Here is a 55,401-nt window from a genome sequence, read left to right on the forward strand (position 1 = left end):
AATACTTTTTGTAAGTCTGTCAGGGTATACTTTCATATCTATAAAAGAGATGTATGCTTCCTGGCACATCCGGACTCATTTTTTCCACTTCTACCTCTCTCATCATCGTTATTAGCAATGGCAAGATTATTGTGAATGCATAGTCATGAAGTTACTGAAAAATGTTACGGTTGGAAAGTTTTTCAAGCTTGTTGACATACACCAAAATGGTGCACTGCACAAGATTCTAGTTATACATAGACCAAGCATAGAGATCTATGATTTGGTCATATGAGGAGATATAGGCTGCTTTTATTTGGATGATTAAAGATAATATAAATTCTTGAAATTGAATGCCGGCAAACTTCAAAATAATGCAGAACTTGCTTTACTTTTGCTAAAGATGTGTCTCATGCACAGATCAAAGGCTTTGCTTAATCCTTATCAAATTGGTTGTCATTGATGTGTTCGTGCTCGCTCTTTTTTTCATTGTCAATCGTCAGCATCAGATCCATTATATGCCTCAACTTGCCTAGTTTTTCCGGTGGGTTAAATCCATGGGGAACACCAAATAGTAAGAAAAAAGAGAGGTAAATGCTTGCAATTTCTGTAATTCTTATTTGGCTGTAAGTGTTTTAGTTGCAAACTGTTTCTTGACTTTGACATGAACTGTGAATCTTGGCAGAGGGATTTGACTGCAACATTTGTAGATGATCGTCTTCTTGAGATGGTTGGCATGGACTTGTTTTGCTTGCCCCTAAAGGACATGGGCCCCGGCTTGCACAGGTAGGAATTAGTTACTTGATTTCACCAGACAATTATGGTGTTTGATTGAATCATTATGAGTGTTCATCCATATTCTTATCAATGTGCATCCTCACAAACTTTCTTTACTTTAACCTGGATCCTTGCATCACTTGAACCTGGTGCTTATTATTGAAAAAGATGTGATAGGTCTGCCATTTGTATGAATAATTTTTATTTGAACTATTGTCTATAGGTCGTATCCGCTTTGAGTTTCACAAGGGTGCAGCCGAACACACATTCATGAGAATGGATGGAGAGCCACGCATGGAAACAACCTCTCCCTGTGAAGATGACACTGTTGTGGTTGAGATCTCACATCTTGGTCAAGTCAACATGCTTGCTACTGTTGATTGCAAAGCCATGAGTATACAGGACCCTAGCTCTCCCTCTCATGGTCATGAGGAGGAAGATGATGAGGACAGCATGGGGTCTGATGAGGAATCTGAGGGGAGGAGGAAGTTTGGAGCAGCTGACTTTCAGATTCTCATTTGATGATGATGTTCCTACTACTCACAGAAACAGTGAGCACTTCTGCTCATTGCTACATTGGAGTTGATTTGCTATTACTCCAAAAGCTTGTGAATTTATTAGCCTTTTGTTGTTTTTCCTTTTGTTTTTTAACAATAGAAATTGGTATTATGATTGTTTGTTTTGAAAGTTAAGACCAACAAAACATGAGCTCTTGTATTGAGTAACCTCTGTATGATGCCAATTCAAATATATAGCTGTAGAAATATATTGAGTAATTGGAGTTTCTCTGAGTTGAAACAGAACATTTTTCAGAAACAAGTTCCAACTTGACCATGTTGATTTAACCACGCGTTTTCTAGGTCTGTTTTGTGTTGGTAATTAATAGGGAAAATTTCATTTAGGGGCCAACTTTTTGCTTATAATTGGGCCATACTTTTCTAAATTTGCAAACATGAGCCAAACTTTTCTTGAAAACAGTCAAATAGGAACCTCAGATCAATATCTCTCATATTGGAAAGTGTGATTCCTCTTTGGTTTATTGTATTGTCCCATGAAATTTGAAAAGTACTCATTCATCCTCATAAAAAAGAAAAAGTAAATAGTTTGAACTCTCACGGTCGTAATTTGACTTGTTATTTAACCCGAGTTAAAGGACAACAAATGCAGACCCTTGTTTGTCTGTTTTCAGGAAAACAGAGGTCCATATTTGAAATTTCAGAAATGTGAGGCCCATATTTGGAATTAGAGGCAAAAGGCTAAATGGATTTTTCTTTAATTAATATTGTATTTTCTAATAGGGGCGAAATGCGTGGGATTTGGTCCAAATCCGATACATTATGTTCCGATATGGGTCTTAGGACGGAAGCTGGACATATTTTCGGATTATATATGGACTTCTATGGTTGGACGGTTTATGGATTTAGTCCCAGATTCAGATAAATTCAGATTTTGTCTCAAATCCAATCTCTTTGTACTTTTACGTATAAAATTCATGTCATCAATCTGTTTTTGAGGATCCACCACATAGTTACCGGAAGCTTCTTGCTTCATGGTGTAACTCGCTTCTCCAAAAGCTTTCTTCGGAAGTAGGAAATGCTTTGCTTCCCCAAACGGAGGGGAAGCTTTGAAAAGCTCACTTTCTAAATATGAGAAACTTGATTCCTTTTAGTGAGAAGCCCACTTCTTTGTTTTTCAAACCGATTACTTTCCACTTCCTTAACGTTTCCCTCTTCCTTCTTGCTACTTGCCACTTAGCTCTATAATTCTTATGTTCTTCATATTAAAAAATTATAATGTTTTAATAACAAGCTTGCATATTCTTATTTGCTTTTGTTTGCGCTTCATATTGCTTTCTTTGTGTTTTCTTTAACCCAACTGAAATACAATTCTCACCATAGTCGAAGTGAATTTTCAAGTGAAACGTGCCCATCCATGCAAAATTGAGAAAAGTGAGAATCTTTCTTAGTGGTTTTTCCTTTTTTATACACGGTAGCGATTCGGGGTTGGTCTTCGTCAAATTATCCACATAGGCAAGAAGCATCATGAATGACTCTTCAAATGAACCATATAGCGCCTTCCTCATCCATTCTCGTTCACGCCATACTTGTTTGTAAGTAACATCCACACCTTCTTTGTGATTGATGTCATTCATGATTTTTCTTTTAGTCATCTTTGAGTTATCGTGCATTGTTTGTGAATAACACCTGAAATTCACTTGAAAGATATTTTTTTCACTACAAGATTGTTTAATGATCCACTACATTATGTCTGATGTGATACTTCTTCACTTGAAAGAACCTTGTTCCACGCACATTTGTGCAATGGATCTTTTAGGGGCAATCAAACTGTAGTTTGTATATTCTTTCTCGTGCATACGACAGTGACTCTGTTATTGTAGCTCTTCATGAATTTTGCTTTATAATTATTTTTAATCACACGATCTTTCAAAAAGTCATGACAATATTGAAAATGATCAAACATTTTACCTACAACAATTTCTCGATCGTTAGATATTAACCACTGATTGTTCACAATCATTAAGCCTTTCGTTACACAACTCCTCATACAAATGAGATGCCTACGCTCCAATGATTTTTAATTGATATTCATTGTATCAGAATCTATTGAACGAAAATATATTCAACCACGTCTCATTAATGTAAAAACATAAAACAATTATACCGCCCAACAAATGTTCATATAACTTATACAACATACTAAGGGTTCGACTTCTCAAATGTCATTGGTGCATCACTTTCACCCACCATTATTTGTCTCATGTCATCAATGTCTTTGTCATCTCCTATCAATATGATATACTCATCATCATCGATATCATCTGATTCTTCATTATCAACATGATCACTACTACCGTTAATTGATTGTTCGGTTGCACAAACAAAATAAAAAATCATTGTATCTATCACTTCATTTGCTTCCATGCATGCAATATTCATGTATTTTCAACATTCAAGATTAATCATTAAAATATCACATCCATGATCACACCTACATCTCAACCATAAATTACAGTAAATTTTGACAACTTGTATCTAGCAGTGTTGTCTGCCTAAAAAGGTTGTATCCTTTGATCATGTACAATATTAGTTGTTTGTGAAAGTTCTTTATTGCATGCACATCGAACATATATATCTCTAATCGGTTCAAGCAACTGCATGCGCTCAGCATGAGATAGATGCACATTCTTCACAGAATTCTCATCATTCCATTGATGAACTACTTCTTGTACATCACTTCTACCTGCTTCTTGTTTAACTCTAAAATAAACCTCTCCTTCAACTTTGTTAGCAAATAAGTAAATGTTGCCACTAAATAACATGGATTATATACCATCATCATCCAAGACATCTACCCATACATGTTGGCCATCTAGATTTGGAGAATAACTATATCGGAGGATCAATGACTCTTCTGTATATCTAATTTTATGAGACATCAAAGGTACAAATTTCATATAGCTACTATTTTTTGAGGCCACTATAGATCTCCAAGTAGTATGATTAGGGCTACAATGCCATTTTTTCACCCTTTCAAAGGTCATCATTAACTTTCTACACAATATATCATTCATCGCATAAAAATTATATGTCAATATCATTCTAACTACCCCTTATTCAATGTCATTCATCCATCTATATACACTTCATACATTCAATATCATTCATGTATATTTAATTAACATGTCAACATGTCAATTAACATCATTAATTGTTTACACCAAATACTCAACACGTCAATATCATTCATCCATATACACTTCATATATTCAATTAACAAAACTACCTACAACAACTTATTCCTTACAGCTATTGTTTTTAGATACCGCATATTCAATGCTTACGCACAGTAATCCCTAACCCCATTAGACTGACACAAAAACAAAAAATATTAACTAAAAGACAAGCAAAAAAATTAAATCATCTATAAAATAAACATATATATAAGAAAAAAACCCTAAACATAGTAAAACCTAAACGATAAATCCGATGACAATTACAAAATAAAACACAGAGAAACATACGAAAAACATCCATAGCAATAACCAAACAGAAATATGCATGGGGCAATTAAATGATTATATCTACAAAACAAAGAAAAAAATTGGAGTGAAATAAAACAATATACATTTTGTATGAAACTCATCTTTCGAACCTATAGATGAAAAAGTCGATAACAAAAATGATACTGCAACCTCCATGGAATGCATGGGAATCGCCTCAAAGGGAGAAGAACAATGCAGAGGGTTTTACAAGAAAAATAAGGTTATATCCAAACACAATAAAAAAAAAAGAAACCAAATGAATACAAACAAGTTTATATATGATTCGAGAACTCCGCAAAAAACTAAGGAAACTCGATCAGTAGAAATTTCAAACATATGCGATATTTCGGCAAACTTCGTACATTAGTCAAAAAATTCGCATATATGTATAGATGAACACATATATGTCATAAAACCATATATATTTAGCCAGTATTTGTGAGGTTTCAACGTCCAATTTAACTGAAGGTTCCCACATATTTTTATGTGAATTTATAAGGTATATGCGGACTAAGTAGGACATTTGCGAGATCTCAACATTCAGTTTAACTAGAGGTTCACACACATTTTTATAAGAATTTGTGAGGTATAAACACACTAAGTAGGATATTTATGGGGTTTAAGGTTTAAATCTAATAGGATGTTCGCAAATAAATTTATGCAAAGTTCATATTATATATGTGAACTTAATAGGATATTTGCGATATTCAAAGTTTCAGTCTAACCAAATGTCCATAAATAAATTTATGCAAGATTCATTTTATATGTGAACTTTGTCAATTATTTGCGCTAATTAGAGATTTGAGTCTAACCCAATGTTGGAAAATAAATTTATGTGAGCTTCCAGAGGTCCGCATAAGAAAACGTACGATTCTATATTTAAGAGTTTGCACTAACCAACGATCAGTCAATTCACACATGCCAAGGGTAAAAATAATTATAACAAAGTTGGATATATGCAAGTTTGGACACGGGGTGAATCGCTAAAATAGTGGGGCATTACGCATCGTTTTTATCATACATTAACGTAATTTTTTGTACTCAAAATGACCAGGAAAAACCATTCGAAAAGAAAAATATCAACATTAGCTATGTTACACCTTGCTATTTGCCGAGAAAGGGCTCTGACTTGTATTAACAAGCGATCTCATAAAGCAAGTTTTGTAAAGAAAAGATTTGTTAAAATCTTTCAAATAAATAAAAATGTTTTGTTTGTAGACTTTTAGTATCTACAAAAAAAACTTGTGCGTTCCAAGGATGCTGATCAGACGGTTGAAAAATACAAACCTTTCCCAGATCACTTAAACCACCTGAAATTATAACTTTTTAGCTTGTTTCCTTCCTTCGCTTAATGGATAAAACTCCATGCCATCTAAACATCAGTTTGCCAAACGCAAGAACAGATTAGACACTTTGCTAAGGGGTTTTGTTCCAAGCAGGAGAAGAAACTCTGTGAAAACTACTTCTAACGGAAAAGTCAAATACCATGAAAGACCTTTCATATGAAAGCGCATTTAAGGATGTGTTTGTAAGGGAAATTCAGTCTAGCTAAGAAAGGTGTCAGAAAATGAGGGATATGCTTATTTCAGTGCAAATCTAATAGGCCAAGTGCTCCCAATCAAGCCAAATTCTAGAATGAATCCCAGCGCACATGCAACTTGCACATTATAATAATCTTCACATAAAGCCAGAACGAATCCACCCCAACCTTTCTATGAAAAAATCTCTATTGTGTGTACCATAAGAAAATCGAGTTGGAAAAATGTTTGTTCTTTGTCCAAGGTGGGGGCTTCCCTCAAAATAGGAAATATTTCTCCATCTGAGATGAGGGGAAAATAAAAATAAAAATAAAAATTCCTTTAAAAAATTTTCTTTTGTTTGGAACAATAGAAAAAGTTCATAGTTTTCCTATACAACTAAAATTTTCCCAGCTTTTTACTACTTTGAAATGTGCCCTTAACGAAGAACCACCAAGGAATCTGATTACCGAGCTAGAAAATAGCAAAACAAACCAAGTTAGTAGAATGCAAAGGAATTGAACAACAATTAGTAGCACACACCCAAACCAGGGATAGCATCTGCTATCCTCGTGGGTAAGGAACCCTAGTTGGAACTCATAGAGGGAGGTTGTTTTGACAAAATCTGACCATGTATCTGTTAGTAGGAATAGACCTTGGATTATAGTTTTTCGATGTAAAAATGTCTTTTCTGAGGGTTGAAAGTTTGGTACATTGTAGGCCATTAATTTTTCATCGTAAAATCTAACATTTACATCAGAAAAACATGATCCAAAGGTAGGTTCATACTAAACTTAATATGTAGATCACACCTGGAGGGTTAGATGTAAAAAAAATTACTTTTCACTAGAGTTCCTAACCACGAGGGTAGCTAACATTAAGGGCCCCCTCACCCCCCCCAAATCTATTAAGCAGCAAATGTAGATAATAATAGTAACCAGTCTCACATGCAAAACCCATGTAATATGATGTAAAACTCCCCAACAAAACCAGAGCCTAACCAAAATCAAGAACAAAAAGGGCAAAAACCAGAAAAGAACCCACTCTAGACATGGAAGGACATAGAAATAACAGAAATTTAGAAAACCAGACAAGCAACAAACATGAAATCGCGCTCAGCTCACCCTATTGTGGATGAGAGAGAGAGGGACGTTCCCAACCGTGGTGAATGAGAAACATGCTTCCATGGGCTTCACTCAAGTGTGTTTCACGCCTGCAGGAAAATAGCTCATTTTCATATAAAATGAGCCATGTCCTGCCAAGTAGAGCGAAACAAATGGACCCTAAGGGTGCACGTGAAAATGGCCCTCCACCATTTTAGTAAGTGGGACCTGCCAACAAATAGTCACCATGGTGCTCATATCACCCCTGGTGAGAAAGAGGCTCTCTTTCGTAGGAAGTAGGGTGAAACAAATGCCCCTAAAGGTCACTCAAGAAACTAGATCGAGGTTTCAACTAGTACAGTAGCCAAACACTTGATATGATTTATTGGAACTGTAGTCAAACACTTAATATCAGGATTTAGAGTTACCGAAGCTGTAATCCCAAGCAAGTAAGCGAGCATTGAACACTAGGAAAAATTGCTGCCACAGTGCAGACCTCTCAAATATAGTGGATAAGAACACCAACGCAATCAATTTCATTCAAGATCATGATGTGCCGCACTTTCCATCTCATCTGCATCCTCAAAGCGCAGATCATCAATCTGAAGCTGCAATTAATAGATCTTATGAACAACCGTCATTAAAGAGCGGACCAAACCATAAAGAACCAGAACAAGTATGAGAGCGAGAATCTGAATATTCAATCAATTAGCACACAAGTGGAAAGCATTTGGTAGCCTCGTGGGTAAGAAACCTCATAGCTGGAACACATAGATGAAGGTTGTTTTGAACAAATCTAACGTCAGAGGTGTTCAGAATGGTCAAAATAGTACAAATGGATGCTTGGATCATATTTTTTCGACATACAAATGCAAGTTTTTGAGGGTTGAAAATTCAATTCATTGTAGCACGTTGATTTTTCAACACAAAAATCTCACATACAAGTTCAAAAACATGATCCAAAGGTTATTTTCTACTAAACCAAACATATAAATTATATTTGGAGGGTCAAATGTGCTATATATATACATATATATATATATGTGTGTGTGTGTGTGTGTGTGTGTGTGTGTGTGTGTGTGTGTGTGTGGAGAAGGGGATGGTCCTCCCACTAAATGGTTCACCCCTTCATTCCCACATTCAAAAAAAGAATGCTTAAAAGTGTTCTTCAGTAAATCTGACTGTACAGATGTGAGCTTTATAGTCAAAACCTACAAACCAGCACTTGGAGCGTACTTTTTTTATATGTATAAAGGATCTTATAAATTTCATAAGTTTCAAAATCATTAATCATCCTTAAAAAATCCTATCTACACATTGAAAATATTTTATGCAAGAGTTGATTTGTAGGTTTTCAAGAGGTCACATCCTTACAGTCAGATTTGTAGAAGAAAACTTTTAAATATGATTTTTGAAGGTGAGAACAAACAGACGGACCATCCCCCTTCTCATATATATCAGCACCTAAAAAGAGCAATAATAGAAAACACACCTAAGTTTTAGATTTTTTTTTTTGGATAATCGAAGGGAAAAACCAACACTTCACTGGGCGCACATTGGCTGGCCTCCTGTTGGTAAAACCCTTGTCGGTGGGAGAGTACACCCAGTAAGGGAGGCTACATGTGGGTTTCAAACTTGTGAACACCCGTCACCAAAGTTTCAGCTAGTTAATTAGCTACATAAATTTTTTGTTGTTAGTCAATGCAGATTAACTTGGGCTACTACCAATCTAACCAAAACTAAGCTCTTAAATCTATGTGTTTACCATTAACTCTCTCTCTCCCTCTCTTTGGAACTTGCAATGGTTGCCACCCCTGTAAAGTTCATCTCTCCATTCTACCTGTTATTAGAGTCTCTTTGTGACATCAAGTTCCTCTTTACATGAGAATGAAGAAAGAGGGGAAGAGCAAAGGTGGGTCATGTAGTACAAGATTGTAGTGGAAGTGGTAGTGATCAATGTTGCAAAAATTTTGTTGGAAGGGTCCTAAATATATACGAGAAAAAAACACTTAAAATTTTGCAAAAATTGAAAATTAAAAATTTTAAAATATATATAATACAAGAAAAAATAAATTTAAGCATTAAGATCAATTACATAAATATGCCATTAACATCAGGTAGAGTTCACGAAATAAAGTCAATACAGATGCCACAATTTCATCACAAAAAAGTTTTGAGGCGAAAGTCAAAAACACAATTGCCTTAGAGATGGCATCATTTGGCAGTGCATGGAAGCCTAGGGCACGTGCCAATACTTATGATGTCTGTTCCCAGTATAGCCAGGTTAGGTCATCAGCAAGTAAGAGATGTCGGACTAATGGCAAAGCTAATAACCACAAATACAATTAGTTAAAAGAAAGTATCACTCAATACACAAGCCAAAAGGTTTGAATAATCCATTGCAAAAATTACAATTACAATTTGACAGAATACGATGCTAAGACCAAAGGTCATTCGCACTGGCAAATCTTCAAAATTCAATATTCTGATTAAAAACTTTCTGTCAACAACCCGAGTTTTGATTCGGGCTTCCTTTTTTGGATCCAATGCTCGTGATTGGAACCAATCATTTCTTCAAAAATTCGAATTTTCAAACTCGGGTTTCTCTTTTATCTTTTATTTTGAAGATTCGAGTTCCGGCTCGGGTTTTCCCCTCTATTATTTCGTTTGAAGTTCCGAATTCCGACTAGGACTTCCTTTTGGATCCAATGCTCACGTTGGAACCAATCGTTGCATCGAAATTTCGAATTTTTCAACATAAATTCCTCTTTCATCTTTCTGCATTTTATTTTCTCCAAAGGTTTACTAAATATATTATATTTGATGGGTGTTTCCTTGACATTTATTATTTTCGCTTCCTCGACATTTATTATTTCATGTCTCATGTGTTTCCTTGAGTTAAAATCTCTTACATGCTTCTCTATGTGGCTGTGCATTCAGAGATCGGCTTCTGATTTCCTTTCAAACTACATATTCCTAGCTGTGGGAAGGGTTGGTTCAAGCACTAATTTGATTGTTCAAAGAGTGGAATTTGTTCTCGAGTCTGACAAAAGGAGCCACCTAATGGACCTCCTTCATGCCCAAAGGGCAAATGGAACCCATGGCAAGGTAATGTTGGTATGGACGGGTTTCTCAGCTAGCGCTCACACACACACACACAAGTGTGTGTGCATGAGTGTGTGTGAATACACAAACCAAAAGGTTTGAATTGAGTTACCAGTCGAGGAAGCGGGAGCGGGAAGCGAGGCACTTTCAAAAATTTAGGAAGCGGGGAAGTGTGGGACCACTTAGAAGAAAATTTTGAACCGTCTCTGAAGCGACCTAAGAAGCGAACCGGAAGCGAGTGGGAAGAGAAAAAAATGAAAAAAATGGGAAAGCGAGGGGCAAGCGTGTTTCCCATAAATGGGAAGCGCGCTTCCCATAAAAGGGGGATGCTTCCACTCACGCTTCGAAAGCGCGACGTTTCGCGCTTCCGAAGCGTGCTTCCCCTTTTGCCTAGGCGCTTCCGGTAACTCTGGTTTGAATAATCCATTGCAAAAGTTACAATTACAATTAGACAGAAAATGATGCTAAGACCAAAGGTCATACAAGCTAGCTCACACACACACACACACACAAGTGTGTGTGTGTGCGCGAGAGTGCTAGTGTGTGTGTATAGTATCAAACTTAAGCTTAATGATTTTTTACATTTATTACATAGTCCAATAGCCAAAGATGGTGATGGGTAATCTTCATCTTCTGAATTAAGGATGACCTCTGACAAATTTTCTCTAATGAATGTTGCATGTGCTTGTGTTTTTCTTTTGTCATCTTCTATAAGGTTTGTAAAAAACTCCACATAAATACCAGATGAAATATGATGCATATATAAACGTAGAGTTGCTATGTTCCACAATGTGACATTTAAATCTACACAATCCACTGCTATGTCACATGGGTGCGGGTACGGGTACGACACGGGTGCACAGCAATTTTAAAAATTCTGGACACGGGGACACGGCTATATACATGTATATATATTTTAAAATATATATATAACAATAATAAGACTCGGTCAAAGTTGTGCCCGTTAGGGGACATGGCTATATATATATAACAATAACAAGACTTGGCTATATATATATATATATATATATATATATATACTTAAAAATACATATAAAAAGATAATTTTTTTTGTTTTTATGTCTTTTGCCCTAAAATGGACAAAAATAGACTCAATCAAAGTTGACCGAGTCCAAAATGTGGATGGACTCGACCCCAGTGCGTTGACCGAGTCCGACACTTGGTTGATCGTGTTTGCCCCGTGTCAGGTACGGGCGACGCGAGTGCGTCGACCTTTTAGCAGAGTCCGTGTGACTTAGATCCACTGTATATTACAAAACTACAATACACTTTAGCAATATTTCCATGCTAGATCGTTTGAGTAACATCATCCAAATCAATAGACTTCTCAGGGCACAATTTTGAGGTTTAAGAACACAAAATAAGTAATTTGAGGAAATAAGTAGAACTAGGCTCAATAACACATAGAGCTTAAGAAACGAGGGGCTAGAGACAAAAATAAAGAAATATCTTGCAAAAATGCCAAAAAAAAAAGAGCATACCTTTGGTTTTGTGTTTTAAGTCCTCCAACTTCAATCCTGAAAAAGTCAAGCTGCTGGAGCTCGATTTTGAGGGTTAGAGGCTTGTTTCGGATGAAAATGGGTAGATTTGACGTATAAGAATCTGGCAAATGCCCCAATTTTTAGGGTTGATTTGGTCTCAAAAAACAAAGGAATTACTTGAAAACAAGGTTAGGGAAGGAGAAGGCCAAAAATGACCTCTGGGGCTTTAAAAATAACCCCCATAAGTGGCCACCACTCATATTCAGTGCCAAAAATGTAAAAAAAGAAAAGAAAAGTTGACTCGTACAATAGTGAGTATATCATCCGATACAAACTAATAATCTTAGTAAACACAATACAAAGGTGCATATTGTACTGGTTTATATATCAATATTATGACATAATTTATCGTATGATACGATACGATATGATATTCAAAACCAGAGTTGCTAGTCGAGAAAGCAAGAGCGGGAAGCGTGGGACGATTTAGAATTGAATTAGGAATCGTCTCATAAGCGACTTAGGAAGCGAACCGGAAGCGACGTAGGAAGTGAACGGGAAGATGTTAAAATGTAATTTATATATCTATATATATAGAGAGAGAGAGACATATACATATATATATATATATATATATCATATATATGTCTATGTATATATATATATATATATTTAATTCTTGTAATACCCACTAAGGGTAAAACAATCTTTTCCTTATTTCACACATATTCTTTTTTAATATGCTTTATTCATTTTTGTATTTTCTAATTTCTTTTTTTAAATTTTTAAATTTTATTTTTTACTTTTTTGACTTAGTCATTGAGGGGCCCATACCATATAGACGTTGGGCCCCTCCAACGGTCAGTAATATGATCGTCGTCTATATGAGGAAGGCCCCTCCTTGGGTCCCTTTGTGTATACAAATAGGGGGTTACCGCCTTATAAAATTAAAGCTTTTGTAAAGCTCTCTCACTTATTCAATAAAAGTTCTCTTTATTTTATGCCTTTGTGCATTTGTATTCTTTTGTGGGTGTTCATCTTGTGACTTTGCGCACACATTTCATATTGAGAATCTAGTGCCTTTGTGCAGTCTTTTTGAAGACATTTTCACATGGTATCAGAGCTTGGTCTCTAAAAGAATAGATTGTGTATTGCGTCATCATGATGGCCGCCTCAAAAATCGTGCCCATTCTTCATTCTTGTATTTTGGCGAATAAAGCTCTTGCAATCTACTTATAGTGAGACGCACTACATCAAGTAAACTTAAAGAAAACCCGTTGGGGTAAGTTTTTCAATTAAGACTATTTTTCTCAAAAAAAGTCTCTCAATGGGAGAAAAGGATTCTCATTTTTTTCCTCGGATTCAGACTCAATGGGTCAAACTATCATGTTTGGGCCGATAATACGGAAGCTCATATCAACAAGGGAAAATGTCTATTAGAGAACACTTGGACAAATTATCATCGATTTGGGATGAACTTACCCTTCTTGAACCAAAATGAAGTGGAGAAGTCATTAAGCTACGGCACAAAAAGTTAGAAGAAGATCACTTCTTCAATTTTTTGAATGGGCTTAGACCCGAATTCGAGCAAACTAGATCTTTTCTTCTATCTTCTTTTACCTATCCACCATTAGAAGATGTTCTTACTAAGATAAGTGAAGAAGAAACTAAATTGAGAATTAACAAATCCAATCAAAATGTCTTGGTCGTGCCTTCAACCAAAGATGAAAATGAAAGGAGCTTATGTTGTTTTTAGACCGGGAAATAATTTGAAAACCTATAAACCCCCTCTCTTCAAAAAAATTCAAAATCAAAATCAAGGAGCAAGAGAAGATGGTGGTCAAAATGGAAGATACCAAAGAAGAGATTATGGTAAAATCATGTCATTTTTGCAAAGAACCGGAACATATTAAACTGGTTTGTCCAAAATGAAAAAAGAAGGTGGCCATGTCTACAACATTTCAACCACGTAAGAAAGATGGTCCATCTACGAGCGTTATCACTAAGTTAAATTATGGAAGCTCTTCAACCTCTTCTTAAGGGATCCATTTCTGGAGCCGCCATGTCAACCTTCTCTCCTTCCGGTAAGACTTTTTGGCTTTTAGATTTGGGTGTCTGCTTTCATATGACTCCAAATATGTTTGCTCTTTCTGAATACACAAAAAATATATCTCCTTTTGTTTCAACCGCGGATGGCGTTTCTATTGAAATCAAATACAACAACAAACAACAACAACTACGCCTTCATCCCAAAACAATTGGGGTCAGCGATATGAACCAAAAAAGAAATTCATTTTGGGTCTTCCACATGAATCATTTTCCTCCAATCATTTTTATCCAATGCCATGTCCTCGGTGAGGTTCAAAGCATTCATATCCTTTCCTATCATCTCCATCCAAGTCTTCCTAGGCCTACCCCGACCTCTTTTAACTAATATATTTTCCCATTTCTCCAACCTTCTAACTGGAGCATCATTAGGCCTTCGCCGAATATGTCCAAACCACCGTAAACGATTCTCTCGCATCTTATATTCAATGGGTGCAACACCTACCTTCTTACGTATCTCCTCGTTCTGAATCTTATCTTTTATTGTCTTTCCACACATCCATCTAAGCATCCGCATCTCAGCTACACTCATTTTTTGAATATGATTGATATTTTATGTCTACAAGAGACCAAATGGGTAGGTGAGAAAGCAAAAGTGATAGAACCATGGGGATATAAGATTTGGTATACAGGAATAAACAGGAATAGGAATAGGAATGGAGTAGGGATTGTTATGAGTCGTGAGTTTATAGATAATGTAGTTGAGGTCCGTAGGAAGGGTGATAGGATATTACTTATTAAATTAGTATTAGGTACGGATATTATTAATATTATTAGTGTTTATACACCTCGAGTAGGTTTAGATGATTCCATTAAGCGTAAATTTTGGGAAGATTTAGATGGAGTAATACAAGGGATATCTTATGGAGAAAAGCTTTTCATCGGCGGTGACCTTAATGGACATGTAGGCATTAGGAGGGATGGATTTGAGACTATCAATGAAGGCTATGGTATAGAAGAAAGAAACGAAAGTGGAGAAAGGATTTTAGATAGTCAGATAGATTTTTTCCTACTTAGAAAGAGAGATAGGGGTTGTTGCATCGATTGTAAGGTTATACCAAGAGAAAGTGTAGCTACACAACATAGAGTCTTAATTTTAGATCTTAGAATTAGACAATGTCGCAAAAGGGATAGACATAAGATCAAGGTTTTAAAACCCGTGACTCGGGACTCGACTCGTTCTTTATTGACTCGTGGCTCGGCGGGTCAACTCGGTGACTCGGACCGAGTTTTCTTAACTTTTGATTTTAAAAGAAAAACAAATTATAATTTGTCTCAAACCATGTTTTTCAGTAAACAAGAGATCCTTGGGTTGTGTAAAGGCATGTAATCACTGAAACTGGGAGAGAGATGTGACTCTTTCTTAGGTTGCTTTTGAACTGATAACAATTGGCATCAACTAAATTAGCTTGGTTTTTGCTTGTATTACTTCCTGGGTTTGTCATTTTCTAGTTAAACCATTCATAGAGAGCAGTAGCATTGAAAAATGCATAGGCTGATCTCTCCCAGACTATCCCACAGGAATATTCCCAACTTACCAGTTACCCTTGTGTCATGCCCCCTTATACAGTATTAATGAAAAATTGAACAACAATGGCATGCCATGTGTCCTTTTTGTTGTCCATGTGACCATATATAAATGTACATCCTTGACAAATGAACAAAGGTCATTAAAAGCAACTAATGTTGTAGCAAAAAACTCTAGGATATCCTGCTAAATAGCCTTCAAATTTCTTTTTTAGACAAAGGACTACGGAGTAAGTTGAAGAATAACTATGGTGTCAGTTGAAAAATATGAAATTAAGTGGCATGACAAAAAATTTCGAAAGAGATGCAACATATAAAATCCTGGTTGTTCACTCCCAAACAGAGCTAAAACTCTTTTCCCTATGAACACTGGCTCCTAATGTTGTTTCTTATGAATTAGCGGGATTTTTGTATTTTGATGGTTTTGTGCATTGTCAAGCACCTGTTACAAAGTTAACACACGCACAGGGAAGATCCAAGAGCACACATACCACAAATCCAATGAGCAGATCAGTCCACCAAATCAGCCAACACAAGGACCACTAAGGACACACTCACAAGAGACCCTAAGGGTCTGTCTGATTGCTTGTCCAAGATTGGACAGACCCTTAGAACATAACAGACAAAACATATGTTCTGTCTGTAACAACCGTACTTCGTCCCATGTTTGTTTAACTCAAATAAAAAATCAAATTTCAAACATCCCAAAACTCGCCCAAGTCAAGCCGAGTCAGGTCCGAGTCAAGGCCGAGTTTGCCTTGCCGGGTTGACTCGTTGGAGGGTCGAGCCGAGCCGAGTCAACGAGTTGACTCGACGAGTTTTAAAACCATGCATAAGATAGATCCTAGAATTAAGTGGTAGGCACTAAAAGGAGCTAAACAAGTAATGTTTGTAGAGCAGGTAGTTAAGGAAGCTGATTGGTGTCTCGAGGAGGATTCAGAATCAATGTAGAATAAGATAACGGGTGGCATGAGAAAGGTGGCTAAGGAGGTATTGGGTGAGTCTAAAGGTGGTGCACCGCTAGGTAAGGATACATCATGGTGGAACGAGGATGTCAAATTAGCTATTAAGGTTAAAAGAGAGTGTTATAGAAATCTAAGTAAGAGTCGTGATAATGAGAATTTGGAGAAGTATATGACAGCAAAGAAGGAAGCTAAAAAAGTAGTTCGAAACGCAAGGGATAAGGTATATAAAGAGGTTTATGACAAGTTGGATACCAAAGAGGGCGAGAAGGATATTTATAAGCTTGCAAAGATGAGAGATAGGAAATCGAGGGATCTGGGTATGGTTAGATGTATCAAAGATGAAACGCAAAGGGTTTTAGTCAAAGATGAAGAGATTAAGGAGAGATGGAAAGATTATTTTGATAAGCTATTTAATGAAAGTTATGCCCAGGATCTTTGAGACTTCTCCATTCCTTTTCATGAGATAAATCGTGACTTCATGCGCAAGATTCAAAAGAAAGAAATTGCAGAGGCTTTGAAGAAAATGAAATCAAGAAGGGCAGTTGGCCCAAATGGTATACATATCGAGGCTTGGAAATGCTTGGGAGAGAAAGGTTTAGAATGGTTGACAAATCTTTTTAACAAGATTTGGCGGACAAATAAGATGTCTAATGAGTGGAGGAAGAGTACTTTGGTGACTCTATATAAGAATAAAGGTGATATACAAGATTGCACAAACTATCGTGGTATAAAACTCATGAGTCATACTATGAAACTTTGGGAGAGGGTGATTGAGTCTAGGTTGAGGAAGGTTGTCATGATATCGGAGAATCAATTTGGTTTTATGCCTGGAAGATCTACTATGGAAGCTATACATCTTCTTAGACAACTTATTGAGAAAAATAGAGAGAGGAACAAAGATTTGCATATGGTTTTTATTGATTTAGAGAAGGCATACGATAGAGTACCTAGGGACGTTCTCTGGTGGACAATGATGAAGAAAGGTGTTTCTCTCATGTACATTAGTATAATTAAAGATATGTATGAAGGAGTAGTAACCAATGTTCGCACTTGTGAAGGGGTGACAACCAATTTTCCTATAACGGTTGGGTTACATCAAGGATCTGCTTTAAGCCCTTTCCTATTTGCTATAGTGATGGATGAGCTTGCAATATCAATTCAAGAAAGTGTATCGTGATGTATGTTGTTTGCTGATGATATTGTTTTGATTGATGAGTCTAGAGTCGGGGTTAATGCTAAGTTAGAATTATGGAGACAGACATTGGAAGCAAGAGGTTTTAAGTTGAGTAAGAGTAAGATAGAATATATGGAATGTTGGTTTAGTAAGCAACGAAGTAGTGATGGGAGTGTAGTGAAGCTTGGTGAGCAAAAAATACTGGTGGATGATTGTTTCACATATTTGGGATCAATCATTCAAAAGTATGGAGAAATTGATAGAGATGTAAATCATAGGATAAAGGTTGGGTGGATGAAATGGAAAAGTGCAACTGGAGTGTTGTGCGATCATAGAATGCCATTGGCGGTTGAAGGAAAAGTTTTATAGGATGACTATCAGGCCCGCTTTACTATATGATACGGAATGTTGGGCTGCCAAGAGACATCATATTAAAAAATGAGTGTAGCTGAGATGTGTATGCTTAGATGGATGTGTGGAAATACAATAAAAGATAAGATTCGAAACGAGGAGATACATAAGAAGGTAGGCGTTGCACCCATTGAAAATAAGATGAGAGAAACGTTTATAGTGGTTTGGACATATTCGGCGAAGGCCTAATGAGAAGGATGGAGAAATGGAAAATATATTAGTTGAAAGAGGTCGGGGTAGGCCTAGGAAGACTTGGATGGAGATGATAGGAAAGGATATGAATGCTTTGAACCTCACCGAGGACATGGCATTGGAGAGGAGAAGGATTCATGTGGAAGACCCAGAATGATTTTATTTTTTGGTTCATATCGCCAACCCCAATTGTTTTGGGATGAAGGCGTAGTTGTTGTTGTTGTTGTTGTTGTTGTTGTTGGTCTCACAAACCATGTGTGTGATGTCAAATTCTCATCAAATAAATGTTGGATACGCCGGTCCGAGAAGTTGATTGGGGAAGGCTCTAGGAAGGGAGATCTATACTACATGGAATTTCTCCAAATTCCAAAACACTCTTTTTATAACATTGTCCAATATAAAGATATAAATGTTTGGCATAAACGTTTTGGGCATCCCAATATTACCAAGTTCTATTATTTACATTTTGTTAAAGATCTTTGTAAAAAAGATTTCACTTGTAATGATTGTATTCTTGAAAAAATGAGAAGTTTGCCTTTTGATCAAAGAACTATGTTCGCAACCAAACATTTTGAAGTCGTGTATTCGGATGTGTGGGGACTGGCACCCGTTATATCCAAAGGAGGATTCTCTTATTATGTCATTTTTGTTGATGACTACTTTAGATATTGTTGGATATATTTTCTTAAGCATAAACATGAGGTGTTTTCATCATTCAAGACATACCACATAATGATTAAAAGTCAATTTAATTGTAACCTAAAGATTCTTAGAACCGACTCCGGAGGTGAATATCTTTCAAATAAATTTAAAAATTATTTTGAAATTAATGAAATTGTTCATCAAAAATCATGTCCCAAAATACCTCAATAAAATGATTTAACCGAATGAAAACATAGACACATAGTTGAAACCACTAGAACCTTGTTTATTTCTCAAAAAAAATCCTAAAAAAATTTGGGCCGAGGCTGCTCTTGCATCCGTTTATCTTATAAATTGTCTTCCCTCCAAACATTTAAATAAAATCTCAACTTTTGAAATTGTATATCAAAAAGAATCTGACTCCAATAGGTTAAGAGTTTTTTAATGCAAATGTTTTGTTCTTACCGATAAAAATGATAAACTTTCACCAAAAGCTATTCCTTATGCATTTCTTGGGTATTCCGAAACACAAAAAAGTTTTAGATGTTATGATGTCAAATATGATAAATTATATGTTTCTAGAAATGTAAACTTTTTATAAAGTGTTAGTGGTTTTGAAGAATATGAACCTCATGGAGATAATATGGATTATTCTTTTTTGTTTGAATTGTTATCAAGAAATGATGATGTATCTAGTGAAGATGAATTGATATATGATGCTCCTAGTAATGATGAAAATATACAAGAGAGCAATGATTCTCATTTTCAAACTCTTGAACAACATACCAAAATGGGAACATCCAATGAACCTATTACCTATACCCATAGAGATAGAAACATTTTTAGAAGTGCAATTGAAAAGTATAGTGAATCTAGTAAACCTATTTCTACAAATAATCTAAATCATCGTAGGACCGAAAGAGCTAGAAGAATTCCTTCTAGATTTATATCCTACAAATATTTTTCACCTAAACATAGAGCATGCCTTAGTGTTATTCATTCACATGTGAAACCTAAAAATTTTGAAGAAGCCAAGAAAAATTGTAGAATGTAGGGATGCAATGGAAAGTGAACTTAAAGCTCTTAGAAAAGCCAAAACTTGGGAATTTCAAGATCTACATAAAGGTAAGAAGGCAATAGGATGTAGGGTTTTTAAGGTCAAGACTAAGAGGAACGGGTCTCTTAAAAGATATAAGGCTCGTCTCGTTGCCAAAGGGTATAGTCAAGAATATAGAATAGATTACGATGAAACTTTTGCTCCCGTTGAGCGTATAGTCACTATTAGGTGTCTTATTACTATTGCCTCCATTAAAAAATGAGCATATATTAAATGAACATTAAAAATGTATTTTTAATTTTAAACCTAAATGAAGAAGTCTATGTGGATGTTCCTCCAGGTATGGATGTTCCTAAAGAAAAAGTTATTCGTCTACGAAAAGCTCTTTATGGTTTGAAACAAGCTCCCAAAGCATGATCGGTTTAATAATTTAATGATAGAAAATGGTTTTACTTCATGTTATACTGACGTTGTCTTGTTTGTTAAATCTAATGCAGGAATTGTAATCTTATTATTGTATGTTGATGATATGCTAATCAAAGGTGATGATACTAAAGGGATTAAGAGTATCAAGTCTACGTTGACAGGAAGATTTAAAATGTCAGACTTAGGTTTTCTGACATATTTTTTAGGCACTGAAGTTGCCTAATCTCAAAGGGGTTAATGTTTTTATCAAACTAAACTTGAGATTATTGACAGGTCAAGAATTACATATTATAAAATTTGTGAAACAATTGAAGTAGTAGGAACAAAGATGAAAATTGATTATGGGGTTCCACTAGAAGATCCCACCCCTTACAAGCATCTTGTTGGATCTTTGATGCATCTTAGCATCACTAGACCTGATATCTCTCATGTTGTACATGTTGCAAGTCAATTTCAGCACACTCCTACGTCAGTTCATATGAGTGTCATCCTTCGAATTATCAGATATATGAAGGGGTCCATAAACAAAGGAGTAATTTTATCCTCATATTTTGAATTAAATTTAATTGCTCATACTGACTCTGATTGGGGAGGTGATCCATAATCGTCACTCACCACTGGTTTTTGTGTTCTTAGGTGAATCATTATTTTCTTGAAGATGCAAAAAGTAACAAAAAAGTGTCTTTGCCATTCACTGCGGCCGAATACTGGGCCATAGCAATTACAATCATGGAGATTGTTTGGATTTGGCGGATGCCGGAAGATATGGGGGTTCATATTTAATGACCCACGAAGTTGTGTTGTGATAATAAAAGTGCAATATATATTGCCAAGAATCATACTTTTCATGAGCGCACAAAGCATATCGGCATGGACTGCCCCTATGTTAGAGAAGAATATTTGAAGAAAGTCATAGATCTACCTTGTGTGCCATCAGAATGTCAACTGACAGATTTTTTTACTAAGGCGCTTTGCTCCCCTAGATTCAGTTTTCTTCTAGGCAAACTTTCAGTGATTATAACGTAAGTTTGAAGGGGGATGTTAAAATGTAATTTATATATATCTATATATATAAAGATACAAATACATATATATCTTATATATATGTCTATGTATCTATATATATAGATATAGATATTTAATTCTTGTAATACTCACTAGGGGTAAAACAGTCTTTTTCTTATTTCACGTATATTCTTCTTTAATATGCTTTATTCATTTTTGTATTTTCTACTTTTTTTTATTTTTTTATTACTTTTTTGACTTTTAGTCATTGAGGAGCCCACACCATATAGACGTTGGGCCCCTCCAACCGTCAGTAATACGACCCTTGGAGGGGCTCCAACGTCTATACGAGGGAGCCCCTCCTTGGGTCCTCTTATGTATATAAATAGGGGTTACCCCATTTGTCAAGCTTTTGTAAAGCTCTCCCACTTATTCAATAAAAGTTCTCTTTATTTTACGCCTTTGTGCATTTGTATTCTTTTGTGCGTGTTCATCTTGTGCCTTTGTAGACACATTTCATATTGAGAATCTAGTGCTGTTGTGCCTAGTCTTTTTGAAGATATTTTCACATAAGAGACATAGGAAGCAAAGGGGAAGCAAAAAAAAAGAAAAATAAAATAAAAATACAAAAAAATGAAAAAAAGGGGAAAGCGAGGGGGGGAGCATGTTTCCCATAAATGGGAAGCGTATTTTCCCCTAAATTGGAAAGCACGCTTCCCAAAAAATGTTGTGCTTCCCAGTGCGTTTTGCGCTTCGGGAAAGTGCACTTCCCCACTTTCTTTGGCATTTTTGGTAACTTTGTTCAAAAACTACCCCTACAAATAATGGTAGTTCTCAACGTGTCCACAGAATATAGCAATATTCCTCATATACCCACCAACTCATTTAGAGGCATTATAGGCGAATTTATAGGTGTTTGTGACAATTTTACCCTTCAAATGGAGACTGCCTTATGACTGGCATTGCAATATACCCAACGACACTCCTTTTTTTGGAAGTGACACTCCTTTCCTATTTTAGAAACAACATTCCCAAATAGAGGAGGCAGGGGACGTGGTCGCGGAGGCAATCAGGGAGGCCGAGGTATACTACCCACAAAGAACATTCTCCATAACACTACTGTGCAAGGATGACGTCTTATTCATACTTGCTTCATATGCAAGAAACCAGAGCAAGTCACAGAAAATGGTTGGTTTAAGGATGATCTCAGGTATAATCAAGGGACAACACAAAACAAGAATCAACGGTCAATTTGGAAGTGAAGGACAACTTTCAATAGATAAGCAGTTATTATTTGTTACCAGAATGACAAAAAGGTGTGGTACCTTGATTATGGAGATGCTAATCACATCACAAGTGATAAGGGTAAGTTCTTAACGTTGGTTCCTTATCATGACAAAGATAGTATTGCTACTGGAGATTGGACTTGTCACCCTATCACACTGGAAATGTGTAAATTTCTTTGTCCAAATTTAGGCCTCTAGGTCTTTCTAATGTATTTTTTTGTCCCCAACATCAACAATAATCTTATTTTTGTCCCTAAACTTGTTGATAATACCAATTTGTGTGTTGTATTTACTTTGTCGTCGGTTTGTATCAAGGATCTTCGCACGAAGAGGATATTAGCTGAAGGCAAAAGATCGAAAAATATGTATATCTTCAAAGAAGATCATGCATCTAAGTCGGTTGGTTTTGTTTTGAAGCCTAGTCTAGAGTTACCAGTCCATCTGTTTTGTTCACTGATTCTAGTTTAAATAAAGTCAATGATTGGCATAGTCGTTTTGGCCATTGTAGTCATGGTTTTATTGAATGATTGGTTTCTAGTAAACTTATTCCCAAGAATAGTTTAGAACATGAGTCCGCAATTGTTATCTATCCAAGTTGTCAAATTTCAAAGAGTCATGTACTTCCATTTAATTCTTGGAATGAAAAAACTTTGAAACCTTTTGAAATTGTGCATTCCGATGCATGGGATCCAACACCCAATGTGTCTCCCTCTTGCAGTCGTTACTACATTTCTTTCAATATAACTTCTCTCGTTATAGGTGGATATATTTTATGAGGCATAAGCATGAAGTGTTTAATATATTCACAAAATTTCATATATTGGTTAAAAATTAGTTTTCAATGTCTATTATGAATTTCCAGTGTGATGGTGGAGGTGAGTGCTCTTCGAAGGAAATTATTACTTATCTTGAAAATAAGAAGAGTATCTTGCCCTTACACTCCTCAACAAAATGGGCTTATTAAAAAAAAGCATTGCCATATTATTGAAAGTTCCCTAGGTACGTTGCCGGAAAAACTTCTTTGTCTCTGGACAAAGGCTTTTCATTCAGTTGTTCATGTTATAAATATGTTGCCCATGAAGATTTTAAATTATAAGTCTTCCCACTATGCATTGTTTGGAAAGCATCGTGACTATGATTCTTTATGAGCTTATGGGTGCATTTGCTATGTTCACATAGATAAGTTCATGAGGAATAAATTCAAACCTAGAGCTTACATTTGTAAATCTGATAGTTATAAAGGATTCAGGTGCTAATGATATCAAAAATAAATGTAATTACATTTCCAAATATGTGAGTGTTTGATGAGAGTTCCTTTGAGTGTGATTTTACTGCAGAACCAGTTCCGAAAGCTAAAGAGGGCATGGTTCAATATTATCACACACCATTAAAAGGTATAAAGTTCGACTAGTTGCTCAAGGTTTTACAAAAGAGGATTGCATGGATTATGAAGAGACATTCAGCCTGTGGTTAAAATGGGAACAATACAAATCATTTTGTCTCTAGCAGTGGATCATAGATGGACCCTAAACCAACTTGATGTCAAGAATGCATTTTTACACGGATACTTAAAGAAGAAGTTTAGATGGAGCTACCACAGGGATATAGTGAAAATGATCCAAGTGAAGATGTGTGTAAACTTAGGAGGGCAATATATGGGCTAAAGCAAGCCTCTAATCCGTGGTTCAAGAGTTTCTCTCTAGAAATACATAAGCATGGCTTTTATAGATCTTCTCTTGATCATTTGTTGTTTATCCACAAAGGTAAGTGATACATGACTGTTTTGCTTATATATGTGGATGACATCATTGTTAGAAGGAACTCAGATAAACATATTCAATAAATAAAGGAAGTGTTGCACAGACGTTTTAAGATGAAGGATCTTGCTCAGTTGAAGTATAGTCGTTAAGTGATCCAACTGAATATAGGAATATTGTGGGAATGTTCCAATATTTTACCTTCACAAGACCAGATGTCATGCTTGCAGTAACCCAAGTGTCTCAATTTACAAGAACTACTCATATGAAAGCAGTGAAGCGAATTCTAAGGTATTTAAAGGGTGCCTTGGGTGATGGACTGTTTTATAAGAAAAAAAGATCATAAAGAAGATCTCATAGTTATGGCCTATTCAGATGTTGATTGGGCAAGAGATCCATATGGAAGAATATCAATTCCTGGTTATTGTATATTTGTTGGAGGCAATCTAGTTTCTAGGTCAAGTCACAAACAAAGGGCCATAGATCGATCAAGCATAAAAGTTGAATACCAAGTCATGGCAGCAACTGCTTCAGAGTTGACATGGATAAGAAATTTGTAACATGAACTAGATGAGACAATCCCTAGATCATGACAATCAAAGTGCCATCAATATCTCATTGAATCCTGTGCATCATGGAAAGACCAAGCACATAGAAATCGATCAACATTTTATCAGAAATAGAATTGAACACGTGAAAGTTGAAGATTCATCGTTCAGAAAATCAAATAGCAGATCTTTTTACAAAGAGTTTGACAAAGCAAAGGTTTTGGTATTTAAAGTCCAAGTTAGCCATGGTGATGATCATGTACAACTTGAGGGAGGCTATTGAGAGATATCGTTAGTTGGATCTGGGTATTGAATCCAAATCCAATATGTGTATAATCAAACATTCCATTTTGGTCTTTTATTTCTATTTTATTCTTTCCAATATTGCCTCTTGTAGTGAGTTTCTTGTAATGTTTAGGATGTGGGCAAATATATAAATGATGCTTGTATGTTATTTTTCAATAATAATGGAAACCTTATCCACGATTCCCCTATTGGGAATCAGTTGAACAGAAGTAACAGCACCCTAGCACATCGTCTCTCCTTTCTTCTTGTGACTGCTTTGGACCCCCATGGATACCAAATCTAACAGTATGTAATATCTAGTTGGAAAGTCATAGGTGCGAAAATGCAAATTGTATCCACTCAATCTGACCACATAGATGTGTTTGACATTGCTTTTGCTAGGGAAAATTATCATTCTTTAATTCATAAAAGTTTGGTACATTGTGAGGCATTGATTTTCGAAGCCCTTGAAAAACTTGCTTACATGTTGCAAACACACAGTCCAAAACATGTTTTCTACTAAACTATGTACATCACATTTGTAAGGATCCACAAAAAATTTAAAAATGTGAAGAGAGCATTTTCTACTAGATTGTATGTATAAGCGATTGTAGCAAATATGTCTTACATATAACTCATAGAGAGAGGTCATTTTGACCAAATCTGACCCCATGCATGTGTTCATGCATGATCTAATAGTAGAATCGGCCCTTGGAGCCTATTATTTTGATGTAAATATATGGTTTTTTGAGGGTTGAAAATTTAGTGTATTGAAAGCCATTGAGTTTTTACATGTTGGAAAAACATGACACAAGGGCCGATTCTACTAAACCAAACATATAGATCACATCTGGAAGGTCAGATGTGCAATATATATATATATATATATATATATATATATATATATAAAGATGCAACCAACCCTACGTGGAACATCCATGTCATCATCCGAACCATCCGGACTATATTCAACTTAATGGCCCATATTTAATTTCAAAATTTACATCCTCATAAATGATGGCTTGTAATTAATTGCCATGCATGGAGCAGACCATAAATGACATTGAATGAGTAAACAATCACCTATGAGGTTTGAATTTCAAAATTCAATTTGGACCATCACATTCAATCTAATCTAACAGTTCAGATGATGCCATAGATGCTCCACATAGAGTCGGTTGCATCTTCCCCAATCTACACACACAAATGCAAGTAATAAGTTTCCTCCTAAACTTTTCTCTCCTTTCAGAATCAAAATGTTATGATGTGGTATTAAGAAGAATACACACCTCAAGTATTGTATGTGCCAAATCATGATCCATTAGTCCATTTGAATAGCCAATGGTATTTGCAAGATGACCGGATGGAAGAGGATCTTCACCTGCATTTCAGCATGGCAATGAAAATATGTCATCTGTAGAAGGGAACATGGAATCGTCATTTAACAAGGACAACATCACTAACCAGCTTCCAAGCCATCATCTCCCAGCTCTTCACCAAAATCCCAGCTGTCTTCTTCATCTTGCTCTGAAGAGTAGAACAAACAACGTAACAAATAAAATATAAGGAAAAAAGATATTAATAACTACATCACCATAAATAGTCTCACCTTCGTTAGGATCAGGATTAAGTTCAGCGCAATCACAGAAGATTTCAAAGAGGGTATCAACTAACATGTCAGTCAAGGATCACATTATTGGAAATAATTGTGACAAAACAAACAACTCTAGCAAACAAAGACAAGAAAAATTAGGATCACACAGCTATCCAAATGACGATGGGAAAACAAGCAGCAGAACTGCAGCAGCTTGTCACCAAAAACAAAGATGAATCCAAAAATAAACATGAACAACCAAGTAATCGTACATAATTTGATCCCGTGCAAAACATTTAGCAAGAAACACAGCCATGTTCCTTCTAGTATACATATAAAAAAGCATCTCAGAGTAGAGGAAGAGTTAGTTGCTTCTGCACAGAGTTGATTCCGTAAACCCATAGTTTCCATGTTTTATATTTTGGGGCAGCGATCTGCAACCCAAAATCCAAAGTTCTGAGTATTACCAAATCTTTTTCAGTTCAAATGAACCTATGACCTGCAACAAGCAAACAAGTTGACCATGCGTAAACCAATGTCTTATGAGCAATTTTGCACAAGTGTTTTGATTATTTAGATTGTGACAGATAGGCTATGTCACATGGATCGAGGGTGCGGGTTCGGAGGTACAACGCAGCAAATTCAAAAAATGCGGGTACAGGGTAACGTGTGTGTGTGTGTGTGTATATATCAGAGTTACAAATCTCCTTCTTGGGATTTTCTCAGTAAAGGAAAATCTTGGGAGACTTTGAACAAGGTCATTTTTCATGGAAAAATCGCAGCAAGTTTTTGAAAAAGGAATTTTTTATAAAAAATAACAAAAATATAAAAAAATATACAATAAAAAGCACATTATTTTACTTTAACAATATATATAACTAAGAATTAACACAATTCAGATCCCCCTGATGTTTAGGCATTAAAATTATTTTTTGTGGTATTTTAGGCATTTAAATAGAAAAAAGGTTATAAATGGAACTTTATAAAAGAATCTTGACTTTGTGATGCTCTCCCCTTTAAGACTTGAAGTTTCAAAGGGCGCTCCAAGCAAGGCCCACCTCCACCTCACCAACGGTTAACTTTTAAGGCTCTTACCACTTAGCTAAAGTTTGTTTTTGAAGACTAAGACTTTTAGTCCCATATACAAGGAGTAGGAAAGGTTTCCACCCTCTATGCCTATAAAATTCTCCAAAGCCCCCACAAGGACCACAAATTCATGCCAAAAATTGCTGGCTTTGGTGTGAAAGGTGAAAGCATTTTAAGTGTGTTTTTAAAAAAGCACAATATAATCGTGAGTAAAACACCTTGAAATCAAAATTTCAGGCTTTTAAAAATTTTGAGTTTCTTTGGCATTCTAATTGTTGTTTGCTCAAAAACATGCGAAAAGAATGTGAGTTTTTCAATATGGTAGATGTTATGAAAATGTAGCGTTTAAAACTTGGAAATTGTGGAAAATATATTTTTCATGTTTTTTTTGCATGAACTCAAAATTATGCAGAGATTTGTGACTATGATACACACACACAATTCATAACAATTAAACAACAAAAAATTGCAATTCATTCATGACAAGTTAACAGACATTGCATAAAAATCGCAATTCATAAAAAAATAACAATAGTTTTAGTAGTTAACATGCAACTAGAATAGTTGCAATTAACAATTAAACTAGTTCACAATTCACATACATTATTGGAAATTCAAATAACATACACAATACAACTGAGAACTTAACAAGTTACGTAGTTAAGAGATATACCCAAAAAGTCCAAAATTCAAAATAATTCATAACTAAAAAGCTATGGAGCTTATGGTTGTGGGCATTGTAGCTTAAGCTCACATGTTTCTTTTTCAAAAGAACAAAAAGATTATGGCAGAACAGGATCACTTAATTCTAAGTTGAGAATTTCCAACTCATGATCCCTTTTCTAAATCGAAATTTGCAGCATTGACAGCCAAAAAATTTGGTGCTTCTTTGCCTGCAAGAAATTAAATAGTTAAGTGTTAGATATGTAAATAAAACTTAGTCTTAAAATCTATAAGTAAACTCAATATTATAAATTAAAATACTCAAAATTAATAATTTAAATATCTTTGGTTATCTTGGACTCGCAAAAGTAATCGAAGGTTGGAATGAACGAACACCAAATCCTCTCCATGTTTCCTAGTGAGCTTGTTTCTTTTAATGTTGTGAATTTGTGCATATTTGCTCCAATTTCTTTTACAACAAGATGTGGCATGTTGAACCAATAACTTCAAAGCAAGTTGCTCAAGCAAAGGGTACTCATATCCATGTCACCCACCATATACGAGGATATCCATCATCCTTATCCACTAAACCTTTCAAACCTTCAAAAAGCCCCATAGAGAACTTCATATACTCACTGTGCACACTATCATGTTGGCCTGGGTCTTTAAATATCCTATTAAAATACACCTTATTTTTTTAAAGTTCAGAATCCGTATGAGGTGGGGTTTCAACCAATACCTTCAGATAGCAACTTTTTTCCATAGTATTTGGGATTCAATAAATGTGCCATGAACTGCAGACCAGTGTTGCTCTTGTTCCATCGGGCAGAATCTTTATTTTTATCAAAACAAGCAAGGAGGAGGATGCACCACCATGGGAGAAAGAAAACTTCCTTAACTAAAGAATGAGAGAGACTTTACAACATATGAGGGATGTCCCCTTATGGTTACACAAAAAGACAAAAACTGTTGACTTCTAACTCCCTAGATAAGTACAGAAATGCCCTTCTAAAATAATTATATGCACAAGACTAGGAGGGTAGCACTAACACAATGATACCTATATTACATCCTTAATATGCATTACACTATTCAACAATTTTCATGTTTAAAAATTGCAGTTTGGCCTTTTCTAATCATGGTATCCCACATTTCATACACTTCATGAAGCACAGACTCACCTCAGTCAACAGCCCTCAACATTTCCCAAATAGGCTATGTGAACTCAATAAAGTAAAACACATTGTCCCACCACATTATCAACAATCAATCTCTTGAAGGCATGGGATTTTGTGTCATCATCAGAATAATCAAAACTCCGTTTGGCATTAGTTACCATATGAAACAATGCATTTTTGACTTCTTTGATCCTCTTAACCATTACAATAATGGATGTGTAACGAGTCTCAGCAACCCTTAGCAATTTGAGTTCAATATGTCTAGTATAAATAAAAAGTTCATGTTGATGATTAACAACAAAATTTTTAATGTTTTTCACATCTTTCTTAAGCTCCTCTATCCATCCACACAACTTATAGGCAACTATATCCTTTTATTTGTTTGGTGGATTGCATATACTTTTTAGAGTCAAATTCAAACTGTGTGCTACACAAGGGGTCCAAAATATATGAAGATAATCATTCTCCAAACTAATGTGAGCTAATCTGTATACTATGTATACTGGAGTGTTATCTATCATTACTTGAACCACCTTGTCCTCCCCCACTTCTTTAATCACCTCTACAAACAGTTCTTTCAAGTAGTCTGCATCCTTAAACTCTCCAAATGCATCTATTATTTTCAAAAACATTGGCTCTTTGATTGAAGTTGTTATAAAATTTATTAAAGGGCACCTTTGGATATCTGTCCATCCATCAGAAACTATAAAAACTCCATTTTCAGCCCATGAAAAAATTTTATATTCTAATAACTTCTAAATATTTGTCTTCTCCTCTGCTAAAATGGTCGTGTAATTTCTCAGAACTAGGAGGTTCATAACCATTTAGATTGCAATTGGCCAATAACATAACTAGATCCTTGAAATAAGGCTTTCTAGCTACACTAAATGGCAAGGAACTCAAAAAAAAAGTCAACTTTTCTATCCATTTCTTCCCTTCCATACATACTGAAATGATGCTTGAATTGTTCTTTGGCTCGCCTCTGCTTTCGTTTTCTTCTGAACATTATCATTTGTGACTAGATAATAATATGTTCACATAACTGGATTGCACAACATAATCTTTTTTTCAACAGCTTCTTGTTCATTCTTTAACTGCATAACCATGACATCATCCACTTCCCCACATGCCCTAATACCTTGTTTTGGAATCTTCAAAAGGTGGGTCTTCACTCTTGTATATGATTCAGTGAACTCCATCTCACAAAAATTACACTTAAATAGCACATTCCCACCTCCTCCAGGGGCTTTACCCAACCAATTTGCCAATAAGGTAACTAGATCCTTGAAATAAGGATTTGTAGCTATATTAAATGGTAGGGAACTCGAAAAGAAAAAAAGGTAACTTTTCTATCCATTTCTTCCCTTCCATATTGAATGATGCCTGAATTGTTCTTTGGCTCGCCTCTGCATTCCTTTTCTTCTGAACATCATCATTCTTGTGACTAGATAATAGTATGTTCACATAACTGGATGACACAACATATTTTTTTCTCAACAGCTTCTTGTTCATTCTTTAACTGCATAACCATGGCATCATCCACCTCCCCACATGACCTAATACCTTGTTTTGGAATTTCAAAAGGTGGGTCTTCACTCTTGTCTATGATTCAATGAACTCCATCTCACAAAAATTACACTTAAATAGCACATTCCCACCTCCTCCATGGGCTTTACCCAACCACATGGCTTCTCAAGTGTCAACATTTTATTAGATGTACAACTTGAAAATGAATTTGCACTCGAACTTGAATTTCCAACAGTCCCCTTTCCATTATCAGCCATACTGCCATAAAAAAAGGACCAAATAAAAAAGGAAATAGTAAAAATCATTCTACAAATAGCAAAGAAAAGCAAAAAGTATACAATATAATCAGCAAAATTCAAACTCTATTATATAAAGCCATATTGTATTTAATAAAATCAAAAGTTCTTCAATCTCCATCAAATGCATCTTCTAAATAAATCAGTCAATCAAAATCGTTAATGTTGTCAAATATGTACATCTTTTGCGAATCAAAATGAAAATGTAATTTATAATGAAAAGCAACTGGTCATGTTTAATTTTTATACATTTTTATATTAAAATAAACCGACTATGTTCATTTTATTGACATATATGGATTTCTTATGAAATAAACCAAGTTGGGTTCATGAAAATTGAGAATAGCTTAATAAAATCAAAAGCTCTTCAATCTCCATCATATGCATCTTCTAAATAAATCAGTCAATCAAAATCGTTAATGTTGTCAAATATGTACATCTTTTGCGAATCAACATGAAAATGTAATTTATAATGAAAAGCAACTGGTCATGTTTAATTTTTATACATTTTTAGATTAAAATAAACCGATTATGTTCATTTTATTGACATATATGAATTTCTTATGAAATAAACCAAGTTCGGTTCATGAAAATTAAGAATAACTTCATAAACTGAGTTGGGTTGAACTTCAAACCGCAAATTTTTTTTTCACTTTTCACAAAATATATGCTTATAAATAAACTGCATATTTGTTTTCATTAAAAAATAGCTAACAGTAAATGCAAAAACAACAAAACATAGCTAACCAATATTTTTAAGCATTTAAGAGTAACTAAAGATTAAAAAAAATAAAGCATAAAACAAATTTGCAAACTGTAAATATAAGCATAAATCATCTATATACATACGAACAGTAAAAATGGTTAGCAATGCAAGTATGAAATACAGTCAAATAAAAATAAAAAACCTAGCACAATTACATAAAATAAACCAAATCAAGGAAATAGAAAATAAAAGAAAAAATCAACCACAAAAACCCTAGAAATGAAAACTAAAATTAGGAATATGATACAAACAAATGAAAGCAATAATAACTCAAATATAAACATTAAAATAAGAAAAAAAACAATATACCAGTAACCCTAATAAAAAAAACTTAGCAAAAAACACTAAGAAACCTAAAACCTTGTCATTAAAAAAAGGGGTTTTGCCTATTATGGCAAACCCTAATGTCAGCTAGAAAATTTTGGGGTTTCCCCTTTTTTTGGTGTTAAATACTAAAAACACACACAAAAAAAAAGAAAAAACAAGAACAACACTTATCTTTCCATAGTCACCAAAGGATGCTAGAGCCTTTTCAGCCAGTCTCCAAGGTTGCCGAGTGAAGAAATCGCCAAAGGGAGATTGCCAATGAGGAGGGGGAGGGAAAAAGGTGGGGAAGGGGGGACTCGCTACCCCCCCCCCCCTTTTTCATGATGTTGGTCAATGAGTGGGACCAAAATGGCCCTGCCCCATTGACCATAATAAAAAAAAGAAAGGTTGTTGGGTTGGGTCCGGACCCAACCCGACACATGCTGCACCTGTACCCGCACCCTGCAAAGTAAACATAGGTATGGGAGCCCCTCAGATGCACCCATGCGACATACAGCACATAGGTCAATCATCAGAGCTATATCTTGTTGGTTATAAAGGAGAAAGTTTTAAGATCTTTGTGGTTGCTTATAATTGCTTAGAAGTTTACACAGACATTCTAAAACCTACATATCGTAAAAAAATTCTTTTGTTCAAAGAGCAACTTTGATCCTTAACTTTTTCTTTTTGTTCTTTTTCTACAAAGAATTAAGTAGTTTCCAAGAACAACATCTTTTCTCATATAAAGATAGTTGAAAGAAATTTTATGCTTAAATCCATGAAATTCTCATTCCAGCATGATCCATTTTGAGTTGAAATGTTAAAGAAACCTCTTCCATCTTCTAACTTCCAATTAATGGTAAAGCAAATATGGTAATATAATAGTATCTCATTTAATAATTATCCTAGTTGATAATTCTTTTTATTTGGATTATAATAGGAGTTTGGATTCATGCTATGAATTCCATCCAAGGAGTTCGAGTTTCTAAGACTAGACTAAAATAAAAAATGAGAGTAAACAATGGATCTTGACCTATTTTGTTTTGCACTTATATGTACATGGTACTGGTCAAGATTCCTGATTTATTATGTTTATCTCACAGGAACCAGCAGATTTGATAAAAAAAAACATAAAAGATAAATCGGTGAAATCAAATGATCTGTTTTTCATTTGAAAAAATCGAATACCATTATTATGTAAAGGTATTATAATCCGTAGCTAAAAGCACTAGTCGGGCCTAAGCAGAAGACCGCTAAAAGTACTAATCGCGGTCTCTGAGGGACTAGTTGACCTAGTCGTGACCACAAGAACAAAACATCAAGAAAAGTAGAAATATTACAATAAATATTTAATTTAGTAACAAACACATTATTATATCAATGAATAAAGTAAAAGTGTATAATCCAGTGTAACATAACACAAAATTTGTAAAAGTGCATAACATAAAACATATATATATACATATATATTTGCAAAAAACAAATAAAAAAAACTATCTATCTATCTATATATATACATACATATATATACAAATATATGAAAAAAGATACAACACACACACACATATATATATAACTAAAAAACGAAATTTATGTATGTATGTATATACATATATATATTTGAGCAAAATATGGGCATACATGTGAAGAACATAAATAAAACAGAAGGAAAAAATAATAAAAGGAAGAAGAAGAAAAAAAGGAAGAGGAGGGAGAAGAAGAAAATAAAAAAATAAGAAAAGGGAAAAAGAAGGAAAAAAAAGAAGAAGGAAAAAGCAAAGGGGAAAAAAGAAGAAAAAGAAGGTAGAGGCACTGGAGGGGTGAAAGGAGGAAGAAGAAGAAAAGAAAAGGGAAGAAGAAGAAAAAAAGGGGAAGAAGAAAAGAAAAGGGTTGTGGCGAGAGTAGAAGAAGAAGAAAAAGAAAGAAATGAAGGAGTAAAAAAAAATCATTCGCCTGCCACATAAGCGGTGACAGCCTAAGCACCGCCTGGGAGGAAAAACAGGGCCCTAGCGCCAAGACCCACAAATCTAAGCAGTGGTCATGTGCCTAGCCCACCTGCCACCTTTGACAACTAAGATTATGATTGTGTTGACTGGATGAATTACAACCTCTCCGTCTAAAAGTAAGAACTCAACATGACCCAACCCCTCTTTCATGGGATGGATCCATAGGGATTTACCTATCACAATAATCATGTTTTTGTGTGAGTGTATGATGCAGACATGTCCCTCTACCCTAGTTTTACATTGTGTTGTAACCAAGTGTGTTTGTGTTATGTCCCACACTCGTGTCCATGTCTATATGACATATTTGGTACTATTACAATACCATACTATTTGGCAAAATAATCATAATCACAAGTGTTTTTGATAAATCTAAACTTGCTTGTGTGTTTATCATTGCTTGTTAAATATACTTGGGTGTTTATCATTGCTTGTTAAATATACTTGGGTGTTTATCATTGCTTGTTAAATAAAGAACACACATTTGATTGAATCATTTAAGCAAAACTAACATGATTCGTCATTGTAACATCTTGGTACCAAACTACCAATACTGATTTTTAGATATCTATGTCTTAAAAACCAGTCATGTTCCTTCTTCTCATGCTGAGGTTTTGTATTATATTATCTTGATGATGACTTTACTCACTGAGCTTGGGTGCATCCCATAAAACTGCGTCATGTTCCATTTTTCCTAAGCTTTGTGACTATGTGAAAAATTAGTTCAATTTTAATATCTCAAAGTTCTGGTTTGACGCAAGAGGAGATGGCATGTAGTTTAATACAATTGTATTTATATTCTTAGACGTTTTACTTGTGAATAGAACGCAGTTTGCGCAAAGAAACACCATGACATGATAAGGACTGCTTGAACTTTTTTCTCCCATTCAAGGTCGAATTCCAAGTTAAGGTTGTATTTAATGCATTTTGCTTTGATGAATAACATTCTAATATTGTCATATATACCCTACATCTTATTCTGCATACGTGCTAAGAGAAGAATATATTATGTACACAGTTTGGATCGATTTTATTTTCTCTATGTTAGACATCCTATAGTCTACATCCTTGCAGACCCGATATATCAAATCTTCAGCAATAACAAGATTCTGATGCATTTCAACAATACTGTAAGTACTGTTACTGATTTAGTATTCAAATAATTATGATGGCAAACTTATATCACAGACTTTATTCAAGGAACTGAATTCAGTTTGAATCACAGGACTTTTTTTTTTGAGAAGCAAGTTTGAACAACCTGATCTATCTCAGATATTTCCAGACTAAACTTTCAACTTGGTCTGTATCGTTTGTGACCTTGATATTACATTTTCCAACTGGTTTCAGAGCTATGATTTCATTTTGGCCAATTCACAGCAGACACGTGTTACCTGTAAAGAGAAGCTGAACAGAAATAGTCTGTCACATGGGTACGACCGTACGAGTATGGGTACGGGTGGGTACATAGGGTACAACATGGAAATTCCAAAATAAGTGGGTACGGGGACATATATATATATATATATATATATATATATATATATATATATATATATATAATTCAAAAAATCAAATTCCAACAACAATAATAAATTAATTTAACATTTAACAACCAACTAAACTAGTAACAGCTAACAAGGTTAGTTTATTCAAAATTCAATAGCAAGAACTGAGAAGCAACAAACTACAACTAACAAATTAACAATTTAAGAAATAAGTTATAACATAATAACAAGCTAATTAACAATTTCATATACATATTGACCACAATAAATTAACAATATAGATGTTCATTGTGTTTACATATATGCAAGGACTGTAGATGTTCAGCAAACACAATAAGAGACATATAGACATGCATATATTTGATGGAACAGACAAAAGACTCAACTAAAAGTCAGACAAATAAAACAAAGTAAATCAAAGGTGTTAGCCTCATTACAGAGTCTATACAGTTAGTACTGTAACAAATAAACTTAGATATACATCAACAAGTGCACTTTGGAGGATACGTTGGCTGGGATCTGAAGGCACAAGCCGTATTTCATTAATTCTAGACAACTCAAGATTACCATTACATTCTACTTCCGAGCTTTCGAGATCCACATCTTCATCATCAATAGTCTCAGTCTCGATCTTCAAGAAAAAAAAGAATATATTATTTAGAGTCCATGTATCAAAGAAAAAGGTGTGCAAGATATAAAATAAGTAGATAAAGGTGTAATAACAAACCAAATAACCTTTAGCAGAGTCTATCAAAAAACACAAGCACACTATATAGCAGAAGACATAATCTCACTGTTGGGTTCAAGTATAGTTATCCAGCACTCATGATCAACAGTTCAAACATGCAACTCCAAGAAAGTCCAGTTAAATGCTAATGGTACCCTAATATCATGTTGCTGCATATGATAAGAATGTTGGAAAGAAAATAAACTTGTGAATTTGCTATAAGATTTCTTCTTGTTAAAAAAAAATCACATGATTATAACGCAACACATTGATCTTATTTAGCCAATCTGAAAAAAATATATATGTTGCATGTGTCTAACCCGTCTTTGAAGAAAAGAATTATTATTCTCCATATCACCCATCAGTGGGACTAAAACCAGATTATATTGGTTAATATTACCCAGAGTTTGGCACCAACCATATTGATTTACAAACGTTTCTGGAATTTGACTGTTCATAATTGGTACTTTTAGCATCTTTTGTAGACCACCAATTCACCGAACCATTTTGGTTTTAGATTCCCAAAAATATTAAACCTAAAGCCAAGGCATTTGCCACTAGATGGGTGGTCAAGGTTCGATTCCCGTGGGTGTCTCCTCTCTGCACAAGCTGCCGCCCAGCATAGCCTCAGAGTTTTACGCTACTGGTATGATGACCGTAGGTATGGCAGGCTGAGCCAGCACAACTAGGCCTTCATGCCGGGTGCAGTTTGTTTGGGTCATAAATCCAAAGAAAAAAACCAAGGCATTGTCAGAAGCTATGAATCATTTCAAGCAGGGAAAATTGTTTTTAATCAAACCCCTTCAACTCAAGTTGGTTGAAGGCACGAAGCACATGTTGCCAAATAGATGATGTTTTCCTACCACTTTGGAAGTTTTTGAACCACTTTTCCTGATACCAATACAGATTAAATGTAAGTCCACTATGACATTTTTGTTGTTAATTTCCTCTGTTTAGACGCATAAGCATCTTCTTGGTTTTACATTTTCAAAAAATTAGAGGGATACGACATGATTATCATGATACTACTTTTCTTTTATGCGCAAAGGATTAGTTCGTTGAACGCATATTATGAGACCAACACGATTCCATCATCAGCCTTGTAACAGTCGGCTTGTAAAACTGGATGTCGTTGGGCGTTCAGCATAAGACAAGAGGTATCCTGTAAAAACAATAATACCTTCAAACATGAAAGGGGGCGACAGATTTGACTTTGGTTAGGAAAATGAAAAGGGAAGTAGAATGAGCACGAGTGTCACAGCAAAGTGCCAACTAGGATTTCGAAACATACATCAGTAAGCATGCAACTAAAGTCTGCTAGCCAAGGCAGCAGGGGATGAAAGAAAAACTGGATGAGAGACAAGAAGATAACCTGAGCGTAGATACAAGGGTGTGGATAGGCTGCTAGGTCCCTGGAAATGGCGTGCAATGAAACCGACAAAAAATCGACGGCGTAACCATTTCCTCGGTCCACATCATTCAACCACACCAAGCGCCTGAAACAAGCACATTCCACACGCGGGTGGCCGAGCACAATCAAGCAATCAATTAGGGGAAATCAACCAAGAAAATAAAAAACAAACGTCGATAACAACAGAAGCGAGAGAAGTCTAGAAAGGAAGGGTGAGGGGGACCGGTCCATACTTATTTGTGATGTAAAGAGTGCCCGGAGACTGTGGAGTTCTGTCACCTAGGGCGATGCCCACTCTTGGCTCCACATGCATCATTTCTTCACCGTTTTCGACGTCGAGGAGGGGTTGGCCGGCTCCATCTCCCACCCTCTCCCTCACGTAACTCAACCCTGTGGACATTTTGCGACGCTTCTCCTTCCACCCAGCTTCTCCTTTCACCCAAGACTCCCCTTCAATCGCTCACTCCTGCACTTGTGTGGCCATAGGGTATCACGGATGGAGCGGCTCTCGGAGGAACAGGCGCTCCGGGTGCTCGGTTGAGGAGCAGCGGAGCAGCAGAGGGAGGCGATGGAGTGCCCACCACCGGGCAGTTGCCGGAATCGGTGGAAGAAAAAAAAATCGAAATGAAAAGGGTAAGAAGGAAGGAACTTAGGGTTTCTCGAGAAATCGAGAACCCCTTAACTTTTAAATCTCATTTTTTTTTAGTTCAGATTCTTCTTTTGTTTAATTGCCTTTTAGCCCCTTTTATTCATAACAAGGGCTTTTATTTCTATAAATAACAAAAAGAGCCCTACTCTATAGATATCCAAAATAGATTTGTTTTGTTGAGGACAGTTGTTGGACTTTCTTAAAATTTCATAAAGCCTAGTGTTTTGTATTATTGATTTTACTCAAAATTATTTTTTAACTTTTCTGATTTTACGAAAAAGGGCTTTTGATTTGAAGAATATTCATAGAGCTTTTATTGTTTGGATGTGGATTTGATAGAGTTGGTACATATAGTTTCTTAAAGACCCGATAAAACTTTTTAGATCTTGAAATACTTTGTATTATTGCATATTATTTTTTGATATGCTTTATAATTTGTCTATGTTTAGATCATATTATATATGGATCTGAATTTGGTATATCTTAGTATTGATCCAGTTTTATGATCAATCAACTTTCATTAGATTAGGATCCATTAGATCCAATGTTTAGATCAATATTGGATTATATCTATATTGGATCAAGTAAGGCAATATAGATCTTGATTTGATTTAGTAAAACATGTTGAATCTTTTTTAAATTGAATGGGTCTAAATATGTCCAGTTAATAAGTTTTGGATCCAAGAAACATCATTAAACATACTTTAACTATTATTATACTTGAATGGGTCATTTTATGAGTTTTTGAGGTTATTTAAATATTGAGCAGTAACTCAACATGAATCAGAGAGTTTTTGAGATTCAGTTTGAAATTATTTTTTTACTCAAAACTTATGGTATGATATAAGCTCATTTATGATTTAATGCATGTATGACTTGGATAGTTCATTAATTGATTCTTCTTATTGGACGTATATAATGACGGATTTAGATAAGCATAATGCCTTAGATAAGATATATGGGTCCAGATTTGATACTGAAAGGTTATGAAAAATATATTGTTAGATATATAGTATGAATCTAGATATGATTGAATAGTATCAAGCCATATACTTGAACTTAATAGTATTTTTTATATGGGTCCTAGTTTAACCTGGATAGATTCAAATAATGTTGGATATGTAGTGTGTATCCATTTGAATTTGGAACCTAAAGTAATGTTTTTGGACTTTAGTTCTCTCACTCATTATTTTGCTTAAGTATGCTTGTAGATTCATTTTTATGTATCATGTTGGATTTGATGAATAACATCTCAAGTCAGTTTTGGATATGCAGTCATATAAATTTAATGAATTTGAATATTTTGAGTAGATTCAACAATGGATCTGAATTTATATTTTCACAAGCTTGTGAGATGATTGCATATTATCATAAGATTAAAGCTTTGAAATTGGCTTATCAAGCTTGTGCATTATTTGTGAATATTGCTTATAGTTTGTAATGACTTAATAAGCATATTGCTTAAAATATAATTTATTTAAAAAGTGGGAGCTAAAATATAATTTGACATATATGAGTGGGTATGTATTTGCATATGATGAAAAAACAATGCTTTCTATATGATTTGCTTGTATGAATGCATGAATAGATATTTTTTGTGTTTTAAAAGTTTTATGCAGGATAACCTTAGGGACATTTTGCGGCCCTTCTCCTTCCACCAAAGACTCCCCTTCAATCGCTCACTCTTGCACTTAGACATAGGCTTTTATAATAAGCTTGAGCATGACAACCCCACTTTTTGAGAAATAGGAACTAGAGATAGCGTGCGCGTATCTTGGAGTGGTATCATGTGGTGTTAGGCACGTTTGAGCTTTAAATGCTATGGAGGAGAATTCTTGTAGAAAAGTTAATTATCGTTCCATGAAAATCTCACGAAAGATAATATTTTTACAAAAAATGATGATATTGTATGACAAAAATGATGCATTTTTCTAAATGCCTCAATGTTTTTTGCTATTCTCCTTATGTCCAAAACCACAAATACTCAACTTCGTTAAGACCTTTTTACCCTTCTCATGTATAAACTGACGGAGTTCTTGCGATACATCACTTCGCTCATCGGCTAGTGCAAACTCTCACTTAAATTTAGAATCACATGTTTTTTATGCAAACCTCTCAAAGGTAGCATACATTTTTTTCATGAAGGATGGAGAAACCACTATAGCCACTATAGGAAAAAGAGACCTTGCTGGACTGGACTTATGCCTGCCAAACCTATGGTCACTTCTCCGGAGGCATAAAACCGTAGCACAACACCCTCACTACCATAGAGTCGCCTTGCTTCGCCTTAATGTGTAAGAGGCTGATGCCCATGGGATTTGAACCAGACCACCCTCACGAAAACATCATGATATTTTTCGAATATCTATGACATAAATTAGCACAACATGCACCTGGCTGATGTGGACACTCCCTTACCAAGGATTAGTTCCATTTTCTCTAAAAATAAATAATAAATTTCATGCTTTGTTTGGTAATATGCACATCTCTTTTTTATATGAATACTGCCATTTCAAATGGTCTATTAATTATAATTATTTGTACCTTTTCCTAAGAAGTTATTTGTGCCTAAGTTGTGCCCTATGAATGCAACATATGTTAAGTTATTCTTTGTGCCTCAAGATTGCTACAAATAAAGGTAGTTGAATTATGTATTGATTGATGAGTTTGTTCCTTAGCCAAAATTTGATGGGTAAGTAAAATTTCTAAATGTTTATTGCTAACCTTAAATGATGATGCATATTATTTAGGGGTTTGGTGGCCATGTCACATCTAGCTTACTTTCAAATATTCATATATTATTCCGACACAATCTGAGCACATTCTCCATTCTTCTATACTTATGTCACCTGCCACACTCTAGCTATATCACAGGGACACGCAGGGGACACGCCATTTTGGCTGCGTGTCCCTGGAAACATGCACGACATGCTGACATGGACACCAACATGTATAGCATTATTTTAATATTTTTAAATAGTATTTTATTATATATATTTTTTTATTTTGTTAAAAAGCTATTTTAACCTTGAGCCCCATTTCTGAAAAAAAATAAACTTTTGGTTTTATGCCTGGAAGATCAACTATGAAAGCTATACATCTTCTTAGACAACTTATTGAGAGAAATAGAAAGAGGAACAAAGATTTGCATATGGTTTTTATTGATTTGGAGAAGGCTTACGATAGAGTACCTAGGGATGTTCTCTGGTGGACAATGATGAAGAAAGGTGTTTCTCTCAAGTACATTAGTATAATTAAAGATATTTATGAAGGAGTAGTAACCAATGTCCGCACTTGTGGAGGGGTGACAACCAATTTTCCTATAACGGTTGGTTTACATCAAGGATCTGCTTTAAGCCCTTTCCTATTTGCTATAGTGATGGATGAGCTTACGAGATCAATTCAAGAAAATGTGTTGTGGTGTATGTTGTTTGCTGATGATATTGTTTTGATTGTTGAGTCTAGAGCTGGGGTTAATGCTAAGTTAGAATCATGGAGACAGACATTGGAAGCAAGAGGTTTTAAGTTGAGTAAGAGTAAGACAGAATACATGAAATGTCGTTTTAGTAAGCAACGAAGTAGTGATGAGAGTGTAGTGAAGCTTGGTGAGCACGAAATATCGGTGGATGATTCTTTCAAATATTTGGGATCTATCATTCAAAAGTATGGAGAAATTGATGAAGATGTAAATCATAGGATAAAGGTTGGGTGGATGAAATGGAAGAGTGCAACTGGAGTGTTGTGCGATCGTAGAATGCCATTGCGGTTGAAGGAAAAGTTTTATAGGACGACTATTAGGCCCGCTTTACTATATAGTACGGAATGTTGGGCTGCCAAGAGACATCATATTCAAAAAATGAGTGTAGCTGAGATGCGTATGTTGAGATGGATGTGTGGAAATACAATAAAAGATAAGATTCAGAACGAAGAGATATGTAAGAAGGTAGTTGTTGCACCCATTGAAAATAAGATGAGAGAGAATCGTTTACGGTGGTTTGGACATATTCGACGAAGGCCTAATGATGCTCCAGTTAAAAGGATGGAGAAATGGGAAAATATATTAGTTAAAAGAGGTCGGGGTAGGCCTAAGAAGACATGGATGGAGGTGATAAGAAAGGATATGAATGCTTTGAACCTCACCGAGGACATGGTATTGGATAGAAATGAATGGAGGAGAAAGATTCATGTGGAAGACCCATAATGATTTTCTTTGTTGGTTCATATCGCCGACCCCAATTGTTTTGGGATGAAGGCGTAGTTGTTGTTGTTGTTGTTGTTTTGAGTCGAATCCTAATCTCGTATCAAGTCCACGAATCATTGTGACATAGCATTCTTTCTAATATTTAATCCAACACCCAATGTTAGAATTTTGCCAATCAAAAAAAGTTTCTGTTTCTTTTTTTTTGTCAAACTGAAGCTAAAATTATTTTAAATGTTCATATCAAGGGAATTTATGTAACAAAATTATCTTAATATTATTTTCTAACAACACTAAGGCTGGATATTGGCAAGACGGTGTACCACTGTTTGAGATAATACATCTAAATTATACAAAAAAACAACCATTGAGAATGATTGTCAAGCTGCCCTGTTAGGTTTGAAAAAAAATTCTTCTTCCATGCATGAAATGCAAAGTACTACAAGTTGCGGTGTCAACTGGTCGGGTATGACCTGATCCCAGCTTGTACGGATCCGGTTGGGTCAGGGTTTGGAAGCAAGGGAAGGGGTCCAGGTCAGACTTATAAGGTCTGATTAGTATATGAAGTCAAGTATATGTTTATGAAGTTTCACACCAGAACTGGATCAGACCGGAGTTCCAAATAAGATCTGCAACTTTTTTAATTAAAAAATATAGAAATAATAAACCAGGTTTTGTTTTTGCGGTATGGTTTTTCCTATATAGATCTGGTCGGACCCAGGTCTGGACCTGATACCAGTACCTTAGAGTCAGATCCGGGTCTAGACATGCTGGGTCCAATGAAGGTTCAACTCACTAACGGGTCCTTGATTTCTAGCAGTGGGCCAGTCAAAATATCATGTTTCTGTTCCACATTATTTCAAAGCTCGAAAAGGCCGGAGGAAAAAAAAAAGAGCAATACCTAAAGAACCTCAATTATTAACCTGTACTTTAATGTCACACAAGTTAGCTTTCAATAATCCTGTCTTACCTTTTTTTTAATTTTTAAATAAGTTTCTCATGAAGTTACTAAAATCCTGCAGCCTATTTCGACCAAGAAATTGCACTTAATATTATTTCGTATATTTGATAAAAAAAATCCCATAAAATCTAAGATGGTGCTTGTCGACAAATAATTTCAAAAGTACACGGGCAGTTGCATGGAGAGAAGGTGTTGACCCATTCATATATATATATATAGCAAAAAATGCAAAATTTGACAATATAGATAAAGAACATAATAAATTGATATAAACTTTATTTTTTTTACTAATATATGATAAATAGTAAAAAATAATAAAAATATTTTTTATAAAATATAGTTTTATGCCTGAAAGATCAACTATGGAAGCTATACATCTTCTTAGACAACTTATTGAGAGATGTAGAAAGAGGAACAAAGATTTGCATATGGTTTTTATTGATTTGGAGAAGGCATATGATAGAGTACCTAAGAACGTTCTCTGATGGACAATGATGAAGAAAGGTGTTTCTCTCAAGTACATTAGTATAATTAAAGATATGTATGAAGGAGTAGTAACCAATGTTCGCACTTGTGAAGGGGTGACAACCAATTTTCCTATAACGGTTGGGTTACATCAAGGATCTGCTTTAAGCCCTTTCCTATTTGCTATAGTGATGGATGAGCTTGCAATATCAATTCAAGAAAGTGTATCGTGATGTATGTTGTTTGCTGATGATATTGTTTTTATTGATGAGTCTAGAGTTGGGGTTAATGCTAAGTTAGAATTATGAACACAGACATTGGAAGCAAGATGTTTTAAGTTAAGTAAGAGTAAAACATAATATATGGAATGTCGGTTTAGTAAGCAACGAAGTAGTGATGGGAGTGTAGTGAAGCTTGGTGAGCAAAAAATACTGGTGGATGATTGTTTCAAATATTTGAGATCTATCATTCAAAAGTATGAAGAAATTGATGGAGATGTAAATCATAGGATAAAGGTTGGGTGAATGAAATGAAAAAGTGCAACTGGACTGTTGTGCAATCATAAAATGCCATTGCGGTTGAAGGGAAAGTTTTATAGGATGATTATTATGCTTGCTTTACTATATGGTACAGAATGTTGGGTTGCCAATAGACATCATATTCAAAAAATTAGTGTAGCTGAGATGCGTATGCTTAGATGGATGTGTGGAAATACAATAAAAGATAAGATTCAGAATGAAGAGATACGTAAGAAGGTTGGCGTTACACCCATTGAAAATAAGATGAGAGAGAATCATTTACAATGATTTGGACATATTCGGCGAAGGCCTAATGATGCTCCAGTTAGAAGGATGGAGAAATGGAAAAATATAGGCCAAGAAAAACTTGGATGGAGATGATAGGAAAGGATATGAATGCTTTGAACCTCACCGAGGACATGGCATTGGAGAGAAGAAGGATTCATGTGGAAGACCCAGAATGATTTTCTTTTTTGGTTCATATAGCCGACCCCAATTGTTTTGGGATGAAGGCGTAGTTGTTGTTGTATATGGTTACGGCTATAAAACTATTATAAAGTTAATTGGTTGTATTTTGTATGAAGGAGTGCATAGTCAGCTTACTTTTAACAAAATATAAAATATCATACATGCAGTATTTAAATGTAACATAGGTTTAGATAGAATCAAGAAATACATTAAATTTTAAAATTCTCAGTTTCATTTAACACATTACATTCTTTTATTATTAAAAACTTATACAAAATTTAGTTTTTTTTAAATAAGTAATCAAAATTTTGAATAACCCAATATCTCAACTTTTCATTAAAAAATAATTTTTTTATTCAAGAAAAACTTGCAAAAACTGTACAGAAATCATGTTTCACAAATAAGGGAAACGAGTTTCCCATACAAGGTAAGTAGATTTCCCATGTAATGTGAAACAGGTTTCTCACTTGATGGAAAAGGGGTTTCTCATGCATTTTTATAAGTTTCCCACAAAGTTTCAGAAACACTGTTTTGGTAATGGTTTCTCAGAAAACGAGTTTCCCACGTGTAAGTGGAGTTTCCGGTAACCTTGCTCTCCCTTTCCTACATCATAATAGATGCCCGTTGTGACTACTTATCTATCAGCATGCCCAAGTCTTTAGATTTCAATTGACAATCGAGTTAGTTTTGATATTGTAGATTGTCAAAGTGACTGAATCACGGGGCATGGGCTCGAAGCTTCAAGCTTGTCAATGTCACATGCTCTACCAATTGAGCTATTTCAGCTCTTCTCCAAGTATTGGAATTTTCACAAACCTCTCATAAAACTCATTTCTTTTTTCATATCTTCTATCATGGTCATGGCTCCAACCAAGGATTGGATTAATTCCACCATAACTTGGAGAATAAAGCCCCATTTATACAGTAACCCCTCCATAACCATGCAAAATAGATTATACATGCAGCCACTAAATAAATTTCACAATATTATTAATAAGAGAATTATAACCTCCGTACAATATAAATCCCTCTTAATAAGCCCACCATTTAGTGGCTTCTGGAGTTTATTTTCATGAGACTATATGGCCGCAACATAGATCCGGTACCCGTATCCAACAGATACACCCTTCAGCAGGTAGTAAATAAGAAACAATGTGCATTTTGATAATAGATGAATTAGCGGCAATAGTGGATGGCTCACCCTTGTCGTGCTCACTTATTTTCTAGGTCATATATCTTAAGTTTTAGTGTAGCAGAGATCCCAATATGTTTAATAGGGTCATCCTGTACAATGTCTAAAACTAGGACGACGTCAAACAAAAAGACATTTAGGCTCTGTTTTGTAGCCTTAAATTGGTGTTGTGGTTTCCCTTATCGTTGAAGAGCAATGATGTTGCCAAAACACTGCATTGGGAATGGAGTTTGTAGCACAACACTACATTTTAACACCATAATTTTTTTAGCAATTCCATCTTCATTCCTGCATTTTGAAAAAAAAAACATCTCGGTGTAAAAACAGCAAAAAAATATAAAAAGAAATAAAAAACAGCCACATGCAAAAACAAGAATTTTACGTGGTTTGACAAGAACTACTTAGATCGACAACCACATCGCACTATGTCTTCTTCTCTATTCAATTGAGATACACAATGCAGAGGAAGATGCCTCCTTAAATAGGAGAATTCTATGAATTTTACATTGAGTCTACTAGTATTATTAGATACAACAAAGAAACTACAAGAGTTGTAATTTGATCCTACAATGAGACTAAGGTAAAATTATAAAAATACCTTTCAAGCTTATACAAAAAATTTGCCTTGTCTTGACCATCTTTGTTGTTTTTTTTAATAAGGGTTTCCTTCTTCCTTTCAATCGAACATGGGTGGCGATTGTGCACAGTCGGCAGCTTTGGAGCAATCTTTGGTGCTCTACTTGAAGGTTTTAGCTCACCAGGGACGATGTTTTCCTGCAACAAAGAGGATTATTTATTTATTTATTTATCTATTTTCTTCACTAAATAATCTCACTCTTTTTCTCTTCTTCTTATGTGTAAAGGAGTGTCAGTGATGATTTTTGTTAGTGCTACTAGGAACAATGAGTTTTTTGAGCAACCGATGGCTTGCACGCTTTGCACAAACAGGATTATTCTCACTGTTTGTGAAAAAAATTCAAAGAGGATTGACTTACCTCTTATACGCTAATCCTGGTTTAGTACTTGTTGTGCAGGGTGGCCAATTGATGCGAGCTCAACTGCGTACTTTGATCAGGCACACAAGTAGGAATCAGTGGTGCTCTGATACCAATACCACTGTAAGGCTTTTAATACGTGCAAAAAATGAGTGAATGTAGTTACACAATAAATCTCCATAGACAGATTCTCTATTTCACAACCTCTATCCTTTCAATTCACTACGCGGGGGATTCTTTAAAAATTTTAAAGAATTTTATACCTTGTTAAACCGTCCCCTTTTCTAACACTTGAAAGGGGGTTGGATTGGGATACGACGGAGAATTGCTCCTTCAACTCCAAGGGTTGCATCCCTTTTTCAAGACTGTAACTGTATATTAACTTATTTAGTCTGTAAGATAGTCTCTTCATGTCATTTTGAGGCATGTAACCGATGGAGTGGCCTCCCCTCAACGGTTCCCCTGATGGCCACTTGATGTTGCAGTTGTGGGGGCCCTGAAAGACCAAAGCATCATACTCAATTTTGCCTTGAGAGTTGCAACAAAACGCGAAGAGAAATTCTGGCGCCCTAATGCAAGCAAAGTACCTTCTTTAAAGGGTTCTTATTCTTTGTTGATGAGAGAAGATAGAAACAAAGATCTAGAGGGGTCACTAAGAAGAGTTGTCTAAATTTGTTGGGGATCCAATTAATAAACAAAACAAAGGTGACCACATTACCATGTAAGTTCACTCATGATCCATTCATCGAAGTGATGAACATCCTGACTAATTATGGGCGAAATTGTAGTTAGGGTGTCCACGTGTCGGGTTTGGTTTGGACCCAGGCAGACTTGGATCAGATTTTTTGGTAAGCTATCGGGTCCAGACGTGGGTCTAATCAGGTCTATTATAAGAAAAATCATACCCAAATTTGATAAGAAGTACATGAACTAGACTCGGACCACACCGGTAAAATAATATTTTTTATTATTTTTATATTAAAAATTTGTGGGTCTTAATCCAAACTCGGGTGGGGCCCAGGTCTAGTATAGAATTTCACAAACTAAATCTGGATCCACGTATTAATTGGATCGGACCTTAAGGTCTGAACACGGATCTTAATAGGGTCTTATTATTTGTCACCATATCCGGACCCTATAGGGTTTGGTCTGGGTCGGGTCCGGGTAAACCCTACCCATCGATACCCCTGTGTGTAGTATGTCTAAAGTAAGATGCATCATAAACTAAGAATATGGACTTAGCAGGAGACAAGAACCATCTAAAAATCTATTGTCTAAGTTTTCAAAAGAAAAAAAGTACTCGTATGGAGTCCCCTCTCTACGTGCCTGCGTCCTTGTGACATAGATGCTTCCCATTTATTCGTACTTTTCCCTCTGCCTGGTTTCTTTTCATTCGAAAATCACTCCTATTGAGATCTTTCATTTTCTCTGTCTTCACTTTTCAACATGACTTCTAGTTTACAATCAATTTTAGGTATGTCTAAACAATTTTCAGAATCGATCCTCGGTCATACTTTTTCTTGTTCTAATAAAGGAGAACCTGGACTAGAGTAAGCCAACCTTCCAATTCACCCAACTCAAAGTCGTGTCAAATATGAAAATGTGAAAAGCCATGGAATTGTTGTCATATAACATATTTAAACTTGAACAGAATTCGAACATTGCCTTTGAGAGAGAGAGCCGAAAGTAATTCAACATTACCACTCATGAAGATCAACAAAATGTTGAACCCATGAACTAAACAAGAACAAAAGCCAAAACAAATAAAGAAAGCACAAGAGAAAAGAACATTAGACAGATAAAATGGGCTCACGCCAGAGCCGTTTGCCCAGATTGCGACAAAGGATAGGTAGCATCAGCAGGAGGGAGTGGAAGATCACTAAGATGCATACGCAAGATCGCATAAACATCTACCAATATTTTATGCACCAGGTTTTGAATGTTAACTCGAATATGACGAAAATGAGCATCGTTTCGCGCCATCCAAACAAACCACCAAGAAGTAAGCAACCACGTCCGCCAGATGAACCTCCACCTCTTGCTGCGCCTAATACAAACCGGCCCCAAGATCAGATCTAGCGCAAAGGGCTTCTCCTTAACAAATACTTCCGGATGTCTCTAGGTCCTACTAAAGATTTCCATAAAAATTGGGCAAGACCAGAACAAGTGAAACGTAGATTCTTCTGCAGCTTGACAAAGCATGCACCAACTCGGGAGTTGAATGCCCCACTTCTTTAAATTACTGTGGGTCTGGATCCTATCGTGCAAAATTAACCAAGCCAGGACTCAAGAACGGGGGGAAGGACCCTTCGCCCAAAGCACATCCTCGGGCAACCAATCATCCCCTGGCGGTAGCAACGATCTATAGACTTTTTGGTGAGAAACTCTCCGCTTGGTGCCAACGCCCACTGCAACCACTGACCAAAATTTCCGGAGACCTCAAAATGGTCTCTAAAGCAGGCTAAAGCCCTCAACCATGATTTACGTAAGTGCGAGAGCGCCAAACCTCGGGTTCCCAGACGAACCAGAATAAGAGTTGGATTTTCATATTTAGCAAGAAGAAAACTAGTACAAGGGTTATCCGGTTGGTGGGCCAACCAACATTGTTTGGCGACAAGAACAATGCTTCGCAGTCTGGGCACCGGAATGCCTAAACCACCCATACGCCGAGGTAGTACCACCGAACGCCAACCAATCAAGTGACGCTTACCTTTAAGTTTACACCCAGACCATAGAAAGCCTGCCAGCAAGCGCGTCAGCTGCTTCTCTACTCCCACAGGCATCACAAACAGAGACATGAAAAATTCTGAAATAGTTCAAAGAACATGTCTGATTAAGGTTAGACGTCCAGCGCTCGAGAGATAAGACGACTGCCACGAAAGCAATTTGCGTTTCACTTTTTGAAGTGTCGGAGCCCAAGCCGCTGAAGAGAGGGGCTTCACTTGTAACGGCAAGCCAGGGTACATAATAGGCAAGTCAGAAGTAGTGCAATTAAAAATTCTCTTTCCAGCTGCAAGCATATTTGCATTAACATTGAACATGGTAATAGAGCATTTGGTCTCATTTAGAGAAAGCCCGGACATGGAGAGAAAGAACTGAATGATAAGCTTGAACTTAAGCATCTGTTGAACATTTGCACGACAAAAAATGATCATATCATCAGCATAAGTAAGAATATGACCCGGGAAGTCGAAAACCTGGAAAAGGATCAATGAAACCCGATACAACAACCCGCTTAAGCAAGACCACAAGACCCTCCGCAACTGCATTGAACAACAAAGGTGATAGGGGGCACCCTTGCCGCAAACCCCGCCCTAACTTGAACCGGTCTCCTCTAATACCATTGATATTTAACATGGCCTGGGCATTTGAGACCAACTCTCTCACCCAACCAAAAAAACGACGACCAATACCGAAATTTGCTAACATTTGAAATAAGAATGACCAATGCACAGAGTCAAAAGCTTTATGAAAGTCTAATTTAAGGACAAAGTAAGGTTGACCGCTATGCTGCAAGGAATGGACCACCTCGGACGCCATGATGAACGAGTGCTGGACCCTCTTATTACGGATAAAGGCGAACTGAGAGTCTGAAAAAATCTGGTTAGCCACCGATTTCAGCCTATTCGCCAAAACTTTGGCAAACATCCGATAGAGAGCACTCATAACTGAGATTGGTCGGAAACGAGAAATATCATTGGCCTCATCATCTTTCAGAATGAGCGAAATAATAGCAACATGCAAATGATAAGGCAGTCTGGAGTTACGATGAAACTCATCAAACATACTCACCACGTCTGATTTAACACAGTCCCAAAAGATTCTAAAAAAGTCGACATGAAACCCGTCAATGCCAGACGCTTTCTAACCCGACAGATCCTTAATGGCCGAAAAAATCTCATCTTCAGAGAACCTTCTTTGCATATATCTGGCTTGCTCTAGCTCAATTGAGCCAACTAGGATATTACCAAAGACGGGTCCGCAGTTAATGAAGTAGAATATAAGTCTTTAAAGTATAGCGAGAATGCCGGATTAACGTGCTGATTGAGATAAGAAACACCCTCAATGGAGATAGAAGGAACAACCTTCCTCCTATGACGATGGGAAGCATATGAGTGAAAAAATTTAGTGTTGCCATCACCAGCCGCAAGTCATTTCATCCTAGACCTTTGCTTCCAACGAATTTCCTCTTTGATCCTCCAGTTTTTCAAGAGCATAGTTAATTCTAAGGACCTGGCCTGAAGATTGAAAAGTTGCAAATCAGAAAGAGAGTCAGGAGAAGACATAAACTGATACAACTCAGAAATCTCTTGATCTTATGCGGCTATTTGCTGAAATTTCTCCACCTTACGACTATGAAGCCAAGCTTTGATATCCTTAGCTAAACGAGAAAGTTTATTTTAAACACGTAGCACAGCCCAATGCACATCAACAGTTTTGTTCCAAGAATTAGTAATAACCGTGAGAAAATCTGGCTCCTGAAGCCAACATTCTTCAAACGCAAGCTCCTAGTGGGTTGAAAGTCATCCCCCCAATGAGTGATGATCTACCCATGATCCGAGATAGAGGGAGCAAACAACACACACTTAACGTCGAGAATGAGGTCCAATAAATTAGGTGTGACAAAAACTATCAAGGACCCTACAGCACGGACAAGACCATTTCGGGATGGCCATTGAGAGAGAGATATGTCTGGCCTGGTAAGTGAATCAAACGACCATTCCACAAAATCCATTTTCTTTTTAATTATTGGACATTCATAATTTATAATTATGAAAGCTTCCCATTTTTTTTTAAAGTGCAGCACAATTCCCAATCTGCTTAGTAGATCAAAAAACCTATTGAAATATAATCCCACGAACGAGATTTGTGACAGTTGGGTCCATGAAAGAACTACCTGTCAGAACTAAACTTTTGCAAATTAAGGATATGAAACCTTCATTGCATACGAGCTAAACTTTCATCCACATAACTCACACTTTGTATAATAGGTTGAAACATTTAACAAAACTGCAAACCAACAATCAAACACATAAAAGCAAGCAGGAAATGGGAATTCTTTAATCAACACTTCTTTTTTTATGACAAATCAACACTTTTAATATGGCAATCTCTTATTCACCCATCTGTTCCGACCACCATTGCATTACGCCTTCATCCACTTTGATATGTTGAACAAAATAAACAAAACTACATACCAACAATCCATTTATACACAAACATTCCACACATAATTCACAATGCATACACCAATTCTACACCTCCCTACCTCCCGCCAGATCTAACAGAAAATAAAGAGATAAGGCAAAGCTTTCAACCGAGTAAATGATACCCTGCACAATATCTGTTTCTTATTATATCAAACTGTACAATATTGACAGACACCAATCAACAATTCATTCTCAACAAGTTCATAACAAACACTGTACACCCAAAAGGGGAGGAGGGTTCTTCATCAAAACTCAGTTAGGACCCCAGAAACTGAGGTACATGACGGTGCGCAGGGACTCTTCGGCGCGCCTGCTCTTCTCCTCATCGGCGGCCCTCCTCCTGACCGACTCCAACGCTACGGAGAAGCGCCTCGCCTGGTTGGAGACGGCCTCCCTCCGGCCGTTGATCTTCGCGGCGACGTCGCACTTGGGCGCCTGGTCCTTCAGACCCTGCAGCGCCCTGCTGCCGTAGGCCAGGAAGACCCTGCTAGCGTGCCTCAGGCTCATCTCTCTTATCAATGGCCGGAAAATGCGCCGGAAAAGCTTATTTTTGGCGGAACTCGAACGGAATAGAACCGACCCTCTTCGCGGAATCGCAGGAAACGACAGAATTCGAGCGAATTAGAGACAACCCACCTCGCGGACGCCGGAAAGCTCCAGGGGAGAGAGAATTCGAACAGATCGGAGACGGCCCACTTCGCGGAATCGCCGAAAAAAGCTGCGGGAAGGCTTCTCGGTAGAGGATTAGGACGGATTTGAGATGACCAACTTTGATGTAATCGACAGAAAAGCTTTTGAAGATTGGATTTTGGATGAGTTGGGAACGATCGGTAAGAAAGATATCGATTGGCTTTATCGCGATCTTTGGGTGCGAAGGCACACGACGGGAGGCTTTATAGGGAGGGAAACGTCGCCGATAGGATTGGAAGAAACCGGTGGCACTTTCTGCGTGCGGCGGCACACGGGGTTAAAGTGGTGGACGGCCAGGATTTTGTCTCCTTGACGCGTGGATGAATCATTGTGGTTGATGAGTGGATAGAGATTGAAGTGAATACTGTGGGTTGGGTCCATGCCTCATGGGTGACGTAGGTCAGTTTGGTGGGGGAAGACAATAATACCCTTCTTCCTATTTCTGAATAACGAAAATAACGGCAGTGGGCCCCACAGCTACGTGGAAATGGATCGGTATAAACCGGCTAACGATAGATCCAAATCAGAATCAAACAATTCAGATAGAGCATATTCTGATCCAGATCCAAATTTCATGTGGTGGATCATAGTTACTAGGAGACGAAATGAATACGAGAAAGCAATGCACGAAGCGGGGAAGAGTGAGTGTTAAAAGTAGAATGAAACAGGAAGTGAGATATAGTTGTAAATGATACAAGCACATAAAAAACAAAAAGAAAACACAAAGTAAGCAATAGAAATTCAGACAAGCAAAAAAAAAAATGAAGTAAACAAAAATATTAATAGATATAAAAATAGTAAGAAAGCTTGTAATAAAAAATTATAAAATTTTAATATGAAAAACATAAGAATTGAAGAGATAAGTGTAAAGGGGCAAGAAGAGGAAAATATTAAGAAAGTGAAAAGAAATCTATTTGAGAAACAAAGAGCAAGCGGGCTTCTCACTAAAAGAAATCGAGTTTCTCATATTTGGGAAGAAATCAAGTTTCTCATATTTCGGAAGTGATTCCCAAGCGAAGCATTTCCCACTTCCAAAGAAAGTTTTTGGATAAGCGAGTTACACTATGAAGCAAGAAGCTTCAAGTAACTATATGATCGATCCTCAAAAAACAGATTGATGACATGAATTTTATACTTAAAAGTACGAAGAGATTGGATTTGAGACAAAATCTGAATTTATCTGAATCCGTGACTAAATCCAAAAACAGTCGAACAATAGAAATCCAAATCTAATCCAAAAATATGTCCAGCTTCTGTCCTAATACCCATATCCGAACATAATGTATCAGATTTGAACCAAATCCTACGCATTTAACCCCTATTAAAAATACAATATTAATTAGACAAAAATCCATTTAGGTGTCAACCTTTTGCCTTTAATTCCAAATATGGGCCTCACATTTCTGAAATTTTGAATATGAGCCTCTATTTTACGAAAACTGACAAACAAGGGTTTGCATTTATTGTTGTCCTTTAACTAGGGTTAAATAACAAGTCAAATTACGACCGTGAGACTTCAAACTATTTACTTTTTCTTTTTTATGAGGATGAATGAGTACTTTTCAA

The 55,401-nt window shown here is 35.9% G+C and overlaps 1 protein-coding gene across 1 annotated transcript; it reads right to left on the reverse strand.

Annotated features, from left to right (window-relative positions):
• Positions 1–7,800: 7,800 nt before the first annotated feature.
• On the reverse strand, positions 7,801–39,141 carry LOC149830867 (nucleotide-sensitive chloride conductance regulator (ICln) family protein). Its single transcript, XM_090013530.1, has 7 exons — positions 38,723–39,141; positions 38,451–38,574; positions 36,859–36,982; positions 27,037–27,096; positions 26,892–26,954; positions 26,717–26,808; positions 7,801–8,047 (listed from the first exon to the last, which is right to left on the reverse strand). Exons 1-7 carry the CDS (start codon positions 38,887–38,889, stop codon positions 7,976–7,978), a joined length of 702 nt encoding a protein of 233 aa, XP_089869656.1. The 5' UTR covers positions 38,890–39,141; the 3' UTR covers positions 7,801–7,975.
• Positions 39,142–55,401: the final 16,260 nt, after the last annotated feature.

The sequence above is a fragment of the Nuphar pumila genome, chromosome 7 (assembly GCF_984573655.1).
Source record: "Nuphar pumila chromosome 7, dmNupPumi1.hap1.1, whole genome shotgun sequence".
NCBI lineage: Eukaryota > Viridiplantae > Streptophyta > Magnoliopsida > Nymphaeales > Nymphaeaceae > Nuphar > Nuphar pumila.

Bases quoted from the DNA above. Each gene is read 5' to 3' on its own strand.
- LOC149830867 (XM_090013530.1), bottom strand. From the start codon at position 38,889: ATGTCCACAGGGTTGAGTTACGTGAGGGAGAGGGTGGGAGATGGAGCC. The intron at 38,575-38,722 runs GTATGGACCGGT...TGCTTGTTTCAG, and splicing joins ACTCTTTACATCACAAATAA to GCGCTTGGTGTGGTTGAATG. The intron at 26,809-26,891 runs GTTAGTGATGTT...GCTGAAATGCAG, and splicing joins AGATGATGGCTTGGAAGCTG to GTGAAGATCCTCTTCCATCC.